Source organism: Homalodisca vitripennis, unplaced genomic scaffold, assembly GCF_021130785.1.
Source record: "Homalodisca vitripennis isolate AUS2020 unplaced genomic scaffold, UT_GWSS_2.1 ScUCBcl_1089;HRSCAF=4290, whole genome shotgun sequence".
In the NCBI taxonomy this organism is placed as follows: domain Eukaryota; kingdom Metazoa; phylum Arthropoda; class Insecta; order Hemiptera; family Cicadellidae; genus Homalodisca; species Homalodisca vitripennis.
In genome coordinates this window covers 1,817-73,905 of record NW_025777213.1, presented here as the reverse complement: position 1 = coordinate 73,905, position 72,089 = coordinate 1,817, and the positions used below count along the sequence as shown (strand labels likewise).

Sequence of the window (72,089 nt, the reverse complement as noted above, 5' to 3'; positions counted from 1 at the left end):
GTAAGATATCATGACACTAGTAGAACTGAGCAGCGTGTTATTTACAGATGATAGTAGGAAGACAGGGTGGTATATGGTTTATAGCACAACTATAGGTCATGAGAGTGACGAATAGGGGGGAAGATGTACTATTTCTTTGATATTTGGAGAGTGGAGGTTGGTTACTGTGACGTGGTGGTGGACGTGTGATTCGTAGTCAGGTGGTGAGGGGATTGGGATAGAGCACATAGACATCAGTAGGTAGATATATGGAGAGGACGTACAGTTGCATGTACAATGTGGGTTTGAGGTGAGGATGTATATGGTGTTGTGGTTTGAGTTGTGGTTGTGTGTATGACGAGTTTAACTAGTACAGAGCGTAATACAGATAGTGAGTCAGTATAGTAGGTTCTCCACTCGGATACAGATGGTAGGTGATTGAATGTGGATTTGGGTTGTCATTGCTAGGGGGGGGTGTGGATGTATGGTGGACTTGTTAATGAAGTTGATGGAGAGTTTGTGGTAAAGGTGGTATTCGAGTGATAGTTATAGAGGGATGATACTATGCGATTATTGTATGGTGAGTCTTTAGTGATAGGGGAAAGGTACGAGTTACAAGAGAATTGTGTGATGACTGCACTTCAGATGTGTGAAGTGGGTCTCTTAGACATATGCACATAGATGTGGGTAGACGGGTTGGGAGGAGCTATTGGTGGGAGGGGTTAATAGAGAGGTGTGGTTGTTGGTTAAGGAGAGTGTGATAGAGGTTTATATGGGTCACATGTAAGAGGAAAGGTATGTATGGTGAGGTTGATAGGTATGATTGGGATCGACGTATTTAATCGAGGCATGTGTGAGACGGGGGATAGAAAGTTGGTATTGGGATTATTTGGTTGAAGGTGTGAGTTATATGGAGTTGGTAATAGTGGGGATACAGTATCATTGTTCATTGACAAACAAACTACTATCCAAATATGGCTTGGTGATTGCTGTTGAATAGATGGGATGTATTAAATTGGGGTGGATGGAGGTAGGAACGTAGGACATATACATAAGCGTCGAACTAACATTTTGGACACTGTAGGGGTGTGTGTAAGAGGGAATGAATTTAGGGCGTATTAGCTAGAGTGATGGGAGGATGATTGATCGCCCTACGGAGTTGGTGTTGTAGTCAATTATACACAAAAGTAAGAAGAGGTGGTACCGTGGATTGTGGGACGTTTATTGGGTGACGTGTGTAGAACGGAGTGTCTAACTAGTTATTCCTGCTACAAAATCTCGTAAGGTGTGTTTATATAGGATGGTTTCTGTTTTTAGTCTATTGTGGCTAGGAAGGATTGGTTTTGATAGATCTTAACACTATAGGATTAAGATTGATTTGTAGTGGTTTAATGGGTAACTACTGAACGCTTCTTAAGTGCTTAGACTCGTCACTGTGTGGAGGAGTGTGTGGCGAGTCATTGTAGATAGGACAAGGAGTGACTAGAGTGTGTGTATAGAACGGTTCGGGTTTTCGTTGTGTGGGTATGTGTTCATGCTAGATTCCTAAGATTTAGTTGTTTGTTGATATGAAATGAATAGTAATTGGTAGTAAAATGAATGAAAAAGAGTATGAGGCGGTAGGGGGTGTGAGATGATTTCTACTGCGTGTCTTGATATCGCTAGTGATTCTCTGAGTCTGTTAATGTATTGGGGGCATCGATGGCCTAGATATACTCTGATATACTTGGCACATGTGATGACTGGCAATTCTTGCACAGGTGATATGTAAGCTCGCATGATCTATAATATTGGGTGATTCCGACAGCACCATCAATCTTAGCGATGCGTGAACATAATCTCATCACATGTATACACGACAGTGTGAACTCCGAGTGTGTACACGAAGAAGATGGCTATAGAACAGTGAACATTGGATGAGATCTTTGTGTGGAATGGTGATAATGTATTATTGTTCTTTGTGCGATGTTACCTGATTGATAAATAGAGTTGGTATGAGCAGTAGACAGATTTAGGCATGTGGTTTAACCGTATATTTGGCTCAATTTATGTTTATCTCTTTATAGATATGGCGAGCTGCATGGCACAATCTTTCGGGTTATGTGATGCACAATATAGTTTTAGAGTAAATTGAGTATATCTATCAATGTGCTTTTTATATCACAAAATCTCACACGTCGAGTGTGGTTGCATTGCATAAGAAAGGATCGTGAATAGTCTCTGTGAAGGTCGCGCCCAATCTGTTCTTAGGTTGACTTTAAGAAAAGACAATGTTCGAAGAAGTTTAGTACAGTAGAACACATGTGTAGAAGTCACGTATTTGTAGTTCGTATTCATGTGCTAGTCACATATTTTTTCCGCAGTACGATCTGCTTATATACTCACTTGCACGAGAATATTTGCATCATAGTATTTATTATATCATGAGGGTTATCACATGATTGTGTAGCCTGTGTGCAGCACATGCTCACACACAGGGGAGAGGCGGTGAGTTGAAATGCAACCATTAGTGTTATATAAGGTTGAACAAATTTATTTTTTTAGACCTAGTTCATACTTACCCGAGCACGAAGAAGCCAGACGTCTTAGCGGAGTGAAGATTCGTTCCTACCGATGGAGACGTGAGCTTAGAGTATTTTATTAGTCTCGAAGTTTGAGTTGAGAATTTGACAGCGCAGTGGCAGGGAGGAAGGCTACGAGTTGATAGATGTGCAAGCGGAATGTATTGTACCAATATTCCTTCAAAATGTATTCGCGAGTCATTCTTTTGGTCGACGTGAAATCGATTTATCACGAACGAGGCGCCTCTTTAATGATTTTTGGCTAAATAGATTTCTTCATTAGCGTATATTCAGCCAGTTCGATGCTGTGTAGTGTTTCTGATTCTATATGTGAGTGCGTACGGCATTGGCTTCATAGGAGAGTGAGCTGGTGTACTGGAGATACATTTTCGGAGTGTACGGAGATAATGATTTAACATGCTGTTTTAGTGAGTATCTCTCTATAATTGAGGTCAATAGTACTCTTATATTACAGTGTTCACAATTAGAACATGATTTGAATATGGGAGATCATCTAATTGGAAAGATTTCTATAGTACAGACAAGCGTTCAAATGGATTCGTGGCGACTACAAATTAGTACACATGTGCTTAATACATTGGATAGGCGGCTGGACCGCTCTATATTGGCTTTGTCGGCTCTGTTAAAAAGTCGAGCACAGGAGCAGAGTTTTAACGATATGTCGGTGAAATCACTTGTAATCATATGCAACAATAGTTCGTTGGGTTACTGTTTAGTTTTAGAGGAGTTTATAAAAATCTTCGTGTCTACTTCATATCTAATCTTGCGTTCGCGTCTGTGTTTTGTCTAATTGACCAGGGTCGATATGACACCGACGAAGTTCGAGTTCTTTATTATTAGGCCGCAGAAGTCTCTAGCTCCAGACGTATTCTGTATGCGCGAGTGTCACTTGCGCATCGCTGTCACTAGTATATTTGTCGTCACATGGCGTATTCTTCCGAGTATAGACATACGCTTCTCACATATTGGGTCTAAGTGGAAGTTAATGTGGTAGTTTGTTATTATACACTCTCATCGATCACTAATCGACACTCTTTTTGTTCCGCATATCGTGTTGTGAGTGTTTGACATGGCTTTCAGGTGACATCTGGTTGATAATGTTGGGGATTTATGATAATGAGCAGTCACATTATGATGGAAGAAGGTTTGCTAGTTAAATTGGTTACTTTACATATTCTGACTCTTTGAGTGAAAATCGTGTCTCATATCTCGAACAGGCTCTGGAACATCGGGTTTTGGGACACATCTCTGGAAAAGAGTTTGGATATAGACAGAAAGTGTTCTCGTGAAACTTTATTGTAGTCTTTATCGCGCGGACTCATTTCGCAAACGAATTGGCAAAAGATCATATCGTCTACAGGGTTTAACTGCGACGATGTTTGTGAATAAATGTTGTGTTCCAAAGACGTTTTCATAAATAATTTGTGTGAAATCCATATTTACAAACTAAGCAATAATTATGGGTTACAATCAACTTCCTGTAAAGATAGCTGTGGCAGGCGGCAGGTATTAGGCACACATCAATTCAGTCTCAAAAGCGCTAACAATACAACAACTACTGAGTTACGGGTATCGATAGATCGGGGAGTGTGGGAGGACAGTCGGTGTGAGTGAGATATCTGTCGGTGGGCTACGGCATACGCTGAGGTAGTCGAGTGGTGTGAAGGAGAGTAGACGCCCGTGTGATTTTTTTCAACAATATTTGAATCAATTCCTATGCGTGTGTGCAGGTTTGTTCCGGCTCAGATGTCTTCCATTACGGAATCGAAATATAAACAGGCATTCTTATGCATTTCTTTATAATAACACATAGGAGGCGCCAAGGTGGCGTTCCGTGGAGGATTCCCATGAATCGAGTCTAAAATTCACAATTTCCCCACATTCAAGCGATTTCTGTAACATTTTTCAGGTAAATGTTATCGCGCCATAAAAAGTTTCCTCTAAAATGTTTTAATATATTTTGCAGATTTCTTCCAATTCTCACAAATGTTTTAAGGGTTCAAATTTTTTTTCCGATGGTTGGCTTGTGTTTCACGTAATTCCAAAGTTTTTTCAGTCTAATCCAGGATCCTGTAAACATCTTCCAACTCTTTATCTAACCAAATTTAAAATGTTGTCGACACAATAGGAATCACATCTTTTTAATCGATTGGAGCAGCCTTTTACGAACATAAGGAACAACAATTTTTTAACAAACTGGAAATATTTTTCTCCAAAATCTAATAAATCCTTTCAAAAGGTCCACCCCATTTTTAAGTTCTTTCAACTGAATTTATAAGAAAATTACTATTCCTGGTTCCTTTATTGTTTTTCTTATGTTTTTCGAGAGTTTGATTGTATTGTCTATTTGGTTTTTAAAAATATCTTATACTTCGCCCATTTTTTAGTTGATCTATTTTTAAATTGAATACTAAAAGGGTATATTTTTTTCTTAAAAAAGCGGATTTTATTTTTTTCTTTCTTTGGATTTTTACTGGAAAATTCTTACGTTCACCTCCATTTATATAGTTTTTAAAATTTCAAAGTTCTCTTTCAATTCCCATTCCTAGTTTTTCTCTTCAAAAAACATTGCTCCAACTGTTGGAAGTGCAACAAATCTTTCACTAAACTAGCATCTTTTGATAAAAATCGATCCATTGCCTTATCTTGCAAAGTTTTATCCGCAATATGTCTGGAATTTGTGTCTCTATGTTTTGCAAAAAATATCGTGTTCCATAGCAGCTTGGTCTAATTTAATTTATACCAGGATCTCCCTCTTTTTTAGTCTTTTTTCGAGTTTTGTGCCAGGCCCCAGATACTGATAAGTTGTACGTGTAATTCAAAAGGTAAATTGTTGATAAAATCATTCAAAAGTCCGCTACCTTCAATCATAGATGAACTTAATTGCTGGGCAAAAACTCGCTTTAAATATTTAATTCCATCAGGTTTTTCAATCATTTCGTCAAGTTTGTTCGAAATAAAATCTTTAATTGCTTTCTTTTCATTCAAAAAATTGTTATTTCCAGCCTTCTCTTGAGCATAAATATAATTAATAATTCCATCGAGTTTTGTCAAATCGTCGAATATATCTGTATTCAATCTTATTATCACTGTATTTCTCACACCTGATCCTTCGATTCTTTTTCCCAAATTGGTTTAATCAAATTGAGATATTTTTCTACCTTTACTTGACTTTGGTTTCTTAGTTGATGGATCATTTTTTTGTAAATTGAATCAGATTTCCATAAAATTTCTGTATACTTTTTCAAGTCTTTTTCAGAATATAAACCGTCTTTTGGAACATCAGTGCCTGTTAATAATCTCCATAAACCTTGAGTTCCTTCAATGTTTTTTCATTAATAATGATATCATTATGCATCAAAATTCACGGGCAAATTTCCAATCATAAAACTTTTCTTTTTTTCTGTCCCAATACAAACCAAATTTATCATCCTTTGCTCTAGGAAGAAATTTTTTACCAATTTCACCAATTTATTATATCCGTTGTTCCAGGACTTATTGGTTCAACTATGGTTAGAGTCTTCAATGATTCGAGGTCTGAATGGTGTTGAAGATGGTAATTTTGGCAATTCAAACTCAGATTCTGGTATCGAAATATCAGCAAATTGTCGTACAACTGGAACCAAATTCATCAAATTTTGATTATCGCTTAAAACATTTTCAATTTTGCCCTCAACATTTTTTATTGCAGATGTTACTGGTTGATTGATTTTTTGAATAAATTCTTGTTCTTTTTCATCAATTCGAATCTGTTCTTTAAATTCTTTGAATTAATTTCTTTCTATTTGATCAAGTTTTTTTGCTTCCTTCTGAAGTTACGTTCGCCATTTATTTAGGAAAATTTAAACGTGGAACGTGGAAACGTGAACACGAAACGTGAAAACGAGAACACGAAACGTGAACGTGGAACGTAAAAACGTGAACGTGGAACGTAAAAACGTGAACGTGGAACGTAAAAACGTGAACGTGGAAACGTAAAAACGTGAACGTGGAACGTAAACACGAACGTGAACGTGGAACGTGAACGTGGAACGTAAAAACGTGAACGTGGAACGTAAAAAAACGTGAACGTGGACGTAAACACGAACGTGAACGTGGAAACGTGAACGTGGATACGTGAAACACGAACGTGAAACACGAACGTAAAAAACATGAACGTGAAACGTAAAACGTGAACGTGGAACGTAAAAACGAGAACACGAAACGAAACGTGAACGTAAAAACATGAAAACAACTAGGTTATCACACGTTTTATATTGGAAAATTTATTCAGTATATTTACCATTTTTAGGCTTCAAAGTTAAATTAATAGTTAAAAATCCATAGTCTTCTTTCCAAATTTTATCACATAATTCATTAAAGTGGTTTAAAACTCATATCAGATCCCACATAATTGTTGTAAATCTTTCTCGAATAGTGATCGTCTTGCTTAAAAACACACAACATATTCAAATTATTTCTATAACTTGTTTATCAACCTTTGAAAAGCATTGGGAAAGATAGATACAAGATATGTTTTTGTGACGAGACATTACAAATTTTCCCTTAATAACGTCCTGATTTTCCAAAATACAATCATCAAAAACGATTGAACGAATTGGGTTTACATTCGCTTAACGGAACTATGTCCTCAGAAGCATTATAAAAATGTGATATTTTTTTTGTTTAAGTTTTTCTCAATATTTTCAAATCTTTCTTGTAATTTTTTATAGGCGTCTTGTTCTAAAGATTTACTAAAAACATACAAATTGGAATAAGGAATCAACCTATTGTAGATAAAATTCAATAATAAAGTTGTTTTTCCACATCCACTTGAACCAACAATTAACAATCTGATTGGTTGATCTTTCTTATTTTCTTCAAACGTTTGAAGTTTATCTGATCTTTTTGCTTTAAAAATTTCTCCATTTAAATAACGAAATGAAGCTGTTCAAGTTGAACTTCAGAAAGCTCTAAATTAGTTTAAAACTTGGAACATCCTATTCATTTAGAGGAAGAATTCAAATTATTTTATCGGTTTAAGCGGTTTTTATTCTGACAATTTTTGTAATAAATATTAGTGAAAGTTCTCCTTATTGCATAGGATTTAGTGAGAAGAACATAACAAAATATTATGGTTTAAACAAAGGATATTTATACTTTCGATCAAATAAAAAATTCCCTTAAAAAATTATCTGAAAACATTCAAACAATCAGATAAATCTTTAAACTTTGACGAAAACAAGTTTGAAATGCAAAAAAAATTATCTCTCTAATAAAATTCAAATAAAATCACCAGTAAGAATAATGTTTTCAGCAATTATTGTAGAATTGTTAGGGTTTGTTCAAGAAACTATTGAGCCAAATCAGGTATATTTAGGAAATAAAACGCCAAAATTTAGACCGTTTGATGTAATTGAAGTACATTGTAATCTCGTTGAACCTAGTTTTGAAAATCATACCGAACATTTACACAAAGAATCTGAAATTTTGTACACTTTTTTCCCAAATGTTGCTTATGGATCAAAAATCAGTGAAAAACCGAATGAAATCGATTATATTCCAATTAGAAAAAATATGAAAAGAATTCAAAAAATCGTTCTAACTATACAAGACTCTGAGGGAAATTATAATAAATAATGAGAGTAAAACAACAATATATTTAAGATTGTCGAAAGAATGATGAATCAAGGGGGGGAACGAATCGTTCTTACCTTCAAACTTTCAAAACGAGGTTGATAATGATGATAAAATAACCAATACTTTTATCTAAAAGATAAGGTAGCCCTCGAGGGCCACCTCACAAATATTCACAAAAAATACGAATAAAGACAATGTTAAAGAAAAATACAAAAAAAGCTTTGAAAACATAGATTCTGACATGGGTATCGAATCGCGACTCTTACAAAAATTACATCCAGACACTATTTTCGACCTTTATACTCAAAATAAAAATTGCTTGTTAAAATTTTTTCTATCTAAATGGAGTCAGTTGTAGACCTACTCAATAATCAACTTATATTCAATAACAAACATATCTTTACGATTGTTGACGAAAACAATGTGATCTGGTTTAAGGCTAAAGACGTAGCACAAATTCTAGAATATGAAAATACTATGCAAACGATCAGAATAACGTTGACGAAGATGATAAAAACTTCTAATTTTAATCTAAATATAAGGGGGGCTATAAAGTAGCTTACCTTCAAACTTCCAAAATAACACTGTTTTCGTTTAATGAATCTGGACTTTATTCTTTAAATTTTGAGAATCGCATAAACCAGAAGCGAAATTGTTTAAAAATTGGGTTACGAAAGAAGTATTACCTTCCATTAGAAAAATATGGTGAGTACAAACTCAAAAACGAAAATAAGCAGTTAAAAAGATGAAATAAAACAGTTACAAATTTCAGGTCAAATGAAATCCTTGAAAATAGAGAATCAAGAATTGCGAATGGAATTAATGAAGAGAGATATGGTATGTAAAGATTTTGATAAGAAAAAACACCATGTTTTTGTGTTAATTAAGAAGAATCACATGTGGGAATGGCCTTATTACGTTATCAGAGCTCAGGAAACGAGAAATACCAACCGATTAAAACATCTAAAAATAAATTATCCTGAATTAGAGATTTTGTTCATTGATGACGAACCAAATTCTATCAATCTGTATAACCAAATGAAAGAATCTTTGAATATTTTATACAACGGAAATCATTTTTACTACAAATATGGCAGAATCTCGACTGATTTATAGAATATCTAAATTACACGATGAAAATGTTAAAACTCTCGAATTATGATAATTTTTGTTTGTAAATGTTTAGCATAACTAGGTAACCATTGTAGAATTCTTTTTTCATATTCACAAGGCATTTCGTTTTTATAACTTTCGCTGAAAATGTTTTTTTAGCACAATCTTTGCAAAAAAGCATCTTTTTCTATCTTTACTATACTGCCAGTTATTAAATTCAGAAATATTTTTAATTTCTTTACAAAAGTAACACTTTTTCTCTTCTAAAGTTAATTTGTTCATTTTATCATATAATTTTCCTTACAATAACAGTCTTTTCTATTCTCTTCTTGACACTTATGTACATTTCTTTTGAGACTCCATTTATATAGAAAAAATTATTACACGATGAAAATGTTAAACTCTTGAATTATGATATTTTGTTTGTAAATGTTTTTGATAATTATTTAACCATTTTATAGTTTCTTCCACATTCACATTGAGTATCTTCATAATATAATCTATGGTGATTCTTCTTTACACAATCTTTACAATATGAGTCTTTCTTATCTCTACTATAGGGATGACTATTAAACTCTGAAATTTTTTTAGTTTCTTTACATTTAAGAACATTCTTTCTCTTCCAAGTTAATTTTTTCTATTTTATCATTCAGCTCTTTATGATACTTCCTATAACAATCTTTACAATTATAAATAATTCCATATTTTCTACTTTTATCTTTATAAAAAGCTTCAAAACCTTTTATTTCTTTGCCACATTGAACATTTCTTTTGAGCCCTCCATTTATATAGAAAAAATCTTTGACTTTCTCAATTCATATTCATAAAACTTTCCGGTTATTTCTTCATTATTAAATCTTTTATACTATAAGTTACAGGATCTGTGTTATTAATTTGATAAATCACAAAGATTTCTCTTGACCAATTGTTCTTATATTTGTTCGAAAATGTTTGTTTTTTACTAACAATTCTTTACATGATCATTGACTTTAAATTTAGTTTTCGTGTGAATTTCTGGTGGAACATACTCGAAAACTGTCTCTAATAAACTCCTTTTCTGCATCCTTACCTACTTCTTTGGGCTTCATTTTGATTGTGCTGTGAACCGTATCATTATAATTTGTGACTATTTTTTGAAGAATATCGATCCATTTTAAAGTTTTTATTAACCTCAAAAAGAACTTTCATTCTCTCATTTTGAGTTCTGTTATAATCTCTCTACGATACTTGATTTCTCTTCGTTTTCAGTATGATAAATCTTAATGTTGTATTTCCTCAAAACTTCGTAAATTCTTTATTTTTGAACTCTAAACCCTTATCTGTATGAAGTAGGTTTGGAGGTTTGTGATTGATCCTGTATGGCATCTTTTACTATATCTTCGAAAGCTTTTGAAATTATCCTTGCCGTTTTTTCTTTTGATAGCTCTTGACCAAGCATATTTTGAGAAAGTATCAATAACATTTAACATATACTTAAATCCATCATTTTGATCTGAATAGTTAGACATTATAACTAAATCTGCTGCCCATAAATCGTCAATTCCTAATGTTATAATTTTTCTCTTTTTAAACTTTTTTCGTACTGGTGCATGAATTTCTCTAGCTTCAATCTCGATTTCTTCCTTATTCTTAGATTCTTTCTTTACTTGTTTTTCATTTGGATTCTTTATAAACTTACTCTTGTTTGTCTTACATTTTGAACATTTTGCAGCAATTCTATACAAACCCGTTTTGAGTCTTGAAACGATTTTAGAAATCTATATTTTTCGTTTTTTTCTTGCATTTGTGGCAGTGAATCAAATCACCTTCCATTTACATGTCAAAGTTTCCAAGTTTATTTAACTCATCTAATATATCAGATTTTGCTTCATTTTTATAGCCATAAGGTACTGTATCGATCTTATTTTCTAGAAACGATTCTCTTATCATCTTTAGCCGTTTCAGGTGCCAGCTTGTTTATGGTGATGGTATACAAATCATGTTTATAGCTTTTTATTACAGTCATCTCCCTAAATTCTTCTTTATCTTTCGAACAAACATCTCTTTAAGTTTTCGATATTTATTGTTTTTATTTACAACGCTTCTCTTAATTCCTTTACACCTAAACTGGATTTTTGTCTAGATATTTGTACGAGTACATCTTAGACCTTAAACCACAAAATTCTTCTAAAACTTCGCTATTTAACTCATCTTTGAATTTCCCTATTACCTTCTTATTTTTAGTAGTTGAAAACATTCATGATCTTTTGGATAATCACTTGTATCAAAGTCATCTATATTTTCTTTAATAATTTTAAAAGGATCTCGTTTCAATTCTAGAAAATAACTGTCTGTATCCATGTAACACAGATTCAAATCTGGATCAAACTTCTTTAATTTGTTGTAATAAAACTCGTACATTAGCAATTTTGAGAGGTCGAGAACTGAAAATCCTATGTAAATCGGTTTGTTAAATTTAACCTTTTGTTTGTACATGTGACTCGCTATTACAGTTGTCGTCAAAGATGTTAAAGCATTTGAAGTTCGTTTTCTTGGCCTGTTTCATTGAAAAATTCTTCATTTCCTAGTCTAATATCACATCTGTTTCTCACATTTTCCATAGATTTTCCAAAAAACTGAGTTGTTCATTAACTTGTAAAAAGTCCTTCTCAAAGTCGCTTGTAGCTTTGGTTTCTCATACTAGTATTAAAATCAATGTAATCTTTCATAAAAAGGCTTCTGATCGAATGCAATAACTCTATTCACATGTTTTAACACCATTCCTTGTTCTAGATAGAATTTCAAATTTCTCGAATGAACAACATATTCAGTTTTATCCAGTAGAGTTGTGCAAAGTTTGTTGTTATAATGTTCTGGGAGCAAGAGGCAAATTCTTTATGATTTTCATGTAAATTCTTCGGATATTCTAGATTCGACTTCGAGAATATAGCCATAATCTTCGTCGCCAGTGAGTTCTAAAATTGTTTCTTGCCACTCTTCTTTTGTATACGTTTTAGGATCCATCCACTTGATATCACTAAACGGCAGTTTTTGCATAAGACCATAACCATAAAGATTATTGGCATCGACGTACAACAGATAGCTTTTCTGGTTTTGTCTTATCAAAATCTTTTAAATATTTGTTATTTGCTTTCACATATCGTTTAATACACTGAGAAATGCCTCCGCGAATTACCTTTTTCGATCATCAAATACATATTATAATCACTAATTAATTGTAATTCTATCTTCGTTAATTTTAACATTGCGTCCCATGCGAGACTGGGAGCTGTTAGATAGTGTGCCGGATCAAGTTTATAGCAATTCAAACAAATATTCCTAAAATTTTCAAAGATATCAGCGAGCAATAGAACATCTTGAATGTTATAGAGATCGGAGTAATTTCCTAGATTTTTTACTTTTAATTTGTTCCATACATTTAAGTAGTTGTAGAAAATCTTTCTCAGATATGCTCTCATCTGTCAAAAGTGAATAGGAAATCTTGAAATTCTCAATTCTTCTGTGTAATCAAGTTTTTCAATACTATCGATAAATTCGTAAGGAAATATGCCTTTTCCAGATAAGAATTTTAAAGATTTCTTCTTCGTCATTTGGTTGTCTATCTAGAATTGCGTTCAGACCATCTTGTTATAAAATGATTTGTATGTTTGAAATCATCTTTTTGAGGTTTTTAGCTAACTTTTCTATAGACGATGCCATAAATCTGAACGTGTCTACGAAAGAAAACTTGATGAATTTTCTTGGTTTATCATCTTCAAACTCATATCCATATCCTGAATTTACTGAATAATTTATATATTTCTCATCGGTGTTTGCAATCAAAATCAACATTACCATACTGTTTTGCCAACTCTTTTATGTACAAATGAGTGTCGTAACATGACATATTGTGACAGAAAACTGGAATATTTTGAGGAAATTTGAGATTCAAGTTACAAGATAAATGAGCTGAACCTCTAAATTTACCTGTTAAATGACAATGATCTCGTACTTTTTTTCTTGTTTGATTATCAAAACCCTCACATTCACAAATATGACAAACGTTTGAATTTTGATATGAAATTTTCTCTTCTTCAGTTTAATTTCATAGGTTTTTTGTTCTTAGAATTATATTTTGTAGCTATGTATTTCGATAATTTATTGAGCTCTTCAAACAATTTTGCAGGAACATTTGGCAAATCTTCTTCATTTTTTGCTCGATAACATATCGGCTTGTACATTACGATTGGTCACATTAGACACTAAATATAGAGTAAAACCATATGGAATGTGCTTCTGAATCTTGGTTGTGATCGATTTTTGCGGATTGTTTTTGCATGTGGGAATCTTCTCTAATATGCTTTCAAAATCCATATAAATAACGTAAGGATGAGAAAATTTCTTTTGATAATTAATAAATGTTGTTGTTTGACCTGGAAACGGCATAATTGGCTTACAAAACTTCGTGATTTTTACAAATTTCTAAATGGTCTGTTAAATCTCCAGATTTGTAGAAAATGGCTTAAACATCTTCTACAAAGAGAAATTTTTTTATTTTTACACTTAGATAACTGAGAAAAATACAAGTTTGTTTAAATCTGTTATCAAAACATAATGAGATTTGTCCATCTTGTTTAACATACAATAAATCGATTTCTAACTCGGCATCATAAATTTCTGAAAATTTGCAACGGAACAATATTGAGTTTTTCATCAAAACTATAGACATTTACAGACATTTTTCGGATAATTATACTTTGCTTTACTGCTTCGTTTTTCAAATAATTGTATATCTTTTAAAGACATAGGATAGTCGAACCCAGAAAATATCTCGTCATTTACAAATTTTTTCATATTGTTTTGCTCTGTCTACATGAGTTTTCTGGTTTTTCAATAGCACATCGGATAGAATAAATAAAGCAATAATCATCTTTATTTTTTATATTTATACAAGCTTTTTTATCTTTGAATTTTCTTTGGTAAATCGATATATGATCCTGCGTTCATAAATTTCGTGTTTATTAAGGGCTCAAAATCAGTTGTTTACAGCGTTTTAATGTCCATCCAGAACCTCGATTTGGATGATTTGTCTGTTCTCGATGTGTTAATTTATTAAATTGCTTAGTAATAAAGTCGTTTATGTCAAAGATTTCGTCTGCTTTTATAGTAAAGTACATTGGGACAAGTTTGTGTTTCACCGTTCACTAAAGTTCTTTCGTATTCGCATTCCAAAGAGAGATATCCTTTACTATTTTTAAACATTTTCTTGAAATTTTTCGATTAAACTTTTAATTTCTGGACGCAAAATAGAAAGATATTTGTAAATTGACATGAAATTTTCATTTAAATTCGATAAAATGTATTGCTTGAAAAGACCGTGTATTGAGGATAAAACTTCTACATCAATGATATTTTCGGGTTTCTCATTAAGAGTTTTGTCAATTTCTTCGATCATTTCAGACTTAGTTTTATCGTTTGTTTCAATGGGACAAATTTCTCAGCGATTGATTGAATTTTTTCATCTTTAAATAGATTGAGATCTTTTTTACTTTCCTTAAAATTTTTCTTTAGTTCACGCAATTTTTCCATATTATACATGTTTTGGGTGATCGGCAATTTGATTTTCTTTAGCCCAAGTCTTCAAATAATTTAATTTCTTTTTCATAAATATCTTTATTTTTCAGATGATTCTTTGACTTATAATGTCGGGGTAAAATGAGATGTTCAAAAACATCTTTTTTGCAGTATGGGCACTCTATCTTTTTCCGCTCCATATTTAAAGAGCAAAAATTTGTAAACTAAAATTTTGAGAAGTGGTGATTTTTGACACAAATTCAGCACAAATTGTAGTAAAACACAGCTGTAGATTTCTTCTATTTATTATAGAAAAATCTGTAAACTAAGACTTAAAATTATTGAAAAAATAGTTATAGTTATTAGTAATAAAAGTACTTTTATTACTATATTGGTTTGTAGGGGGTAATTTAAATTCTATAAATACTATTTTTTCAATATTTTTTTCTTTAACTTTTTCCAAGATTTTTCATTAAGATTTTAATATATTTACAACAGAATTTTCGAGAAATATCGTTCACATTATCAACTTTAAAGCTAAAAAATTCGCAATAATTAGAGAAATTCAGTAGATTTTCAGGATTTTTCAAAAAACTCTAGTATATGCACCTTAAGAGCTGTGGTTTTTGACCTAAAAAACCGTGTTTTTAGGGTCAAAACCCCGGTTTTTTGTGTATTTTGGAAGTATTTAGTTTTGATTTTTCACCTAAAAGTGTAGAAGTATTAATTTTTTTCTATGTAAATGGCGCTGTTACAAGAGTTGAATAAGGTTGGTGATTTAAAGTTCAAAAGAATACAAGAGGATTAATAGGAATTAGAAGAAAATAAGAAATACAAAAATTTTGAATCTGGAGAAAATGAAAGATAAATTCGGGTTTACAATAATTGCCGAGTTGGAAGATTATAAAGTACATTTACCGAACAGATTTTTGACTGTTTTGGATGAAAAAAAGATTAAAGAATTGAACAAAAATGAAAAAATTACACTTGGTTGTTACTGGAAAGAAGACTATTAAAGATAAAGACTGTGTTACAATTAACTTCGTGGAATAAAGATTTCGAAGATTTCTGGATTTTTTTCATTAAAATAGCTTAAGAAATTAGAAGCCTACAATGAACAGTAAAACAGCTATAGATTCGGTTATTTAACATTCGTGGGTTTCCTGTTAGATTTGTTTATGGTTCAATGGACAGTATTTTACATTCGTGGTTTCCTGTTAGATTTCTTAGATTTGTTTATGGTTCAATGGACAGTATTTTACATTGATTTTCTGACTGTCCCAAAAGTGGTCTAGGAACCCCTTACTGTTTGATTTTACAGATTCGTTTATTGTCCTTTAAACAGTATTTTCCCTTGATTTTCTGTCTGTCCCAAAAGTGGTCTAGAACCCTTACATTCATATCTACTTATATATATATATATATATATATATATATATATATATATATATATTTATATATATTTACAGAAAACAGGTTATTCTCTTCTTAACAAAATTAAACCACGGTATATTGGTTTGAAAACATTTATATAAATTTTCGTGTATCTAGGTACACTTCTTCAGATAAATATACATGTATAAATATTTACATAAATTGTGAAAAAACATTAGGTTAGAACTCAAACAAACAAAAATTTTCACAATTTATGTAAATATTTATACATGTATATTTATCTGAAGAAGTGTACCTAGATTACACGAAAATTTATAAATGTTTCAAACCAATATACCGTGGTTTATTTGTTAAGAAGAGAATAACCTGTTTCTGTAAATATATATATACAGGGTGTTTGAAAAGTATGGGTACGGCTTAATATTTTAAAAACCATAGCAGATAACAGCCATAGACTTTGCACAGTGTCATATGGCTATGTAAACTATTTTTCCTTGCTATTACCATGGACATGCCAACCATGGGGGGACGGACCCACAGAGGAAAACATGGAAATCTTAAATTGAAGCATGGGTCGAGTGATACCTCATTTGAAAGAGCTCACTTAGTAGAGTTGAATGCCGCAAACCGCATCTCAAAAGGTTTATCCAATCAGAAATGGCGGGTTGTTTTAGGTACACATTGTGAAGTACATTATGCCCTGCCATTTTCTGACTGGATCGTCGTATTCTGATGCGGTTGGCGGCGTTTCACTCTACTAACCAATGTGTTTTTCACTGACTTTTTTTTAATTAGCAAATTATGTCATAAATTTATAACACAATAAATAAAACACAATAACATACCGATGTTTTTTACTTTTATTTATTGTGATATAAATTTATGACATAATTTGCTAATTAAAAAAGTCAGTCAAAACACATTGGTAAGTAGAGTGAAACGCCGCCACAACCGCATCAGAATACGACGATCCAGTCAGAAATGGCAGCGCCATAAATGTACTTCAACAATGTGTACCTAAAACAACCCGCCATTTCTGATTGGATAAACCTTTTGAGATTCGGTTTGCGGCATTCAACTCTACTAAGTGAGCTCTTTCAAATTAGGTATCACTCGACCCATGCTTCAATTTAAGATTTCCATGTTTTCCTCTGTGGGCCGTCCCCCCATGGTTTGCATGTCATGGTAATAGCAAGGAAAATAGTTTACATAGCCATATGACACTGTGCAAAGTTTATAGATGTTATCTGCTATGGTTTTTAAAATATATTAAGCCGTACCCATACTTTTCAAACACCCTGTATATATACATTAAATTGTATAAATGGCAATAGCCTTATTTATATATATATATACATATATAATATATATATCAAAAACATCGAGTTCTTAGAGTTTGTCACTCCATGGGATTTTATAGGCAACCATTATGGTGAAAATATTAGAATAAATAAATAAGTAAACAAACCGAGTACAATAATTATACTCTTATGACATTTGAACATCTTCATTATAATATTATAAATGCGAAAGTGTGTCTTTGTTTGTTTGTTTTGTTTTCACGCGTAAATTACTCAACCGATTGTACTGACATTTTACATAGACATTCTTACGATTCCTGGGATGAATATGGGCCTGTTCTTATATCGTAAATACTTCCGGGCTACGCCCCACTGGTATTTAAAGCAGCGGGAATCCCATCGCAGTCTCTGCATAACAAAAGTGACAAGACTTCTTATTTCAACATCGTGGCAACAAGCCAAATCAATTTATTTATTCTGGGTCACAAAGCAATACACGAGACGCTTAAATGCAATTTTTATGACAGAAATCGTCGAGGTGACATCGTATCTATTTCTCATTGATAAGGTATACAATACAAACTACCAGCACCGTATACCTTATCAGTACTGTTTACATACCTAAGTATTTAAATTATTACATTTTTAATTATAATATTTATAGTGCATAATCAAAGTTTAACTGACACTAAATGATCTCTAATAATAGTAGTAATGTCGATTAATTTTAAAGCCGTTTTAGACGACATCGATTAGGTAGGTGATCATCTACCCTACAAAATGTCTGAAACATAATATGGTCAGAATTCGACTCCGAAGACTCCTTTTGAAACAGTTGGCAAGATATGCTAGATGGAATTTCGCTGGACTGTGCTTTTAAACTAATGCGTCAATTCCAGCTCTAAATGTACTACAAAATAACAATATTTGTCAGTTTCTTAAGGAACAAACGCGTAGTGCCTTTGTTAATGTTATTTTTACTGTATATTTGTATCAACTACTAAGTACTAGACTCAACAAACAATGCTACTATCTAAATTGTACAATAAATTTAAAAACTTATATAAAATTTACCCTAGTTCACTTTTTTACAGAAGTGGGCTTATCTAATATGTGATATTTATTATGTTGATCGGGAAACAAGGCAAAAATCAAGTATAGAACAAAATCATACAAAGAACAAGTAAATTGCAACGGCCATAAGTATAAAAATGTTGACGTATTCTCTTGATCGTGGCAACAAAACAAACTCAACATGGCGTCGGAAATATAATTAATTCGAACCAGCAGTGGTCATACACGTGCAACACCTATTTCATTGCGTGCAAAATAGCGAGTAACTAGCAGTGCAAGATATAAGGGGCAATGTAGTCTAAACTTTATTTTACATTTAAAGACTGTTATTAAAACCTAAATTAGTTAGCTTTTGATAAAAGTAGGCTTCTCAAAAGCTGTGTGTACATATTTTCCTCGTCGAGAAAGAAGCAAAATAAACTATGGAACAATAAATATTAAGATTGGAATAAATTACAATGGCCATAAATATACACTTTTTACCATATTTTCTTGATCATGGGAAGAAAAACAAACTCGACATTAGCGTCGGAAATAAAATTCACTTGAACCAGAGGTGCTCATACAGGTGCAAAACCTGCAAAATTGCGTGTGATGCCGCGGATAACTACTAGTATGACAAAGTTGAACATAGGCGTATTTCAGTGTGAAAGTATTATTCAGATCCTTTATATCCTGAAATTCTAGGAATTCTGTAACGAAACACCAGTGGAAATGTGTACGGAAAATATGAGTTATTTAATTTAACTTTCATTTAAATTATTTCACTGTTCGACTTTTAACGTCCGACAAAACGATCGCATCAACTTAAATATCCAATTATTTGAAAGTGGATCCAAAGAAATGAATGTATTCTAATACTGGTTATGTTTCTTGGGTTGATATAGCCTTACTTATACACAAACTCAGGGCCAAAAATGGAATTATATTAAATCAAGAGCCATTTTAACGTTTATTATCGACATGTGTGTATGTATTTATGTTGTACTTACAAAATGAACTAGACAGAGTTTGTAAAGGCAAACATTCCACTGAGCGAAACTGTTATAAGAGATGCAATGTTTCTAAACAACTTACTACAAAAGAAACATAAATGCCAAAGTGTATTCCCGTCTCCACTTTGTTGTGGTAGTCAGGTGGCATGTTTTCTCCCGCCCAGACCCCAGAAAAAGAACACAAGTAAGTTTGTAAATTTCCATCAGAGCCAAACTCCATCCAACTTGCAACATATATATAAGTTGTGCAGCATCTCGAGTTGAAATTGGTTAAGTTTAAAAGCTCTTCATAGTTGTATGACTTCGGGACATTTGAGGTTTAATGAAATTTCATGGAAAGTTTATGCTTGACTTTAATTACTTGGGTAACAGACTGACAGAATCCGAGATACTCGGAAATGGCTGCTAATTCCCTCCTGATGAGAGGAAGTCAATTCATGTTTAGTTAAACACTAATATCCCGTTCCCTAGAGCCTTTACAATTAATTGCAGGTTTATACTAACACTACAACATCAGGTTTGGTTTTTTATAATAAACTTTGCAAAATGCATGACAAAACTTGGTGATTCACTACTAAAAAAGGTGAGTTTTTTTTTATTAATTGAGGAAATTGATTACCGTATTATTTCCTCATTGGGTTATAGTATAAAAATATATAAATAGCGGAGGTTTTTTAAAGTTGATATTCTACAAAAAGTGTCCAATAGATTTTTTTTTAATTCGATATTATTTTAAAGATAACGACATAACTTCACATTTAAGTAGAACTAATAAAATAATTCTATTAGTGTTTAAGCTATTCAAGCTTTAATGTGATTGTTTTATACTGTAAATTTATCTTTTTATTTGTTATCTTTTTTGTTGCGCACAAAACTACATACATATATATATATATATATATATATATATATATATATATATATATATATATATATATCTACCTAAATATTTACATACTTAGATACAGAATAAATGGTAAAACATTTCGATAGTGTAGTTAAGGAGTTTTCTAGATGTATATCGAATTTTGTCTATTTTAAATTTATATGGTATTCTGTCTTGAAAAAACATGAAAATCTGAACTTTCGGTAAACAACGTTTGATTGAGAACATGATCTACCACTTGGAGTAAACAAAATAACTTAGTAATTAAATCTATTTATGTTATTTTATTAATGATGAATATTTGCAGTATAGGGTACATGTTGTTCATGTCACATTAAAATACAAATAGTACATCAAATAAAATAAATATTGACATGTATACAGCGTCTCTTGTAGTTAATACATTTATAAATAAAGGTGCATATTGTCGTACTAAACTATAAATAAATATTTTCTAGACAATATTCTAAATTTCAAAGAAATAAAATCACTTATAAAATATGTGGTTTTGTGTTTGTGATGAAAATAATGATAAAAAATATGTTGTGATATATTTTATTGTGTAATATAACCTAACAGAAAAAATAAGGGAGAATTTTTTTAATCATGATTTTTACCTATTTTTAGTAGCGAACCCCCTTAATACGATATTTAGTTGTTATATGAATATGTTTGACTTTTTTAAGAAATGACAATAACACATTTTTATATTGTAACAGATTATGGTTACCTCGGTAATGTTGCTGTATAATTTTAGTTAAAAATAAACACATTTACCGACAGAACGTTAAAAATACACAAAATTACTGTCAATTTAGGATTCCAGACAAAATATTTGAAAAGGTTTTTTTTCCGTTGTTCCCTAAAATCTGACTGATCAGTAATTTCCATGGCGCTATTGACAATCGCTTCATACATAAAATACTTTCTGAAGTTTGTTATACTGATTTTCTTCTCTTCCACCAGTTGCTGATAATGTAATGCGATTTGTCTGAAGCAGGGTAGTTAAAAAATCTCCATTAACTCATTTTGTTGTCTTTCTGTAAAGTATTTTATCAATTAGGTATTTCATCTGTAGTACATCAACTAAAATTTCATCTGCAAAATATTTCATCAATTGTTAACTTTCCAAGGCCTAATCTTAAAATTTGGAACATACCTCAGAACTGAACATCAGTGCTGTAATAAGCAATTCAATACTTTGCCTGTATATTCTTTTTATATGTTAGTGCCCTTAAAGCAGAGGGAGTACTTTCTGCAAACTGAAAATCAACATATACAAGTATTTGTCACTGTACAAGTACAATCCAGTTTTTATTTATTCGTATTGACTCGATTTGTGCTTATTTGTGGACAGAATATGTGAAATCAAATATTACTATGAGTTTGATAGTAGGCACTAGGGTTGAGCCCTTTATATATTTAAAACTACCCACTGCGATGTGGCTGAGCGGTTTGCGCAATCTCTCCAATCGTGCAGTTGATAACGAAAGCGGATTTCTGTATACACGGTAACTTCGACTGAATCATTTTAGAGGGTTGAAATGTTCCGAGAAACTCCAGTTCTACACAGACCAGTAATCAGCCCGGTTTTTTGGGCACCTTTACCAGGTCGAGCCCCCCGCCACACGTCTATTTGAAGGGACCGTGTCAACGGACGAGATTTCTTAATCTAATAACTGTAACACTATTGTAGCCTAAATTTTTAATGTCGTTGATTACAATTAGGAAAAACTGCGACTATTACTTTAAAATAGTAATCTTACTTTTGATTTAACAGTCTCGATCGTGTTTTTTTTTACACCATACATACAAGCGGAAAAGTTAAAAATAGTTCCTGCGATCAAACAACTAATACCTTAACACTCGATTGAGAATTAAAATAAAATAAAAAAGCACATCTTTTTAAGATTTTCTTCGCAATCATTGATATTTTTAAATAATTTTAATTTAACTAAGAGACAAATTATTAGAAATTTGTAGAGTTCACTCATTTAATTAAAACAATGCTTAAAATAGTCCGATTAATAAGATTTTTGCCGTACTTATTTTTAGAAACATATATTGAATCTTACTATTATTAACAAAATAATAAGATGTAAATTATCTCCCTCCCTCCCTCTCTCTCCCTCTCCCTTAGGTGATATATAAATTGTCCATTATTATATAAATTGTTTCAAATTGATAAACAACATTAAATTTTTTTATTAAAATGCCTTGTTTTTTTAAACCAAAAATGGAATGAAAAAAACGTATGTTTAACCCATTAAAGCCTAGCGGTACATTAATGTACCACATAACATATGCTGCAATAATACTTGATATAACACACTATGTAGATAAACTTTGTTTGAAATCAAACATAATATTACTCTACAAACATGATTTAATGTTTGTAGTGTGGTAGCACTGCTTCAGCTGTGTTCAGTTTTCACTTTCAGTTATGCTGTGTAGCATATGAGGAATCAGTAGACTATGGATTTTCACAAGAGGTAAGTTTTGTTTTATTCTTTAGTGAGCATATAAGAAAAGTTATTTCTAATACAAATGTTGTAATCATCAAAAGTACTATATGTAGTAGACATATATGTCTAATTTACACAAATGGCAGTGGTTTTCTTACATATACACTAGACATAACCTAGATGGTACATTATTGTAACCGCTAGGACAACACACTACCATGTCAACACAATAACCTGATCTGCGAAATTGATGTTTACATATAATAAAATCGTATCTAAATGGCCTGATTATCTTATTTCTTTATCTTTTTTATGGTATGTATGTGTTATTGTACTTTGGATATAGACTATAGATTATACATTGGTTAATTCTTATAGGCCTACCTATTATATGGTTTTGGTTTCGTTACAGATTGACTGTTGCTGAAATAACAACTCTACTTGAAGAGAATGATGAACTTCCCTCTGTACAACGGATTTTCATTCAACCACCTGAATTCGATGGGGATACATCCGCAGAAGATTCTGCAGATGAGGATGATGGGGGTTAAAACTAGACAATTTACCGAAAATTCAGTTAGCTGGCTTCGGAGAAGCAGTGTTGGCTGATGGCACAAGAATGGGGGATGAACATGACGAAGTGCAAGGTATGCCTAGGCTTAGCACAACCTGTGATCTCACTGAAGAACCAATATCCAGCGGAATCTCTGGGATCGGTAGACTTACCGATGAAGCTACCACCACCCCTAATCTAAAACGGAGAAAAACCTCTAATTTGCTCTCTTTGCCCACAGAATCTATTACTAGCAAGCTAAAATTTGATGGCATTCATAAAAAAAAAATGAAGTGGGAAAAAAAAGATATAAACAACGTTCACAGGTTGAAACCTGAACCAAATTATAGTGAGTTTAACAATAAAACACCAACTGAACTGTTTGAATTATTTTTCTGTAATGATATTATTGAATTGTTGGTCAAAGAAAGTATTACTTATAGCAGGCAAAAAAACAACAATAACATTTCTGTAAGTCATGAAGAAATGAAGTGTTTCTTAGCAATTCTGCTTCTCAGTGGCTACAACCAAGTGCCAAGCAAAAGAAAACTATTGGGAAAATGAATTAGATGTAAAAAATTCTTTTGTATCTGAGGCTATGAGAAGAGACAGGTTCTTTTACATAATGCGCTACCTGCATTGTGCTGATAACTCTAAGTTGGACGCTAATGATCGTTACTCAAAGCTAAGGCCTATGTTAAATATTTTAAAGAAGGGATTTTTGGACAAATATAAAGGTGACACGGAGCTGAGTTATGATGAGTCGATGATTGAATATTATGGGAAGCATGGATGTAAACAATTTATAAAAGGGAAACCGATTAGATTTGGGTACAAACTTTGGTCTCTGTGCACCTCTTAAAGGTTATCTTATAAAACTTTGAACCTTATCAAAACGAACATTCCTGGCTTGCACCAAGATGACGAAAAGATTTTGGGAAAATCTGCTGCTCCTCTTGTCAAGATGATGTTTGAAATGCCAGATAAGTACAAGTACTTACCATTTGATATATATTTTGACAATCTGTTCACAGGAATCAATTTGCTTAGTTGCCTCAAGACAGTGAACTACACTGCTACAGGCACAATTAGAAACAATCGCCTGCCATCAAACAACAAAGACTTTTGTCTAACAACACCATCTGACATGAAAAAGCAATCTCGCGGTTACTATGACTATGTGTCGTGTAAGAAAGAAAACTTGATTATTGTAAGGTGGATGGACAATTCTGTTGTCACTGTGGCTTCCAATTGTTACAGTGTAGAACCAGTCGGAAAAGTAGACAGGTACTCTCAAACTCATAAAAAACACATCCAAATAACTCAACCTAACTTGATAATGAAGTATAACAGAGCAATGGGGGGAGTGGACAGAATGGACCAGGGAGTGTCCAATTATAGAGTGAATATTCGAGGAAAGAAATGGTGGTGGTGCATTTTTACTTGGATGATAGATGCTGCAGCCCACAACGCTTGGGTTCTGATGAGGGCAACAGGATCTAATATCTCACTACTACAATTCAGGCGAGAAATTGTGAAGACCTACTTGACCAACTATAAAGTTCTTCCCAAGGGTCCCGGCCGAACACTAAGTGCGTCAAGATTCAGTAACAGCAGCTGCCCAGTATCTGACGCCATCCGTTACGATCGTGTGGACCATCTGATTGTGCCAACCAATGGGGAGAGGAGAAGGTGTCAAGGAATGAATTGCATAAAAAGGGTCCAAACTCAATGTATTAAATGTAATGTTGGTCTGTGTGTCAATTGCTTCAAGCCGTTTCATTGCAAGTAAATAGTTTGTTTATATAAGATTTAGTTTAGTTTGAAATGTAATGAACAAAAGGACTGATTCCATTTTGTAGATAAGACCAATGGATTGTTAGCATAATGTCATAATTAGCATAATCGTCTTAGTATAAATTATTTAAACTCATTAATTGCAAATAAAAAATATATTTATTAAATGTTTTGTTAGTTATTTTAACCAATAGTCCAATTTTTAATTAAAATCAATCACAGTAAAATATAAAAAGAGTGTGCATTTATGTTATGTAAACAGGCAGTAGCCGAGAAGCCTAGCGGTACATTATTGTACCACCCCCGTTCTGCAACTACTGCCTACTCATATCACTAAAAATGGTGTCAATAGCTTAAATAGCACTTGTAGATACTACATATATCAACATATTTGTAAAAATTAAAAAAAAATAATTCAGGCTTTAATGGGTTAAACAAAATTAAAGTTGAATATTTAAATCACAAATGCACATCTCAATTTTTAAACTGTCAAAGCAATCCTTAAGGTCTCATGATGTTAGTAACAAGGGCTAATTAATAGAATTGTTGTGCTAGGCCGCATCAATGGTATTACTAGTACTGGCCATCAGATTGCACTGAGGACACCTGTTCAACTGAGACTTCTGTGGTCATGGACGTGAAAGGAACGGGACTTTGTCTGATAATTTACCAAGATTAAACACATTCATAACCACTTTTTCATAGTATGAAGTTACTGTAACATGTTTCTTAAAGCTATAAAGTAAAATTTGCAAGTGGCTTATTTATTATTACATCAAAGCAATATCGAACTTTAGTCACCTATAGCTCCTAATTGTAATTAATGAAGTTTTATTTTGGCAAAGGGAAGAGAAAATCCAAGCCAATTAGTTCTAAGCTTCCAATTCGATTTCAGTGATGAGGCATGAGGCAGTTAATTTGTTGATCCATTGTTCCTTAATTACTTACTCAACAAAACTTTAGTTGAGTTCCAGTTATTGAAAACACAAACTTTATGTAAGGCTTTGCTGCAGGTTATTACACTCAATGGACTAAATTAGCGTCTCACTAAAGAATTGTGCGTTAACCCAAACAAAAAACGATTTAAAGTAATTAACTGTACAAAATGTAACACAAATCAAAAAATATTTATTGCTGTGTTCTATCAGCACAATTTGTGTTTTAAGAATTATAAATAATTTTAGTATATTTTAACCACAATATATCATGAGTTTGTAAAGTATTGTTTACATGTTCCAGTCGTTATGAATCCAAATTGTCTACACATGATAAGTACTCCTAAAGCATTGAAAGTTATCTGTTCCTATACATATTCAAATAGCAATATGCAATGTGACATCAAAAATGAAAACTTCTTTTTCTTAGCATAATTTAAGATAAATAACTGTACAGAATGCAACATAAATCAAAAATATTTATTGTTGTATTATATCGGTACAATTTATGTTTTTAAGAATTCAAAATAATTTTAGTATATTTAACCACAATATATTGTGAGTTGTAATATCTTTTTTGCTTGTTCCAGTCGTTATGAATCCAAATTCTCTACACATGATAAGTACTCCTAAAGCATTCACAGTAATCTTTTTCTATGAAGTATTATCAAAGATAAACTCATCTTGCAGACAGTAATATGCAATATCACGTGATAAAAATGAAGTTATTTTTTTTTCAGTATATGTCTTACAATATAACAAAAGTCAATAGACACTCACAAGGTGATCTAATTTAGCGTGAAAAAATATAGGTACTATGTTTGTATAGTGAATCTTGTCATTCTAGAATTTAAAACAGTACATTCTAAAATAAACTATATATGCAAAGTACAGAAACGTGATTGCTGGTTTGAAGATTCCGTGCTCTCAAACCCAGAGTGCTCATCACACCCCCAATGTACCCCTGGAGAGTAGACCACAGTATGGGTCCTTAGAGAGTTGTAAACCTCGCCCTCCTCCTTACCCCACACTCCCCCTCACACAACCATTCATTATCTTCCGGGCTCTGCTGTTTTGAAATAAAAATTAATAATAATTTCTTAATAACCTTAAATATATTTTCATATTTTTATATTAAAAATAATAAAATCAAAACACTGCTAGAATGAAATATACCACAAAAGTATAATGTCATATCATACATTTTAACGCTTTAGCTGTTTATAACAAAAATCTTTTCCCAAAAATGTTCAGGTTTTAAACATTTGTAATACTCAAAACTATCAGCTCAAATTGACGTTTACCAAGTGTTTTGCTTCAAAATGTGTAAATTTGTACACATCACCGATATTTGCTTGAAACTAGTCTTATTCTTCAGCCAATAGAATTCTGTTTTGGGTAAAAGCAATTTTTTATATTTTATTTACATTTAGAATTTTTTAGATTGTTATAAAATATATTTTATTTATTTATTTTGTATATTAATATTTGAATATCATAAAAAATAAATATGCTCATAATTACGAACAGATCTTAACAATTTCAAGTAATTTGGAGAAACAATAGTCACTCCACTGCCATAGCAATTGAGCGCGTGCCATGGCCATCCAAATCACAGCAATATTTTTACACTCAATACTATATGGAAGCTTAAAGGAAAGTACAAAATGTTAATTTTACTATGAAGGGATTTTAATTCTTCGCTGGTATAAAAGATACGCTTGTTTTACAAAAAAAATATTTACACAACAATGAAATGTCCTTGTACAATAGTTTTTGGAAGAAAGACACAATACATCGTTGTGAAACAGTTTTTTGAAAAACATGTACAACGATACATTGTTCCAGACAAATGGTTGACATTCTCAAGAACGATACTAAAATGAAGGAAAAAGGGAGAAATTAAATATAAAAAAACACAAAATGGATGTTTTATTATATAAATTAAAATTCACTTTATTATAGTTTACTAAGTCAATGACAACTTATAACTAGAAATAAATATTGGTTTCATATTATGTTTAAATAAAATAAGTTAATACAAATTAAATAAATAAAATATTTACTACCTAAATGACTATTTTGATACATGGAAGTAGGTAGTTTCTTTGAAGCATTATTAAGCAGTACTACACAACAATATCACAAACCTAAACCACTAACCACTGTGACTACACGTGTATTAATTTTTGTTTTACTTTAAAGCACTATTGAAAATAACTCTTTGATTTATTATTTAAATTGCCTTAAATGTATAGAGCAATAATAATCTCTTGATAAAGTTTATGCTCAATTCATTGATCAATTATTGAATTTTTTAGTTTCATTATTAATCAAATTAGTATCCTAGTAATAACTTTAACACAATAAAATAAGTACCTAAAACCAAAATATGTAAAACTACAGCTTAATTAAGTATTTTTCTGAGTAATTGTGTAAAACCCAAACAAATTGTACAAAATATACAGATGTTTGTTATGAATCTATCACAGGTGTTTTAAGGACATCAAAACTGTGCTGATTGTCAAATATCTCATAGCTATACAAACATTAGCTGGAGGGAAAAAAATGCAAACTGTGACTTATAGTGATAGGAACTTTATTTTCACTAAACAATGTTTGAAAACCCATTGTTTACTCAATTGAACATGTTTACGCAATTGAACTTTTTTCCTTCTTCACATTCCTATTAAAAGTAATTATACATCATATTTGTTCATTTACCATACTCTAGCTCGTAAAAAAATTGATCTGAGATGCCTCATTCCACTTACACTGATAAAAATGTATACCAGTTTTGTTCCTGGCAGACAAATATGATATATTGAAATAGATCTGGTAACCTACAAATTATTTCATTACAATAATTTTAAGTCGAAACAATTTAAAAATAATCTCCAATGAATAGAACACAATGAATGAATATGATATTAGTTATATATATATAATTTCAATAAACATTGAATCACAAAAAGTACTTGCTCCGCCGGGAGTCGAACCCGGGTCTCTCACTTGCCGGGTGAATGTGCTACCATTACACCACAGAGCGCTTACTTTTTCGGATTCAATTATTTTGTATTTGGCCGTATCTGTCACATATGCGTTTAAATAAGCAAACTAACATATGATCGGAAGACCAAATACCTGTCAAACGACTTTTATTTACATTAAACTGTATAAATGGCAATAGCCTTATTTAATTTCAATACACATTGAATCACAAAAAGTACTTGCTCCGCCGGGAGTAGAACCTGGATCTCTCACTTGCCGGGTGAATGTGCCACCATTTATATGTATATATATATAATATATATAATATATTTTATGTATATATATAATATATTATTATATTTAATTATTATATATATATATAATATTTTATTATATTATTATATATATATATATATATTATATATATATATACAAACTCTAGTACTTAAACATTTGCTAAATTTGATAATGTTATAAAGACCCATGGAAAACAAAAGTTTTTTACACAAATTAGACCTTTCTATATTTAATACAGCGGATCCCACATAATGTTTTCTGTTTGTAGAGACAGCTTTAAGTACAGTACTAGAGTACATGTATTAGTATTTTGCTAGTGTTCTTATACTTTTGACAGAGATTGTATAATATTACTGTTCTTAAATAAGTGATATGGTTGTTATTTAGTTGGTAAATAATTATTTATTACGCAGTATGAAGTTATTCTGTAAAACTATTTCGTACAGAGAAACCCTTAGGAAATAAAATTATATACATATATACTTAATTAAATGGCATCATTTGATATCTTTTTAACAAAAACATTACTTTTGATAATAATTTTAGCTGACACAGTTATGTTTTGAAATTTGTGTAGTTAGGTTTTAAACGTCTCAAGAATGATAATATGTTCTTGTGTGTTTATTTGTTCACCTGCTGACAAAAAAATACATGTTTTTAAATATTAATTAAGTATCTAGGTAAGTTTTTGTCTTATGAATGACAAAGATGACACTACTGTGTGCAAATTCAAACAAATTTGCAATTTTCACGCTGTTACTTCAAATACAATATTTGTGATACTTTTTAATTGTTCCATTTACATTATATTAAATTGCATGGAATTGTTTTTAAAGTGGATAGCACACTACAGTAAACCTTATAATATACAAAACATTTAATAATAATTAAATACAAATTGAAAATAGAATATAAATTAGGGTGAGTTATTGTCTTATTTTTTATTTCAAAAGGTTATATCGACTGACTTTATAGGAAATTAAACATAAATAAATAGTTATTTTCACAGGCACTTTGTTATTCATACATAATAAAAATATACATGTACGTACACTTTAATATTTCTATAGAAAATAAATCACAATGCACAAAAAAGTGCATTTGACAAACTTTCACTAACACATACACCTTAAAGTACACAATAAAGATAACATTTGGACACTCAATATATAATCTACACTGGTATCAAAATATACAATATCAACATTAATTGCACATATTGTTTGTTCCTAATCATTTTATGAAACACGCTAAAACGTTATTTACCATAGGATAAACTTTATTAAATGCATGTTATCAAATGCCTATTGTCTATTAGCTGCTTTAATGTGTTTTAGTTTTATTTCCATTTATGATTTTTATAGCTCATTTAAGGTGAATATCACAATAATTGAGCTAATACAAGAATTACAATACATTAATTTAAATAATTTTTTACCACTTGTCGAAAATCTGCAAACTATGATAAATATTTTACGCATTAAATAATAATAAACGATAAGTAAATAAACAACATACTTTAATCCAAACCCAAATCCTCACATACAAATGTCAATGAATTAATAATGTCTTTTGATTACAATATTATAATCACAAACATAAATGATATTTCTGAATGACTAATTGTTAACAGTGGAAGCATCTATAAGAAATTCCGTGTGCTTATCATTGTAAGTTTTATGGGGTCGCTTTGTATTTCATAAAAATCTTATACGAATAAAGTGTTATATACAGGGTATCCTGTAACTCTCTGGACAAAGGTATACAACGTTATTGCTCAGGTCAAGACAAACATATTTTACCATATAAACATGAGTCTCCGATGCTTAGTTTCCCATCTGTATGTCTGTTATGGGTTTTTTATACAAAAATTAATATCTTAAAAACTACTAAATGAAATTATACCAAATTTGACTCAATTGTTTATGATAACAAGGCTAGTTACTGAAAAGTATATAATAACATTATATTTAGTATTTTCAAAATGGCGGCCATTAACATTTTTAAACTTTGAATGTCTTAAAAACTAAAATTTTTCTCAAGAATTGCAAGAATAACAGTTTGTAGAGGTTTTCTTTACAAATCTAATGACACTAAAATTATTTAAATTGAATAATAAATAACTGATTTAACAGATTTACTGTAACAAGACATGGTCCACAGCTGCCGTTTATTCAGTTTTTGTATTCGCTGAGAACCAATCAATACATTTTATTTACTGTATAATATGTGAAAAAAAATATATTACATTAAATTATCTGTATTATAATAAAACTTAAGATGTTTCAAAAGTTTAAAATACCTCATTTGTAGGAAATTTAGTTGTAAACACAAAAATATGTAGTGTTAAGGGGTTCAGAAATAAAAATGATAACTTTCATTTACAGAGAAAAGCGCAAAGTGGCTAATTTTTACACAATTTCAGTTGCTAAGCAACATAATGAAATAAGCATAATAAAATTCAATCTCATGCAAATTAATGTTTTTCCACCTTTTTATGAAGTGGGCTAAAGCTGAACAGTGTATAAGTCAGTTTTTTTACTTCAAAATTAAAAAATAAAATAAAACAAGATAGAATAACTTGTTCTTATTTCATACTCAATAAAGTCAGTCACATCTGATTCCATTAGAATGTTAAAAATATCACTTGTTTTACAAGGATCATCCATTCTAGTCCAGGAGAAATAGCACGTTAAAAATGGTCAAATAAATAAATGTTTTCTTACAGCAAACTAATGGCACAATTTAGTCAAATACATCATAAATAAATAAAAAACACCATTCCGAACCAAAATCGCCTATTAGGGGGTATAGGAGGGGTGGTTTTTAGGGGTGAAAATGGTTTTTTGCAATTTGTGAGTAAACAATGCATCCTATTGAAAAAAGTCAAATATAAAAGTTGTTGGAAATGAAAAAATCTACAACTTATTTAATAATCATTTTTGCCCTAACCTCAAAAATCTCCCAAAAAATTCAAAAAACAGTTTTTTTGGTTTTTAATTTTTTTTTTACAAAAATGGTTCGATTGAGCTGAAATTTTGATCAAATATACTTTGTGCTATTCTAAACTTACTGTATTTTTTTCATTAAGAAATATTCAGCCGTTATAATAAAATTTCACTTTAAAAAAATATTTTGATAATTTTTAATCAACATTTTGAATACATTGTATTATTTACGTGGAAAAATTGTTATTATTTAATTATAATTTTTTTTATACCAGTGCTATTTGTAAGCATTAAGCAAAATAATAATGAATCATGCATATTTAGCAATTACGTGGAAATTTTTAAATAAATAAAAAACAGAATTCGAGTCTTTGTAATTTTTTTTTAAATTTATATTTTTCATCACATATTTTTGATCTATTTACAATATTTTTTACAATTCTTATTGAAATTGAATCAAGAAACCATTATTTCTTTCCAAAAGTTTTCTTTTAATATTTATGTATTTTTTCAGTGAAATTAAAAATATAAATATCTTTTTTTTCATATTCTACGTCATCTAATCGTGATTCATACCATATTCTACTCAATTTTTTCACTGCTTTTTTTAAATTCAATGATTGTATCTCCTTTCATTGAAGGAAACACAAGATCGTTATCAAAACTATCACTCACTTTTTAAATGTATTTAATGTTGGGATATCACCATCAAAATCTTCTTTAATTTCGTTAAGGGAAAATTGGCACTCGGATGAATTTTTTTTAAGTAATACACGCAGTAACTTATGAAATCTTTAGAATCTACACTCGATGTATGTCTACAAGATGTTGAGCTTGTCCCATCATAAAAAGATGACATGCACCTATTATGATAATAAGCTTGAACTTCATCTGATTCTTTGAGAAAATTCAGTCTAACTAACAGACTTTTATTAAATGATTGTGAAACATCTCTTCCCTTTAAAGTTGATAAAATTTTTCTTTAGTCTCAAACTTCTGCATGCCGCGAAATGCTCTATTTTGGTTACAAGGTTCTTCACAAAAAACACAATGATGCTCAAAATCACATGCTTTTTTCATAATCTTCTTCCCAATCGACTTTTTTTCTTATTTGTTCTTTGGAAGCTGTAACAATTGATCGAGGTCTATTGTATGCCGATCGACAACCATCATGAATGTGTGCCTCAGTCAATTTCTGAAATGTTTTGTACCGCTGATCATTGCTTTGTTTACTTGACGAAATGAGAGTATCTATCCCTCGACTTTTTATTTTCACCAAATCTCCATCGCGGCTTTTACAAATGATACAAGAAATGAAGAACAATAAAGCACCAGGTTTTTGATATGATAGGCTCTACAGTTCTTAAATGTATAGCACCTAATATTGTAAATGTTCTAGAATACCTGTATAATTTTAGTTTGTCAACTGGGGAGTTTCCACTTTGCTTAAAAAAGGCAATTGTGACACCAATTTTTAAAAAGGGGGATTTTACACAGCCCAATTGTTTCCGCCCAATATCCCTGCTGTCAGTATTTGCTAAAGTACTTGAGAAGATAGTCAAAAGGCGTTTAGTTGACTTTTTAAATAAACATAACTTTTTCAGTAACAACTAGTTTGGTTTCCGAGAAGGCATGTCTACTGAGGATGCCTTACTTCATTTTATGGAGGCTGTTTATAGCTCAATTAACAATAATAAAAAAGTTTCTGCATTATTCGTTGACATAACAAAAGCTTTCGATACCATTAATCATAAAATATTGTTGGAGAAGCTGTGGATAGCGGGTATTAGGGGATTATCACATGACTGGTTTTCCAGCTATCTTTCTGAGAGGGAGCAAAGGGTTCGAATTGGCAATACCCTAAGTGATGCAGGTTCTGTTGATTTTGGAGTGCCTCAGGGCTCAGTCCTGGGGCCTATCCTTTTTTTAATGTACATTAATGAGTTGTGCGATGGACGCTTTAAGGGCAGACTCGTTGCTTTTGCGGATGATGCTGCTTTTTATTTATGATAACTTTGACCTTGAGGCTTTGCATAGTGATATGTCAAGAGATTTATATTATTTAAGGGTGTGGTTTTGATAAACATTTCATGATTCTTAGTGAAAAAACCAAATTTATAATATTTAGTCTGAAAAATGTTTTAACTTTTAACATACCATTGAAATTTCATGATTTCAGATGTTTTCATTTACGTTGTAATGATTGTAATTGCTTACAATTAGAACAAGTTAAAAGTATAAAATACTTGGGTTTGGTTATTGATAGCAGTTTAACCTGGAAAGAACATATAAAAAAAATTGAAAAAAGAGTTGTATCTTAGTCTAAGGAGCATGTATTTACTTCAGCAGATGTGTAGGAGTGTTGAAGTGTTGGTTGGGGTTTACCATGCTCTCGTTGGCTCTAGGCTTTCTTATGGCATTACATGCTGGGGAGGGACCTACTGCTCAACTTTGTATCCCATTATAATTTTTCAAAAAAGGTTCATGAGACTAATCGTGCGTAGAGAAAAAATTTGAACATACATGGCCAATTTTCTCAAACCTAAAGATTCTTCCACTGCGTCATTTATACATTTTTAAAGTACTAAAAATCTTTTACATTAGAAGCACCTCATTTTCCGTGGCTCGCCAAACGACCTATAATTTAAGAAAATATCAAGTAGTGTTTGTGCCAAAGTCTCATTTAACAGTACATCAAAAGTTTTATACTAGTGTGGCACCGCGTTTGTTTAATTTAATAACTCCGAAGATAAACCAATTTACAAAACTAAATGAGTTCTTGAAAAATCTAAAAATTTGGTTGTTTGAGCAACAAAATATAGACAACTGGTTAAATGTCACAATTTAAATTAGTGTAGACTTGTTGTGTAGATTTTATTATTATTATCTTTTTTTTTTATTCCCTCTGTAATAATAGTTTATTTTGTTATTGTTGTACAGTTACTTTTTTGAAGGGATAAATTTAGTTGTGTAATTTAAAGCACAGAGTTATTAAACAGAGATTATTTTTTGAGTAAAATAAATTTTTTTTTTCCTAATACGAGTTGCGTGTCGCTGCTAGCCGATTTTTTTTTTGCTTTAGTTAAGTGATGGAGATCCCAATACTGGTTTTACCTATGGGGTTCCTATTTTGTCTTGTCTTAAATACAGTTTTTTTTTAAGTTATATTATCTTTTATTGAGACTGTTTTTGCATCTTAAAATGAACATATTGTAGTTACTTAATGTAAGAACATTTATTTTGATTTATGCTATGTAAATGTATGTATGTATTTTATTATGCATGAATATGTATATGCAAAATGTATATTCTGTGTTTTTGACAAAATAAAGAATTATTATTATTATTATATTATTATTAAAAGGTACCTTTTCCACCATTTACATGAATCTATAAAATGCAGAAAGCACGATAAAATTAGTATACTGAAAATACGTAAAAATTACTAGATAAATAGCATGTGTAAAATTTTATGTACAGAGACAAAGTTTTATGATCTGTATTATTTTTAATAATTTTTATTGAATAACTAGCGGGCCCGGCGCGCTTTGCTGCGCATTTCAATAATTTTTTGCAAAAGTTGCCCGCGGCTTCGCACGCAATTTCCCGTTGAAAACAGTACACTATATTCACTTATTCTTTTTCTATCACATTCTAAACATTGCTGAGATAATTGATAGTCGTTCCATCGTGAGCCTCTTGGGCGTATTATGAAGGTATGTACCATATTCCTGCCTCTATCTAGCTGTTACCCACGGCTTCGCACGCAAATCTTAAGAACCGAAGTCCTTATATTACTTAGTAATTTTTTTTTTTTACTATAATAAATTTTAGATTAAATTAGTTATATCTCCGATGCCACGATTGAGCTTGCTTTGTTGTCTCGATCGAGAGAATATGTACACACAGAGTTTTGAGAACCATACTTCTGTCAAAAAAAACAACTAAGGTTGATTTTATAACATTCTTTATATTTGTAGCCAACGTAAGATAGTAATTATGATATCTGCATTACTCTTCTGATCAAGCATGAGCATGGTTTATATTAAATAAATATTGCAGTTAAAGGTGAATTTTTACGTCAAATTTGAATTGTATTATCTGGATAGTAAAGTCTATGTTTAACAGTGATTGCAAAAACAGTTTAAACAAAATTTGTCGTTTCTCTTAAGCTTACTCTATGCTTTAAAACTATAAGTGTAATATATGTTTACAAAGAACAGCTGATTAAAAATTTGAAAAGACGTTAACATATGTTTGCTGCAATGCATTTCTTATGGGTATTTCTGTAACCAGTGGGGCGGAATCCTGAATCGGGAAAGGGATGGGCATAGCTTATAAACCTTCTCCGTGGAAAAATACATATACGTACAAATTTTCATCATGATCGGTCCAATAGTTCACGATTCCATAAAGGACAAACATACAAACATTCATTTTTATATATATAGATTGTATAAAATTTTGTTTCGCAGTTTCAAAGTTTTACTTACGATTTGTATTTTATATGGACAAAAATATTGTAAATTGCTAATCACGAGGCTTATTTCACGACACTACTCCAATATATTTATGATGCATTTGACTAAATTGTGCCATTAGTTTGCTGTAAGAAAACATTTATTTTTTCAATCAGGTAATACGACTATTCTGAACTAATACAATCAACAGTGTATGATAAACTTTGAATTAAAAAACCTTTCTGAGCACAGAACAAAATGATTTTTTTACAAATAATCTCCGCTGTACAGAAGTTAACAACAAAATCACATCTGAGAAAACCACACAGATCAGCTATTAGAAACAGGATAAAAAAGAATCAAAGACCACTAAACATTAAAAACAACACATGGCTTTCGATTAATGTATAATTAAAGATCTTTGATTGGTAATATTACTTTTACCAATAAAATACAAATAAATACTTTCGTTGTAAATCGCACTTTAGAAGTTACGCGATCAACACCACTAGGGTCAGTCAACGTTTCCAGGATCAAGTAATTACTAAAATACCTTCATCTAAACCAATTTTGATTACTAACCAATTAGCTGAATTGTCAGCAAAACTCTGGTATATTCACAATTTTATATATCATCAATGTATATATTTGACTGAAAATCCCGATTTACTGTTTTTAACCCATTAGCATGTTATGACACGTGTTAAAACTGCAGACTACATTCAAGTTGTTACGACAGACAGTCTCGGCATAAAACTTTAACTAGATAACTGTAATGAAGATAGCAGCACTGGGAGGGCTGTCAACATATCCTAAACTTATCCAAACAATTAAAGTGTAATTTACTTAAGTTTTGTAATATAACTTCAAGCTATTCTAATTTATTTGTGAAACTAGCTAAACCAAAAAAATATGAATTCCTAGCTTTTAAAACGTTATTAAAAATTAGCGTGCATATGGGTTAATGCATAATACAAATATATTGCTGCTACAATATTAATTTTTTATTTGCTCTGTTTAAATTATTATGCTTATTTGAATGGGATTTTCATTTAATTGAAAACCAAGATTACCGTCAATAGCATTTTAGTTATTCACATTAAAAAAAAAACCAAATACATTAATGTGTTTAAGTTAAGGTTTCACAGAAAATACTTTTTATGATATCATATTTCACATCATTAACAAAATATATTCAAGCTCATATGAATAGAAAATTAACTTGATTCTAGTTACAACTGTGTTTACCCAGAAAATATTAAAATGTAAAATAACTACTATTTCAATATCTTTTTAAATACTAGGAAAAATAGTATCACTTTTAAATACTAATATACTAGAATTAATTTTAGGAATTATATTGATACGTATTTAGGTAATATTCGTAAAAAATTACTTTAAAAACCAACGAAAATGAACTATTCCTATTTGAATGGAGGCTAAACAAAAATTAAGATAAATAATTAAATAACCAATTTACAAGATATACTCAATGAAAATCTGTCATGGATACACTTTAAGACTTTACGATAACGGAACTCGTATCAGAGGGCAAAATAGTTGCAAATACTTTGAAAGATATTTTTAATGTAATTTTGCAATGTACAATTTTTAAACAATAACATTTGGAGTATTATTATTTTCAAAACATTTCATCTTCAAAATTTAAATTAAATATATTTTTTTTTGTTTATTTTAGAGTCACCAAACTTTAAAACAAATTTCTTGAAGACAAAAAAACTGACTATTTTCATAACTAGAAACCTTGATTGGATAAGTGGTCTTTTTTTATATACCCTTCCTGAAAGTTTTTTTTTTGTTTTGTTTGATCCTAACCCAGCCCTAACATCATATCTACTTTTTTGAAATATATTACTAATCACATGCTTTAGTACCATTTTCAATAAAGTAGGAATATCTTTAACAATTTTAAAAAATTAATTTTGATATTACTGTTTTATTAATGGGTCTATCATATTTAGCATAATAACAAAAAGAGGTACACCGAGCTCACTCCAGATGCTGTTGCCTCCAATCAGAGACATTCGAACATTGTTGCAATATATGTTAATCTTTTAGCAGCAGTGAATGTGTTTAAAACACAAGAACCACTAATATTTCACTATTAACTTAGAGCAAAAAAGAGATCAGATGGTTATTCTGTCGTTGAGGTTGCCTTGAGGAAACTAATAATGGCAAACTCAGTGTATTTATATAATTCTGACGATGTATTTAGATACATCAGACTGATTTTCTTTCGATTTTGTTTTTCTATCTATGATTATAAGTTTGCCCCAATATGTTTGCTGTTATTAAGTAGAATTCAAAATAGTTCACTCAGATTACAATTAGAAATGTGTCCCAAAGTAACTAATTGCGTAGCACCTGGAAAACGGAAGGCACTGCCACCTCGGAGGTAGGTCACCACTAAACCTCGGACATCACATGTTCCTAGACTACAAACTTTGATTGTCACACTCCTATTATCTGAGCAGCTGCACGTCTCTGTAGGTCTGCTCTCCCTGCTGTAGTGTCATTGGTCGGATTGAGGCGGTTTGGTGGAAGCGTTGTCGATATGCAAAGTCTTCGTTCTCTTCATTGATTTGGTCGGAACTTACGTTCAAGTGAGGCACTTCCGGTGGGATCACAATTTCTTCATAATCTACACCCCTCCTCCTGTACACAAACATAGACTCTAGCTTACAGTAATGAGACAAGAGTTCATGGAATTAAGTGTGGTCCACAGTGCAACATCTACAGTCGTTGAACAAGTCAAATTTTATACATACAAAACCCCAAAAACTGAGCATCTATAGTGAGTGATAACATTCCATAATAGCATTTTTTATACCTAATGTTATGTACCCATTTAATAGTTGTCTCTATTCTTAGCTAACCTCTGAATGGGCATAATGTCATACCTTTCATGAATCTGAAACGAAAATGGAATAAGTAACTGAAGGAAAAAGAACATTTTAATATAATAGAGGCTATATTCTTTACTTGATAGAGGTGTTCAACTAAATTACTTGATCCCATTTACTTGAAATTACAACTAAATCTCTGTGTCCTTATGAACATTATGGAATTTGGAGCATGTTTATATTACAGAAAACATGAAAGGGTACTAGAAAAATGCCAATAAAAGCTTCAAGAAAGAGTGTTGTTAACACAAGAGGTTACACCTCTTTCCTGGATGCGAGAGAACGCATAAGAGAAATTTGCTTACGCTTACTTTTTATTATTTTATATTTTCCTTCAATAGGAAATATTCTCATAAAAATCCTGTGATTAGTTTGACTAACAGTGTCTCTGAACATACTACTTTAAATCATCTTAACATAAAACTTTCAATAAAAAACATATTACAAGTACTGTATAATTTGCCTTAAAACGTATACTACCCAAGAGGTAGTTGCACTGCTGCATGTACATTTTTACACATGTTAATAAAAAATTGTGTTTATTCATAAAAATGTATCTTGCAAAATGGAACTTGAATTTATTATAAGTGAGTGATTGTATTTATATAAGGAAAGAAATATAAGAAATTTATCAAAACAGCATACTTTGCCTTCTTTCAGTCTGTATACAGATATGGCCTAAGACTTTATGGAAATTGTTCTATAATAAGTGACATATTAATTTTAAAGAAGAAGGCAGAAAGGATTATCACAAAATTACAACCTTTATGACAGTGTAAACCCTTTTTTGCTGATATGCTAATTCAGACAGTAATTAATCTCATTATTAGAAAACTTAGATAAACTAAATTTTACTTCCAACACCCATTTATATAAGGCTAGGAGCAGAGCAAATGTTGTAATAGATTATTATAGGCTGTCAAAAAATTTTGAAAGTCACGTTGTTGTCATCTCTATATATAATAATTGTTTTATATCCACTAAGTGTGTTCTTTCATAAGTTTTATATGCGGTTGTTAGGCAATTCCCTTTATATTTACTTGAGTTCTTTGAACAAGAAAACATTTAATGTGATGATCTGTTTTAATTAGCATCAAGAGAGTATCAATATGGTTGTTCAATATGAGTTATTTTAAACTTTTATTTTAAATTTTAACTGCATTTTAATGTACATATATTTATTTATTTTAATTTATAAACACATATTTATATCACTTACTGTAAGACAGCTAACACATAACAATTTCAATGCTTGTTCAATTTGTAGGACAAATCAATATTTATTTATTTATGAATTTAAATTAAATGTTTGTGTCATGGAATAGTTTTGAGCTGGATGCAGGAGACAAAAAAATTTTAATTATTTTAAAAACAAAGTGAGTAAAAAGAGTTGACAGATAAGGCGAGTTCTCAAGCTGCTAATATTGTTATTATAACAATATTAAAGAATTTCGAAAATTAGTCAATACCGCCATGCAACCTTTCACGTGTTAATAAGAGAACACAAAGTGACACCTAACATGTATCCTTAACATACCCGCAGAGCCTTAGAAGGGTGATGTGTAACCATCGCAGAAACCTGAACTGCGTGGCGACTCCAGGTTTGACAGCGGGGTTGGACAGACCCACATACACCCAGATGAGGAATACTGCCCCGAAGTTGGCCAGAGCTATGACCCAGTTAACCAGCAACATCATCGTCAGTTTCACTACAGCCTGCAACACAACTTCCTGTGGCTTACATTTTCCATGGTTAAGATTAAGGTAAAAAGAATTAAGATTAACCCATTGGGATAGGCCCATGCACTTTAAAAAATATTGTATACAAAATCAATCTAAAATTATAACACATAATATATTATACTGCAGTGATTATATAAGTCTATTCTTTTATGCTCCCCTCTTCCAATATGAAATTCTGAATCATCTTCAGAATTTTAACTGACAATATACAAATAGCAAAACTAAATTCTCAAATGTTACAACTACATTAAATGGACCAATCATATTTGACAGCAGGAAATAATAGTGCTATGAATGAACTCACACCAAACAACGACAGCCAGCGATTGCAGAAGCTGGAGTACCAACTCCCTCGCTTGTTGTGGACCCTGATGTTGGCAGCCTGTTCCTGAGTTGGTGTCTCTATCTACATCACACATTTATTTTTATTATACGGTGTAGTTATTTAACATATTGTTGAAAAAGCATGTTAAAAACATGCAAGTTGTTAAGCATGTTATAAGTTGTAGAAAAGTAACTTAAACGCTTTTACATAATTAATGCCTAGCTAAAATATGATGCTGAGGAAAATTAATTACATAATGATATACTAACAATAATAAGAGCATAATAATGTCTACATGAATAATAGGCACTATTAATAATTAAAAAATTTACACTGTAATGAGATTTTGCAATAAATCAATAATAGTAAAAAACGCAAAATAAATCATTAAAATTTAACTTTAAATATTGAAATATACTTCAATAGCAACTAGATATGTGTTACATGAAGACAATGAAATATTATTTTTACCTATCATTAAAATAACAATATACATTATAATGATTACACCACTACAAGTTAATCGGAAAGTAGTATCCTAAAAATTATTTACAGACAATAAAATAATTATTTCAAAAGATGAGGCAAGTAACTGAGAAATTTATTTTATACAATAGACCACCATCAAACAACACACAAAAGACAAACACTGAGAATACGTTACAAGCTGGTAGGTTTATCATTGTAGATTTTTCTATGATTTAGGATATTTTTACTGATAATGGAAATAGATTTTCAGTAATGTTTATACAATAGCCCAAATTAAACAATTTAAATCACGTCATTTCTAAACTTTCATTGAATATTAACCACAAAATCTTCACCTTTTTGATTTTGGAAGTTTTTCTAGAAAATTATATTATAGAAGTGAAATACATGTTAAGAGTACCAACAAAATTAATTATCTAAATTACAGTAGCTGCCTTTTTAAATCAAGTCAAAAAATACATACCTAAAAGATTTTCCACTAGAGCCAAATACTTAGATGCAAACACTTCAAATTTAAAAATGTACAAAAGTAAACTTAACAGAAGCTACCCTAAAAAACTTGTGAACCAGCTCAGACAACCTAAAAAGGTTACAACTATTGCAAACCACTTCCAAAATGATCGTAAATTTATAACAAAATGTTATCTTGGTTTGCAAAAATTCAATAGAGTTATAAAAGTTGGCTACAAATTTGTAATAAACTCGCCCGTAACAGACAAATTATTGTCCAGGCCACATAGAATAGTATTTGTGACCTCAAAATTTGAAAAATATGTTTGTGTCCCAAAATTTATGTTTAAAAATGTTTTAAATTTATCTTTTGGCTGTGAACTATGTAATAAGCCATTGTGTGCTATTTGCAAATCTATGAATAAGACCAATGAATTCAAAAGTAGCGTCACCAAAAATCTTATCCAATAACTGGTAAATTGGACTGTACCTCCAATAATGCAATTTACCAGCTAACCTGTATGTTTTACCACCTGTATGTATGAGTACATTGGGCAAACCTCAAATTTTCTATGGGTAAGAATGACCAGTCACTGTTTTTCAGTAAATAAAAAAGACGAAAAAAGCCAGTAGCCTTACATGCTATTCACCATAACAAAAGCATGTTATGTTCCATAGCATGAAGAACTCAATACTATAAGCAAAAAAGAGTCAATAACTACCTTAAAAACTATTTCTTAAGTCCAGTATTCTTTTACTAAGTTTAATTTTTACAACTTGAGCCAAAACAAGAATATTAAACCACCTATAACAGGACTTACATCGAAATGTTTCAAACTTTAAATCAGCGTAATTTTTTAAAGAGCACACCTTTTCAGGTCGGATTTGCGGCATTGTACTCTACTAATAGAGACCTTTAATTTTATTTACTACTCGACCTATGCTCTAATTTAAGATTTCCTTCTGACTCCTTGCGGGCCACCCCCCTGACATGATAAAAAATTGTAGTTACTTCAAAAAGTAGACTTATAGGTGCAGTAATGATGTACTTAGTTATATTGCTTTACCCGTAATCGTTCAGTAATCATCAAGCCTGTGCGGGACTTTTTCTACATCCTGTATATAACGTATGGATGAGTAGAGGTTTAACAAACACTAAGCCATCTGATTATCAATAAAGTAATGTGAACACATTGCTACATTAACGTGCCTATGAGAAGCAACTCTGTTTATAATAAAAACACAACATATAGTTACTGTATTCAGTATTTAGTCTATTTCAAAACTATTACAACTCATACAAAGCAGAATGGACATGATTTAAATTCTTACCTCAGGGAAGTCATCATCCTTGTAGGCAAAAAAAAAAGAAAGGAACTAATATAACGATAATAAATTTAAATGTACTTATTCCCTAACTGAGTATTACTGTAAATGTTTATAAAGACAGAAAAACTAATAATTTCTCTTACTGATGAGGTTTAAACACACACATTGTCTACAGACCTGATTGTAAGCCCTATGCTGACTTCTCTCTGGAAACAAAGAGTCTAGGTCAGAGCTGCCTTCTGAATGTGGCAATGACGGTGATGATCCATATGTTCTGCCGTTAGTTGCTGACGATCTGAGAACAAGGTACAATCTCAATTAATCTTTTTCAATATTACTTATTCATTAAAAAACACACATTCAAAAAATAAAAGCACTCTCTTATAATGAAAGTTTAACCATTCGCATGCCGCTAATAAATCCATTGGTTTCCCTATACTGCCATGACATTTATAAAATATATTTTTCTTTAAGTTCAATACTAATTTTTTGTATTATAAATATGCTATCAGAGGTAAACGCAAAAAAAATATTAAACAGGGAATTGTACTTCATACAGGGTTAGCCAGTGAAACGGGAAGATTGGAGATGGCCTTGACAGTTGGAATGTTAGTGGTGTGGGTAATAGTGGCCGGCTCCTTTCTACCTGCGTGTCCTGCCATTTAGTTGAGATGGATTGTTGGACGGGTGAATATCGCGGTTAAAGCGTATTATATGAATGGTGAGAGTTTGGTGAAAATGCGACATTCTTTTCGACGCCATTTCAACATACCGCGCAACAGGCCTATTCCTTCGGATAACGCAATTCGTTCGTGGATAAACAAACTTGAACAAACTGGATCAACGTCTAAAAAATGAGGTGGGAGTTCGAACCCCTCAAAATATCGCTACTGTTCAACAGGCAATGCTCAGAAGTCCACGCCGATCTGCCAAACAACATGCTCTACGCCTTGGAATAAGTAACACTTCAGTGAGAAGGATTCTTCATCAAAATTTAAATTATCACCCATACAAAATACAGCTTGTGCAATATCTCAAACCAACTGAACATCAGAAACGATTACAATTGCTGACGATCTGAGAACAAGGTACAATAATTGTGAGGAAATGGCCAGAAGACTTAAAGAAAATGTCGACCAAGTAAACAACTTGTGGATGACCGATGAGGCGCATTTCCACCTCTCTGGTTTTGTTAATAAACAAAACTTCAGATAATGGTCGGAGGAAAACCCTGGCGCACTTCATAAAACGCCTCTTCATGCTGAAAAAGTGACGGTTTGGTGCGCAATATCAGCAACAGGAATCATAGGCCCATTTTTCTTTGAGGATAGCAATGGAAGTGCTGTGACTGTTAACTCTGTGCGTTACGTTGTAATGATCCAGAACTTTCTTACGCCACAACTCTCCCATTTTCCAGTGAATGAACACACAATGTTCCAACAAGATGGGGCAACAAGCCACACTGCAAGAGTTGCTATGAATGCTGTGAATGCTTTGTTTCCAGGTGGCGTCATTTCCCGAATAATATCCCTTGGCCCCCTCGCTTTCCAGATTTGACAGCTTGTGACTTTTTTCTATGGGGTTACTTAAAAACAAGAGTTTTTCAGAACGATCCACCTAGAACTATCCCAGGCCTAAAAAAACTAATTCGGGACGAAATCGAAGGAATACCAGTCAATATGCTACAAAATGTCATGATAAACTTCCAGGCCCGGCTGCAGCAGTGCATAGATTACAATGGAGGACATATGACAAGTGTTATATTCGAAAATAATTTTTTTCACTTATTGTACAGTAAATGGCTACCTTTTTTCTTTATATTTATAACCATTAAATAATAAAATTAATTTTCTTAAAGAATTAGTTACTTATTTAAATCTTCCCGTTTCACTGGCTAACCCTGTATTTATTCATAAAAATCTAAAAATAACAATTTACTATACTACTGTGAATTAGACCTAATTCAAATTCTTGGTACAAACTGATAAACTACTAGTTATTAGAATATTTCCTTATTTAAGCTTTCACAGATAAGGTCTATCATCTTATCTTATCATCTGGGCAGACAAGGGATATATTTGGTTATGACTCTGTAGGACAGACGAAACAGACAAGCAGATGGAGGGCGCTAGACAAAAAGGGCACCCCTCTCACCCTGCCAAAGTCAAGGTCATCTATAAATACTTCCTTATCAACCATGATAGGCATGGAGCATGCACCTGCCATTTCGAAAGTCTTTTGTGAACTAAAAAATTCTTCAAGAGACACAATGTGTAATATTGAGTATACTTGTGTTTGGCGTTTTGGTCAAAGACTACCATTCTGATGTATCCGTCTACGGCGTGGGTAGGGTTATATCCCAGTTACAGACCTGAATCTTTGCTCGCGCTGATGCTGGATGTCGAAGGTCTGTGCGAGTGCAAAGTATGCGTAGTCCACAGTCGCATACATCATGAGGAAGGGCATCGTAACGATGGGTGCCAGGGTGTTGATGTTGCCACACAGAGTGAATGTGATGATGACCGTTGCCACGACTCCCATGGCGTACACTGGCACACGGTTCGGTCCCCTACCCTTCCCCAGGATGTGGATGCCAGGAATGACGTTTTCGTTGGCGATGGACTGCAGCACTCTGGGAGTTCCATACATCGCTCCCAGACAGCTGGACATGGAGGACACGTACAGGCCGGCCAGCAGAGGCACATCTACCACAGATTAAGTGTTCATACAAATTATGTGTTCTTCACTACCTATACCCTCTTTTACACTTTTCTGCCTGAGTCATCAGTGTCACAATGAAATTTTAAACCTTTATTCTTTTAAATACACACTACAACTGCAATATAAAATCACCCACAACAAGATGTATTTATGTCATAAAATTGTCACTACTACTTTTGAGGTGATTGAATTAACTTTGGGCATTAAAAAACATGATGAGTCCTGTGATTTTGGTTGAATCAGTAAAAACATCTGTAAAGAATGTAAATATGTATGTGTCAAGTATATGACACAGTATTCCTTACCAGAGCTAAAAACATTGGGAGTAGATCAATAAACTGAATAAAGAAGTACTTTAGATCAAACTTCAAATAAACATTAAAATTTTCATACAGAAGACTTAGCTAGTTTGAATGTGAAAATTCAGTTCTTACAATCAAGTCCCATTTATAAAATAAAGATTATTTAGATTATTTAGACACCTACACAAGCATTGTAGGATGATTAGTAAAGACGTCAGATAACATGGGAAGACTGGTTGTAGTCTCAAAACATCTTCAACATACTGGAGCTTTAAGTAGCTACATTACAGGATCTGGCAGCCTGCAGCCTCAGTGTACATATTAAACTGACAGTTCAGGTATTCTGGCTTAGACATGTAGAGCATTATACCAAATTGCATTCACAATGACAAAATTGTATTTGCACTAAGATTCTAAAGCAATTCTCTAATAGTTAATTTGTTTTCCCCCCACCCAGAATATTTTCACTTCTACAAAATGGATTTTGTGTACATAATAGATCTAATTGATCATACTCATGTTTGATTTGAAAATGCTTTCTTACTGTTGCCATAGTATGGTTAAAAACGGTTATATTTTGATCATCAATTAAATACCAGCAGTAACAAATACTGATTTCAGCTTTAGCTTATATCTCATTGCCAAAAAAGATTTCTACCACTGATAGTAACAATTAAATTCGCACTTTATACAACCACATTGTTGTGCAGCATATACTGTGGTTAAATTGCTATTATTAATGTATCTCTTAATCAAATTACATTCAGTTACTTTATTAAGTGGCACATGAACAAAATAGGATCATAGAGTTCCTGGAGTCATGTTATGAGTTTGTACTCAAATTCAAGCAGTGGTTTACTCTGAAAGAGAAATTTTTCTTCCTAAGATTGACAGCACTGTCAGAAAATATCAACACTTATACTAGTAATGGACACACACACACACACACACACACACACACACACACACTTAAATATAAATACTAGTAATGGGAAGTAAATGAAAGTAATGAGCTGTATTGTATTCAAAATACAGCTCATTACTTTCACCACTATGCTGTGATTCGCAAGAACAATTTCACAGCTTGTAAGTTCTCAACATTTATAAGTTCATTTTGACACTTCCCTATACATGAGTCAGGACTTGTGTTCACAGATTCAGTTTGGTTTAATCTGACTTGATTGAACAGCTACACAAAATCCAAATGGGACTGAATATATTAGTAGGTTAGTACCAATGGCAGGTTATTTGGCAGTTATTTCCCCTTCCTGATAAAATGAATGTGCAAAATAGTTGACTTAACTAGTTAACAAACTGCAAGGACATAGCAAAAGCAGGATATGTTTGCAAGCATGACAGTTCAGGCTTGAACAGGCATTTGAGATAAAGAAATTTTTAATATAATAATATTACCAAGGATAGAGAACCTTAGGCAAAAGACCGATAGTTGACCAAAAACCAAAAATGAGATGTTATGAGACTTTAAGTAGTTGAAGGTAATAACATGAAAAAACCCGTTTTACTAATATTGTTCCTAAAGTAACTAGACCACCACCCACACAAACATTAAATATATGTCACACTATCTATGTCACACTTTATATCACCCAACACACCACACAAACTCACAAAGGACACTTTATCTGCAGCAGCCAATATCATGATGGGATGTTGTCTAAAACAAGACAAAACAAGAGGATCGATATCCATTTGGTCAGAAATATCACATTAGTTTAAGAGTATGATAATGGTGATTTACCAAATATTAACCGTCTACACTTTAAATGTGGACTTTCATCTTCTTCCTCCTCAACTCTTACATAAACATTACCTCGCTGTATCTACAGCCCAAGTTGACCACCTCCGAGTCCCCCACTTCCTGATATGCTCACCAACCTCATTTCCTTTAGCAATTTGAATAAAACGGTAACTGCTTCTTTTTCAACACTCAGAAATTAATTTTATCTATATTTTTAACAATTGAAACCAGATAATTCCATTATTATTTACGTTAAACCCTTTGGCATCTGCAGTACTTGACTCGGACTGCCCTTGTGAAGCAACACTGCACAGACCCGCCTTGTCTTGGCTGCAAATCTCGCACTTTGCGCATTGCTCACTTATTACTTTACTTAGTTCATTGGTTTGAAGTTTCTTGTAGAAAATTAAATTACCAATTTTGAAAGTATAAAAGTTTACAAAACTTTCTATTGAACTAAAAGTATTAAAGGATTGTATATTATTAAAATAACAGTAATAATGATCACAATAATAACAGGAAAGGTTGTAATTTTGATTACATGAATAAATTGTGAAACTTCCTTTACAAATAAAATAGGTTTTAACAGCATGTTTTAGTAATAACTAATGATGTAAGTTGTTTACTCATTAAACCATAACCATTACAAAAAAAATTCAGGCAAAAAATAAATCCGAATTTTTAATGCAATTTCGTAAGAAAATATAACTTTTTTTCACATGAACGATGAAAATTTGACGTTACCCTAGTATGTTGGGGCAGACCCGTGCTGTACTTGGCCACTCATTACTAATGGGACAGACATGGTTTCTGCTTACCCTAAAGGGTTAATGTATCAAATATGATAATCAATTAATTATTTTTATATTGAATAGAATAGAATAGAATAGAATATTTCTTTATTGCACATATTCTTGGAGAACAGGCAAAAGTCATGTTTATGTTACAATTGGTGTATGAGTTATTGTTTGTCAAAAATAGTGTGTTCTACATTGAACAAATTCTTGGATTGTGTAAATTGGTCGCTCCAGTAGCCAGTTTCTCAAGGAGGCTTTGAAGTTCTTTTCTGGCAGTCTTCTTAGGGATTCAGGTAGAATGTTGAAGAACATTGCTCCTCGATAAGAAGGTTTCCTCTCAAATAAGCTGAGATGATGTTGATTTAGGAGAAAGTTGCTCCTGTGTCTGGTTTTATAGGAGTGTCTGTCTCCAGTCCTTGCTTGCCCATGATTTGATTGTATAGAGGATTGTCTCTTGGATGTAGAGTCCTACTACAGTCAGAATTCTCAGTTCTTTGAAGGCTGTTCGGCATGTGTCAAGTGGTTTCTAGTCCTTTTAGAGCTCTAATTGTCCTTTTTTGTAGAACCTGCACCCTTTGGAGATTTGAGATTGTCGTGCCTCCCCCAGGCTATCAGGCCGTAATCTCAAGTGAGATTCAAACAACGAGTAGTATGCTGTCATAGCTACATCAGTGTTGCTGATTTGTGCAATTCTCCTTATTGCGTAAAGACTGCTATTTAGTTTTTGACAGAGCTGGTTGATGTGTGGTTCCCAAGATAAATTTCGGTCCAAGGTGAGTCCTAAATATTTTCCGAATTCTATTGTAGTTACTTCTGGGAGACCATGATAGTTATTTTGAGTAGCTGTAAAAATTAGTTGTTGGGTTTTTGATTCATTTAAAACCAAATCATTTAGGTTGCAATATTGTTTAGCCATATTGAAAGCTACAAAGGAGTCAATGTCTAGTTGATCTTTGTTTTTGTTTGCTACAATAAGGGCTGTATCATCGGCGTACATTACCATTTCCACAATGGTTTTGAAGGTATTCTGGAAAGTCGCTAGTCAGAAGGATATACAAGACGGGTCCAAGAACAGAGCCTTGCGGCACTCCTCTGCTTACTGGTAGTGGTTCAGATTTTACTTTTTTGACTGTGGTTGTGTGTAGTGTAAGTAATTTTCCACAATCTGTGTCCTATTGCTGAGGTAGCTCTTGAACCAGTCTATTTCTTTGTCAATGATTCCCAGAGTTTGCAGTTTTTTTTTGTAATGAGCTTGTGGTTAGACAATCGAAGGCCTTGGTAAAGTCCAAAAGTATACTTGTGGCTATATATCCTGCTTCCAATTTATCAATGATGGTTTCAAATAGTTGGACCAGTGCTGTTGCTGTAGATCTGTCTTTTACAAAACCATGTTGTCTCGGAGTAAGAAGGTGGTGCTGTTTGAGATGGTCCAGTAGTCTAGTTAGCACTACTCGCTCCCAGGATTTTGGAAAAAGTGGAGATAAGTGAGATTGGCCGATAACTGGTGGCTTCGTCAGTTGCTCCAGTCTTATATTTTGGATAAATTTTTTGCGAGTTTTCAACCCGCTGGGAAAAGTCCCTTGTAAAAGTGATTTGTTTATAATAGTTGTTAGTGGAGTGATAATTTCATGTTTGCATTGTTTGACCAATTTAGAAGATATTTCATCGTCTCCTGTTGATGTTTTTGATTTTTAAGGTGTCTATGATGTCTCCGACTTCTATTTCATTTGTCTCCTGGAAAATTAGTCTTGGTATTTGGGGTATGTAATTTGGTTCTATTGTGTGTGTTGTTCGTTGTTCATTTCCTTTGGTATCAAGTGTTCTGTCAGCAATTGTAGCAAAGAAGCTATTTAAGTAATTGGCAATGTCTATTGGAGAGTCTGATGCGTAGTCCTGTATGTTTAAGCGTTCAAGTTGAGTTTTTTTCTGATCTCTCTTTTCTTTCATTATTAATCACTTTCCACATGGCTTTTGATTTGTTTTGTCAGATCTTTCAATGTAGGAGGAGTTAAGCTGTTTTCTTAGTGTTTTTAGTTTTAAATCGTAGGATTTTTTCCTTTGGGCTGTTTCTTTTTTGTCGTCAGGATGGCCCGTAATGTGTTCTCGATTTAGTGCTTCTAAGTATGCCTTTTTTTAGCGCCTGGCTTTCATCATCCCATATATTCTTGGTGGGATTTCTTTTATGTTTTACTATTTTGAGAGGGCAGGGCTATGTTCATTGCAGATTGGAGGATCCCATGAAACGCTTTATAAGCAGCATCCACATTGTCTGTGAGCATAAACTTGTGACCAGTCCTGTGCTTGTAGATTATACCTCAGTTCTTCTACGGTTCTTGTGTTAAATTGTCTTTTGTATGATTGTGTCTGCGTGGGGCTTGTCATGTTTTTGTAGAGATAAAGCATAATGGGCAGTGTGATCTGAGAGGCCTGTTTTTAGCACTCTGGTTGATATTTCAGTTTCGTTAATGTTTTGTGCATATGAAATCTATAGAAGTCTTGCTGTGACTGGTTATTCTTGTAGGGGGGTAGGTGAAGTCCTGCTCAGTCCATAGCCGTGAATCATATCGTCCAAGTTTCTTCTGTCGTTGCTTGCCACCAGGTTGTCTACATTGACATCCCCTATTACGAGTACCGGGTTTTTAAAAGATGTTATTTTGTCCAATTCAGATGATAAAAATATCTAATGCTTCTTCCAAGTTGCTACTAGGTGGCCTGTATAAACCTAAAAGGTGCAAGAATCCTTGTTTCATCTCAGTTTTTAGAAGGATGGTTTCACATATAAGTTCTGATGTGTGTTCCTGATAAGGATATTACTGTAATTTTATTTTTAAGGTTATAAAGTTTGCAAAGACAGCCACTCCACCTTTTCTGTGTTGTTGTCTATTAAAGCTGCCTATAAGTCTGTAGCCAAGGATTCTAGTGCTCTCCAGCTTTTCGTTGTTTAAGCCATGCTCAGTAAGTATTAGTAAGTCTGGTTTGTTGTTGTGGAGAAAATGAGCAAGTCTGTCGGTTTTGTTCTGAAGGCCGTCAATATTTTGGTGTGCAATCATAAGTTTCTGGTGCTTATTCCTAGGTTTGGAAGAATTTATATTTTGGGGATTTTGATTTATTTTTTAGTTCTTGTGCTGTTGCTAAATTTCGGCTCAGCTATGTCCTTGTGGACTTGATTTTGGTTTTTTTCTAAAAAAGAGTCAAGTTGGTGGGTCGCATCCTGTTGAAGAGGTTTGAGTCTGAGGTCCTGGTTGTGTAGGAGACTGGTTAGGCATATATGAGGTGGCAGTTTCACATAATACAGAGGGTTTGCCGTATTTTTTTACATTGTCTTTATAAATGTTACATGAAAAGTTTTATGTTCTGTACCAGGATGGTCTTCCAAATAGATTTACCCATTAGAAAAGTTCCCTAGCTGTATTTATAACGTGTCACTGTAAAAACCATTAATTAGATTAACAATTATATTTTTAATAACATTATACTGGTTGTTAATGTAAAGCATGTTAGAGAATGCCCACTATAATTAATAATTAAACAAAACCCCTGCAAATTACAATAATGGAATACATTTGTGGTAGAAACAATACACCGTAGAGTTAGCATGTTATGTTACCAAAAAAAGAACCACCAAGCAGTTTGATAAATTACACAAATACACAACCCAAAAATAGGCTCTTTCGAGCTAAACCGTCGAGAATAGGCAGTCAGTATGCGGACAACTCAAGTGATAGCTAAAATTCTGAGGCCCAGCATTTGTTACGAACTAAACAAAAGTGGTACTTGACACATTTGGTCCATTCTTTATACGAGAGGAACTAAAGTAATGAACTATAATTCTATTTTTTTTAAACAACAGAGTAAATTTTTAATAAAAAATTAGTTTACATTTTGAGGCTTTTAAATATTTCTTTTTTTTATGTGCCAATGAGAGAATTGTACAAGGATTGTAAAAAATTATGAAAAAAGTGAAACACCTAGTGTTTTTACATTTTTACTCTAAAGGTCGCTAAATCTTTTAGTCCACTGAAAATTATTAAAGTATCTACTATAACGATTACCAGATATACGATTTTCATGCCAAACTGTGTTCTAAATTCTTTGTTTAAAGTTTGCTTTTGAAAATAGAAGAATTTTAAAATGTTATAATTCCTTGTGGATAGACCAGGATGGTTTGTAATGATTAAAAATTAGGTTTATATCCTTTCATTAAACAATCTAAAATCATGTGTTTCTATGGGAACATGTTAACATGTTTCAAAGGCTTTCATTATTAAAACTTTGTAGTCGTGGTTTTGGATGGCTTCATCTTAAAATTAAAATATGCACCACAAGAGCCACATACAAATAAATATCACTTTACATATATTACATAAAACACGTACGCACACTAACAATGCATGCATGAGACTGCGGCACTACAACGGCAGGTGGACGAACTGTCTCTTTTATGGAGTATGTGTAATGTTATACTTATTTATTTGTGTCTGTGTTAAGTTCCATATTTTAATTTAATGATGATACCATCCACCACCATGGCTACAAAGGTCCAATGATGAAGGAATAAATAGCCTTAACACATTGGAGTCTGGCTCGCTATTTGCTGTTTTTATAGCCTGGTCTGCATAAATTAATTGGTTTTAAGATTTTTTTTTAGAAAACTGTTAAATATTATGTAAATTATATTATATTTTCTTGAAAGTTCTATTTTTTCCTCTTTAAAATGATATGTAAAACTGTATTCCTATAAAATCTAATTAACTTTTTTTTAAATTTCAAAACACCTTTTTTGAAGAAAAATAAAAACTCCCGCATGTCTTGTGTTACTTGAAAAACTAACTTTTGAATAAATAAAACAAGTAATTCATTTTTTTAAGGCATTTACTATATACATATTTACAAATAATTTTAATTGCCAAAAAAAATTTCAAATGCTAAAAAAATTATTGTTGTGGCCACGTTAGTGGATAAACAAAAGCCTCAAGCGGGTATGACGTAGCAGCGCCTAGCGGAATTTTTCTGAACTAACCAACAAAGCTGGCTTTCTAATGCAGTAGACGGCACTCGAATATCACTCGAGCAACTCCGTATATCAATCGGCAAAGCTGTGCTCGAGTCACGCTCGAGCGCCGGCCGGGGGTTTAAACAATAGACTCAAATGTGTTAAAACACATCATCTTGGAAACATTTGATCATTGGATTGTTTGAAGGTTGAATATCTAATTTTTAGTAACAGGAAAAACCATGAGTATGATTAATAAATTTGAATTGAATGTTATATTACAAACTACTTGAGTATAAGAACTATGAGAAACTTCCTTCAGCAGAAAACATTCAAGTAAAACATTAAATAAAATATTTTAACAAGCATGGTTCTGATCAGCATATTAAACCAGTGATAAACGTATCAATTTTATTTGAATAACACTGATTTTTTTAACTTTATTAATAATGTATTTGATAGTTAAAAGTGATGTAGTATTTACTTTCTTTAACTTGTCCAGTAAAATCACACAAGTATGAAATAAAATAAATGGCCTTGACCTCTGAAGTATGCAGGATTCTAAACCAAACGAGGTCTGTCCGAAAAGTATCCAACCAGCGTTTAAATCTTCGTGCCAGAGCATCCGAGCAGCCTCTGCGGGGTATAAGTGTAACTAGTAGTCCCTCACAAACTACCAGAATGCTGTAGTTTCTAGGTCAACACCTTGGTCCTACACAGCATGTGTTTATGACTTAGTGTTTTTTTCTGTTTGTCGCATTTGTCTACTGTTGAAAATGACAAAAAGAACTAATCCAGTTTTGCTTCAATCTCGGCAAGAGATATAGGAGATAATTGAAATGATACAGGTCTTTGGGGATGAAAATATAGGCACAACACAGATAAAATAATGGTACAGGTAGTTTAAAAATAGATGCATACTTGTTGACAGTAACCCTCGGGTAACCCTTTAATTATCGCGTGTCTGTGAAATTCATTCCAAAATTGCTCACGACCTTGCAGAAAAACTTTCCCAGTGAAATTGCTCTGGACTACATGAAAATGGATGGTGATGATGAAAATGTCCTTAAGAAGATTATTACTGTTGATGAGATATGTGTTTATGTCATGATCCTGAAACTAAAAAATCTTCACAGTGAAAGAGTTCAGATGAGCCATGGCCAAAAAGAGTACATCAGAGTCAGAGCCATGTCAAGTCAATGCTGATTATTTTTTTGATTGTGAAGGTGTTGTGCACTAAGAATTTACTCCAAAATGTAAGACAATCAACAAAGAATATTATACTGCAGCCTTGAAAAGATAGCGTGATGCTGTGAGAAGAAAAAGGCTGCATTTCTGATCAAGCGTTTCTTCACCAGGATAATGCGCCAGAGCATCGTATCTTGTGCAGTAATTTTTGGTCAAACACAAGACTGCACAACTTCTCAGCCTCCGTACAGACCCAACACAGCTCCCTGTGAGCTTTGGATGATCCCAAAATTGAAAATGGCGCTCAAAGGAAAGCAGTTCAATAACATCGAGACGATTCAAAATAATGCAATGTGCAAGCTGAAGGCCATTCTAAAATCTATGTTTGAGGGCTGCTTTAATATGTGGAGGCACCACTGCAAGCGTGTGGTTAAATTAAATTGAGACTACTTCAAAGAATGCCTCAGTCCGAATGATGAAAAATAGCACCAATGCAAGGATATGAATGCAGGTAGGATACTTTTCAAACAAATCTCGTATACTTGACTTCCTGAACAGGAATTTACATGTAAAATACAACATTTTTTTATCCAAATATAAAATTAATTAATCGGCTACATTCACCTCTAAATTCTTTAATCATATTTTCATTCAATAATTAGAAGAATGATTTCACAACAATTATAAATCAGAACACATTTTGTAATAGATCTTTTAGTTAAATAAGTAGATTTCCTACATTAAACATTTAATTTATTTGTTTGGCCTATATCAATGTAATAAATTCCTTGATTTACCAGAATGCTACTTGATTATAATACCATTAAAGAATCAATCAACTGTATTTTAAATCTCCTTATTTATCCAAGATGCCCTTTCTACCCACACACAGTGAGTCAGACTAATTTAAATATTAAATAAAACTTACGAAGTGCTGAAACTTTAGCTGCGATCATAAAATCGGTCTTGAGAGCTTGCCGAGTGCACGTCGCCCCAAGAAACAATACAAAGATCAAGTAGAGTCCGGTCCTGAAACAAACAAACCTTAGCTGCAATAATATTTGCACAATATTGGTTGATAATGTAGGAGCCTATTATTGAATTTATAATTAGTAAACATACTACTTGTTTAAAGTTTTGATGATGGATGATTTGAAAGAATAATCGGATTTAAGATATTCAGCATCGTTATTACATCGTTATGTTAAAAAAACATAATACAGAAATATATAAAGTTATACATTTTGCAACATATAATAATGGCAAATGTCCGAAATCCTATTGCCCTTTCAAATTCAATTATAAAAATTGGAAATCTGTGTTATTAACTATACACCAGTTTACAATCATTTTATAACAACTAAATGAGCTGAGATTCGTATTAAATAATATTATACTCATTAATATAATCATAAAAACTAAAGAAGTATTAGAAAAGCCTAGTAAACACAATAAATTAAAAATTATGTTCAAAAACTGAAACATTAATATTTTACTTTTTTCTAAATAGTAAAATATTTTTCAAATCAAAATAGTAATGTAACAAAATTATTAAATTTAGTTTATAATTAAACTAAAATGTAGTGTATTAATTAAAATGATACAATTTAGATATTAGATTAAACAACCCATACACCTTAATCACAGAGTAACTAGATTACCTGTGAGTGTTGTACCATATGAGAATTAAGATATAAAATTAAACTACCGATATATTATACAACTCTTTTGTATTACAAAGATAGACTAGACAAACATTGTTCTGTATTATGGGAGGATGCTTTCGAACCTGACAAATTATTTAACTAGCTATTATTAAAGCCTTAAAAAATAAAATTTGGAGCCTACTTAGGTAGCTGTATTTTACCAATAACATAAAACTCTTTATTTTTATTGATTCTTTAAGATAATAAAATAAATTGCTTGTTCACTCAGTCATTGTACATCTCAAAACAGTTCTTAAATATTTCATGAAACAATTTTAATATTTACTAGTTACAGGTTTACTATGTCCTTAAACAAAAAATAACTAAATTAGTTCTCACCTACATCTTTTTTATCAATTTATATAAATATTACAAGAAAAATCTAATATTTCTAACTCTAGAATTAGCGATAGTGAAACTCCATCCTAGCAAAGCAATTTTGGTGTCTTTGCAGGTATACTTTAAAATTCATAAAATAAGTAGTTTTCATACTTATCCCATCTTATTGCATGCTGTTGTATTTACAAGAAAATACACTTCAATATTCTATAAATACGGTAATGTTTTGTAACCATTTTAGCTCACTTGGTATATATGTAGAACAAAAGGAATATAAAATATTTGGTGTTAAGATCCATTACATAAAAATTTAGAAAACATGTATGTTTAAAAGTATCACAATAATGTATGTAGTTATAAGAAATAAAGGTAAAATTTCAAAATAGTAAATGTTTACAGTACTAAATCACAACAAAAAATGGAAATTTACTTACAAAATTCATGACATCGCTAATTATTTATGATTAATTATCAGGAATAATAATAATTTTCATGAATTAACTTATACTTTTTATTTTATTTTCACTACTGAATTAGAAATTCAGTAAAATACAAAACAATACCATTTTCTAAAACAAATTCCAAATTTATCAAAAACATTATATAAAATTAGCTGTGTCTACAAGTATTTAGTAAATTCTGAAAAAAGATTAAACTTGATAATAAAGCTATAAAAGTAATTCTAACAGAATTCTATGAAACTTTTCTAGATTTGTGGTACAGCAAGGAATAATATTGACTGTATTTGGATGTGAATAACTACGGTATGTTAATAAAAATGATTGTTCAAAGGACTCACTACAATTCTTGTGCCTATGGGAAATTAGTTATTAATCATATTTAACATCTTGTCCACATGATCACAAAATACCAATGTCACCTTTTGAAATTTGGCCAACTAAGATAACAAGTTGTCTTAACGTTGATTCTAAACATTTATTTCAGGTATAGGTCAGTACTTATTTTAAACTTTTATTTTCATTAATAAGAAAAATAAAAGAGCAACATCCAAATAATTTATTTTGGCTAAGCTACGATTATTTTTGTTTGAGAGTTTAGTTTAAAGTCGGGTCATTCCATGTCAAGTCAACCAGGTCATGACACCCACCTCTTTAGATTTTGATGAAACTTGGCACAATTGTTGCATTTGCTATCCTATTGATAAATACCAAATTTTATTTCTCTATCTCTTATAGTTTTTTTTCTACAAATTTTTTAATTTTCTTAATTTAACACAATTTTAGGCCTCGGATTTCGCGTCTTGCAATGTAACTTGTAGCTTAAAAAATTAATATCTTGAAAACTATTTGAGATATCACCATGAAACTTTGCATAATATTTAATTAATATATTTAAAATAAAGAAAAACTACATTCACTAACCTATCTCAACTCCAAAAAATAATAAAAATATTATAATCAGAAATTTTTTTTATTTGAAAACCGTTGTTGGGATTTACTAAAATTGCAATATCTCAGGTCTCAGACCTGGTAGAGTGTTCATATTTTTTTTACATAGTCCTAGATACATAGGCTAACAGATAAACAAAAAAGATGTATGGCTTTTTCACATGTTTGACTGATATTCAACATTATTTATGAGTAACAAAATTACAGACCAACTAAAAGAATACGCAATTTGAAACATTTGGTTTGAAAGTAAATTAAAGTTTAATTTTAACTTTTCTTGTATTAAGTTTTTATCAGAATAAAAATACTCAATTAAACTTCTTTATTTAAATATGGTCTAATAAACTAAACTATATAAATAAAATGTCATGAAATAGCTTAACCTTGTTGACACACTGAATCAATATTAAAAAGTTTATAATAAATAAATATTTAAAACTTTACTTCCATCTTAAGAAAATTTAAATTTTCTTAGAATTATCACAATATGTTCAAAGAACATTAAAAAGGTTTCAAGACGTTACCCAGTAGCACAGGCAGCTAAGGTGCCGTTGGGGATGTCAGTGGAAGGGTGACGGAGGTCTCCACTCATGTTGATCCCTGCAAGAACTCCAGTCACTGTCGGAAAGAACACACCCAGAGTGGTGAACCAGCTGTAGCCATCAAAGTAGTCTGGGAGAAGATTCTCCTCAAAGTTACCAGAAAGCCATCCTTGGAATCCACTATCTGAAATTGAAAAATTCACTTTTTGTATTTATTGCCATTAAAATACACACAAGAAAATGCCTTATTTATATATTTTGAAATGTACCTTCCATGTTTGAAACAATTTATCTTGTAGCTCAGAACAATTGACATGATAAGGACCAATCCTCAATCACTGTGAGGCAGGCAATACAGTTCGAGAGCTGTTATCTTCCTCCTTTACTAATTCCACATACTACCAGTTCCTGACACAAATGTTACACTTTTTTACTTAATTAAAACACTAAACTAATTATTTACTACTTTTATTCAATTATTTATCTGCTATCAAAAAAATTAATACCACTTAGAAAAGCGTTTTTATCATACTGTACAAATAACAGCTGTTTTTTTATACATAAACTTGTTCCATGAAGTGAATATTCTGCATAACATTGTAACAGGGACCTAAAAATTCAGCTGGCATACAATTTAACTTTTTTCACTACGTTAACCTAAAATTTTGTTATGTTCCAGTAGAAGTAGTTGTATGAAACAAACAGAGGTTTTTATATGTTCACTTGGCAATATAACTGTGTTGAATTATTATGTCATAAAAACTAACTACAGTCAAATAAGGCGGGTGGGTGGATTTGCGCTGTTGCCACGTATGGGACCGGTGAGCGGAAGCGGAGGAAGGTCGAGAATCGGTCGCTCTCAGGCACAAATTGGCAACGCTGTGTGCTGCACACTGTTGCCTAGTCCAAGCGTCGCGCCGACGCTGCAGCTTCCACACGCCAGACACAGTGAGAATTTGCAGTCTGACGATTGGGCTAAAGAAATTGTTAAAGATGACATAATGGAACCATTTATTATAAACCTTACAGACGACTCATGACATTGACAAAGATTAAAAAGCAAGTAACTCGGAACCACCAAGTGATCAAATCAACCACGGACTGACATATAATTTCACTGTGATTATGTAATAGTATGTACTAACAATGTCACTTGTTAAATAATAATTACTTAAAAATGTTTCTTTATTATTTCTATTACTACGCGTGTTTAAAATGTTTATATTTCAAATAATTTTGCTAAGGCAAAACAGATTGTTTTAAGCATGGTTAATTTTATTAAACTTAAAATATTTATTTAATTTTCGCTATGGTTACAATACATAGTACTATAGTTGAGTAATGATAAAAATAATAGAAAGTAAAGTATTGCTATTAAAAAAAGTTGAGTAGAAACTGTGTGTATACGCACGGCGCACGCATCGTTCTGCGTGTTTGATTTCAATAATTTAGGTTTGCACGCATTTCCCAGCGAAGTTAGTAAACTGAGAAAAATTTGTTTGGAACAAAAATAAAGTTTATACCTTTGTCTAAAACTTTGCCACAGGAAAAATGTTCCTAACCAAAAATTAAAAAACTTCCTCGCTTACTGAAATATTTAATACGCCATGTTAATGAATTAAAATTGGTTTGTAGGTATTTAGTATTTCAAAATTACATTTTTGTATTTACATACAAAAATTATATACCGTTATCATCAGCAGTCTCTCCTGAAGCCAATAATACGATTTTCATCTTTGTAACTTGTAAGATGTCACCAGAACCTCAGGAGAAAGCAAACAACATCAAGCTCTAAAATAGATACAATTCAGGGATTATTCTAAATCACGGTGTTTGCACAATCTGGCAACAGCGCAATTCCACCTACCCGCCTAATTTGGTGGCCCCCGACTGTAAAACCAGTAATTTTTGTTTCCCGTACGATAAAAAAACGTTCATCACGCAGAGTAAAAGTGTCTTCGGTACCTTATCATATTTACAAGCTCTGCTACCCCACTTGTAAAACATGATTGTGCACCGGAAACAACCACTTTTGCTCCTATTGATGAAAACTACTATTGTGTTTTGATTTTATTTTTGTGCAATATTACATAGATCTGTATGTGGTAACTGATATTTACAAACTTCTAAGAAGTCAAGTACTTATGAAATTATCTGTGAACAGTACGTCAGTTGCAAATTTGAATAATATATTAATTTTATAAATATTATTCTCCACCTTAATAAGAAATAATTTCAGAATTCATTTTAAATTATTCAGTTTTACCAAATTATAGAAACAAAGAGGTTTCATAAACTGAGTTTGCACTTTACACTTTTTACACACTATAATATACTGCACTATACATGCTAATATACAGTATGCTATATCATACTTAAATAATTAACTGTTTATAAGGTGATTAGTTTTATTCATTTATGTTAAATCTCAACTCTGTGCACTTAATTTATTGTTCATATCTGTAATAATGATAAAGACTGAAGACATAAATGGTTATACTCTTTCCATAATTTTTTTTGGCCTTGGACCTAACAACACCACATAGAGTTAATTATAAATTTCAAAATGTTTGCTCTGATACATATCACTAGCAAAATACAAAAGAAACTGGTGGTTCAACTCACGCTTATCAGTATGCACAAAGCTGCCAACAGCAAAGTCGAGGCCAGCGAGCAGGAGAACCAGCAACAGTGCGAACTGTAGTTTCACCACCCACTTGACCCCAGCGAGGTTGATGATGGACAGCAGCAATACAGCTGCTGAGGCAAACCCTCTCTGAGCCCAAGGACTGGAGCCCAGCCCCACCAGACCTGCCAGGGACTCTCCAAGCCCCAGCACAAACAGCGAGCATCCTACAGCCTGCACAGACCATAAACTGTAGCTTTACCACCCACGTGTCCCCAGCAAGGAGGTGGATGATGGACAGCAGCAATACAGCTGCTGAGGCAAACCCTCTCTGAGCCCAAGGACTGGAGCCCAGCCCCACCAGACCTGCCAGGGACTCTCCCAGTCCCAGCACAAACAGCAAGCATCCTACAGCCTGCACAGACCATAAACTGTAGTTTCACCACCCACTTGACCCCAGCGAGGGGGTGGATGATGGACAGCAGCAATACAGCTGCTGAGGCAAACCCTCTCTGAGCCCAAGGACTGGAGCCCAGCCCCACCAGACCTGCCAGGGACTCTCCCAGCCCCAGCACAAACAGCGAGCACCCTACAGCCTGCACAGACCATAAACTGTAGCTTCACCACCCACTTGATCCCAGCACGAGGTTAATGATGGAAAGCAGCGATACAGCTTCTAAAGCAAAACATTTTTAAGCTATCAAGTTTTTCAACAATTTCAAAACATTCTATCCAAAAGCACTAAATGAGAACAGTAAGTACTTGATCTGAAATCAGCTTTGATAGAATAAAACAAGGTGTACTATATTGGCAACAAATGTGTGTTAACATGGTTTAGCATTATAACTAACTTTTCATAATTCATTAACAATTTTACAGGTAAAATATCATAAAGTTATAATCATTTACCTGTCCAAAAACATAGAGTAGTCCGATGGCACCCCCTAGCCGAGACCCAAGGACATGAGCCAACAGGAAGTACACACCACCACTCTCCATGCGGCAGCGCTCACAGATGCCCACAGCTGATAGCACAGATATCAGTGCCACCCCAACTGTACAAGACAGGATCCTCATTAACCATCTCTCTGGAATTGTTAGCATCTTGTTTAGTCTTAAAGGTATTTAGCTTACATACTGACCTGTGGAAAGTACTATAAGCAGTGCATTGAGGATACCAGCTTGGGCAACCACCCAACCTGACCGCAAGAACACAATCACTCCAAATATGTTGATGAGGCAAGATGTAAACACACCGTCCCAGGTGCCAAACAAAACTGGTTGAGAAATGAAGAACTGAGACTTCCACCAGGGGTTAGCGTTCTATATGAAAAGACCAAACAAGATATGAATAAAATATATTAATGGTACAATATTATTTTATTTGTTATTCAGCTCCAAACTGATATTGCATAGTACCAATACTTAATTATAGCATAGTCTAGTGTGTAAAGAGGTATAGGTATCATGTAGTGTCAGCTGGTCAGCTGGTCAGCTGACACTACAGAGGTCTCTCACAATGACTGAGCTAAGCAACATTGGGCATTTATAATTATAAATACATAAAAAATACTCAATTATAAAAGTTTGAAGAAAGAAGAACGTAAGCTAAACACGATAGATCCATGACACATAGAACTTACCTGTTCTCCAGCAAACAACTCATTAGCATCTGTGGGCTGGTGTCCGTCAGTACCATATCGTCCAGATTGTCCATTTTCGGTCTCGGAGTGATGGGAATTAACCAAACCAAATTTATTCCAGTCAATGTCTCTCTTTCTTGATGGTTCAGTTCTAGTAGCCATCTGCCAGATATAATACAGTAAAATTATATATGAACATTCCAAAATGTTAAGACCAATAAGGTCTACTTACTAGCTTATCACATTGAATAATAAAAACCTAAGAATTATTAAATTAAAATATCAGTTTTATTCTAGGACAAAATTATAAACTCTAAATAAATGTGATATTAGGAAAGAAAGAAAACAGGTATTCTTTATTTAAACAGCTACAAAAGCCACATAATAGCATATTTCCTTTGTCAATAAAACATTTACTCTAATTTTGACATAGCAAATGTATAGCTCTTTCACACGCATTTGTACTTAGAAGTCTACTTAAAGCTAGTGATAACAAAATTAAAGCCTTCATTTACAGATGCCCATTAAAGTAAAATTATTGGAAGGAGAATTTTCAACACTGTCTTGACATCCTGCAACAATTCTTTTAACTAACTCTCAACCACACACAGCCTACATTAAATCCTCAACGAATCCGTCTGAGAAGGGTAGAAGAGCCTAGAATCATTGCACATTAATATTTCTCATAGGAAGTGGTTTTACGTTTTGGAATTGTTATCTGTACAGAGATTGTAGGTATGATCAATCAGGAGACTCCGAACATAAGCAGCTGAAATTTGCACGAATAAGGAAAACAACTGTGCATGTCAAATTCATGGATGACTCATGCCGCAAATTAGAAATAACTGCATCAGCAATATAGTTTGTGTGTGGCATGAGCCACCCGTGATTCATGTGTAATAATACTCTTTATTTTATTAATTATAAAATATACCCTCTCCACCTCAATCCCCAATTAAATTTGTAATACATCTATCAAAAAATATATCTCCCAAACAGAGTGGTTTGGTGAAATCCTGTAGGGTCAATAAATATAGGGTGAAATAACTTTGCTCTGAGTCAAATATCAGAGTTGATATTCTTACACTACTTTAATACCATATATATATATATATATATATATATATATATATATATATATATATATATATATATATATATATATGGAATAGAATGTATATTCTGTACAAAAATCAGATTTTTATAACAAGTCCGGGTACGGTCCAATAAGCGGACCCGGTTTTTTTATATCGAAATTGGCAAACGATATTACTTAATCATAACCATCGATATAATCAATCGATACTGATGAATTATTTTTAACAACTTAAATAATCTATATGAACAGCTGTAAACACTTTCAAATAATACAATTAAGGTAATATTTTAAATTTCACGTACCATTGTGTATTAAAATGGCCGTCAATCTTAGGAAGCTTCACGAAATTGCTTTAAAAGACGATAAAATATGTTTTTTATGGCTTCAGGATGTTGGGTTAGTACCTAAGAATCCATTATGTGATATTTGTGGAAAGTTAACAAATGTAACTGTCAGAGGAGCTAACATGGCCGTCTTCAGATGCAAAAAAAAAGGTAATGGTGGACACAACTTTAGTAAAAAACGTTTTCGTTCTGTTTCATTTAGTTAAAGTTATGAGTTTCCCTGATTTTGGTTATGTTCATTTATTATTTGTTATCATTAAATTCACATTTTAATTTAAACATATGATTGTTATTACTTTTATATCGATTGATAGTCTATGATTCGATATGCGAATATTAGGTATCGATGATTATATTCTTCGATATAAAAAAACCGGGTCCGCTTATTGGACCGTACCCACAAGTCCTATGCCTACCAGAGAGATAGAGGGCTTTGAACGTTACAAATTTTAAAAATTTCAGATCTAAAAAATTTATAAAAAATAAAGGAAGCATGTTTTAAGGCTAAACCTCCATTATATGTTACAAGCTATAACATCTAAATAAATAAAAAGTATCACTTGTTCTTTACTATTTAAACTTTCAAAAAGTTAAGATTTCCCAATTTTTAACACCGACCATTATTTTAGAAATTAAACTTTGCATTTAGAGCTATAAAGAAGATAACAAATATTGTAGAAATGATCTTTCTAAAAAGAATAGTGATGGTGTGAAAGCTTTAGCATAATTCAATCCAAAGATAATCAATTTAACGCTAATGTCTGCAAAGCCAAAAATCGCAGGATTTTTTTCACAAAAATGGCCACCACGCATAGAAGTTGAAAGGCAATTAATTCTTATTTATATGTTTATTTTAATTATATTATACTTATTTAAAGAAAAAATCATATGGATCACTTAAAGGATCACTTCATATGGATTGACTCATACCAAACATGTTAAGCTGTTTTCTTGACAATATAAGTTAAGCCTTTGGTGTCCAGAGTACATGTAAAAGTGATATCTTACTTTTCCAAAATTGAAATAAGTCCCAAATAAATAAGCATGTTTAATAACTTTCTGAAATACTTTTCTAACATAGAAAGAATTATTGGACTTTAAATTTGTATACTTAAATTATAAATTAACTGAATAACACAAAATAATGTATTTTCAATTACATATTGTAATATTGAAAACTCTCTAGGCTAACCTATAAAATGTTGCATACCTACAATCTAATGATGATTACCACTGATCTCAAAAGTTTGACAATAATATTTGTTTTTATTGCTGTATAAATCCGTACAAAATATTAAGGATTAATCCACTATAAAACGATTTAATGAAAATGAGTCATACCAAACCCTATTATAGGCTACTACTGTCTCTTGGCATGTTTAGCACTTGACAGCTAGCAGAAGCATCACATCAACTAGGGACGTTGCTCTTGGTTGAATATCATAGATTATACACCACACTGGAAATGGAATGATGTTGAAAAAGGGATTTTAATACAAATATATTATTTACATCACTTACAGTATTACAACAATGCAAAATTATTTATTCAACAGCCAGGTTTCTGTTCAATATTAATTATTTTATTATTACTTTAAAACACCGTTATTGAAAAAATGTAAGATACTAATTTAATTTATAACTTTGATTTATTTTATAAATAAATTTCCAAGGTTGTCGGATATTCTCTTTCGATAAAAACGAAAATAGTAGATTGGTTTAGATTTCACACTTTTTAAATTATTGAAATGTAAGTAGCACAATACCGTAATTTTTCTACTTTTATTCTTTGTTCCAAAACAAAAGTAAAGTATGGAATTTTGTTACAAGTTTTATTTCCTTACTTCAAATATATTTATTAACTGATAGTATAATTAACTTTATTGCTCAACCACACACATTTCTTTTGTACTGTTTATCTATAAGTAATAGAATTAGACTGAATAACTGTCTATTAGAAAAAAAACTATGGTTCAACTATCTGCTGGATGATTAAAGAATGTAAAAAATGTAAACGTTGACTATCCATAGGTAAAACGTTGTGGGACATCTTGTTTAGGCGACGCCATCATAGTACCGGTGTATTCCTGCCGTGTCCAACAGATTAGTTCTTGATTCCATACAGGAAAAAATCAACGGTGATATTAATATCTAATGTTATTTTTATCTGTGTAGGAATATATGTTACTTTTATTAGTAGATCTAACGCATTAGTTATATGAGTTTACCCTTTTGGAAGTCTGTGTGGCTATTAAATGTTGAATACATAAAAGTGGTAGTCTCATTGTTTCATCAATTGTGTACCTGATGAGACAATGAGACTACCACTTCACCTATCTAAGGTGTCTCTCATGTCGAAACGATGTAAATGCTTTGTTTTGAGCTTCTTTGTCGTCGACTTTCCTTGGATCTCTTCAGACGAATATGACTCCAGATTTCAGGAGTCAAATCTGAGACAGCGTCAGATAGAAGACGCTGCAATAAAAGGAAGGTGAACTGGAGCTACACTCAAAATTTAGTTGAATCAACCCTTCCTACCATAGCTACGTTATATTGGGAGGTGGTGAAAAAAAAATAATGGCGTATTCGTATATAAGTTAACTTCTTTTTACAATTTTCTGTATCATGTTTAATTATTTGTAAATTGTTTTTATTTCTTGTGCTATAGCTATGTTTGTCAACATTGCTAAGTAATGTGACAATAATATTTTTCACATGCAAAACTGTTTTATACATAATTATATCAATACGAATTATCTTCATGCAAAAATAAAAAATTGAAAAACTCTTTATAAATTTTCGTACGCTGAGACGAAATATATAAAATGTATATATACTGAGTATATACTGAGTATAAAATATATATATATATATATATGAGTATATATACTGTAAACTGTCATTGTTCCCATTTCATTGAAGTGACTTTTACAACGTGCATCATGATTAAGATTTAACATAATTCATGACTTTTTGTAAGGGATACAATTCATATTATAAAGAGATTTTGACCAACACTTCCACTCCATATAAGATGTGTGAGTGGATCAAAGCAAAATAAATAGATTTAAGCGTTATTACATTACGAGATAGAGATAACCTTTTAATTGCAAAAATAACAGAACTTAATTTTTAAAATATAGTTGATCAATGTGAAAAGACCAATAGTGCTATCTCCTACTAATCCTAAAATGTTGTATTATCATGAAATTTAACTGGAATTTGCTGATTTTTACTCAAGTTATTGGGATTGTGACATAAGTATTTGACAAAAATTGTTTTATTTTTATCAAGCAATAGATCTAATGCGTTTAGTTGTTTTTGTTTTGTTTTTTTTTACTGTGTTTATTGCTGATTCCAATCCAGGATAAATGTTGTCAACATTTTGACGAATACAGTTAAATTTATATCGTAAACAAATAGATAAAACGCATTACTAATTTTCAGTTATGCGAGGCATTGTGGCAATTTACTTATATAACAAAGAAATGAAAATGGCCTAAGTACAGATCCTTGTGGCACTGAATATTTAATTTAGTCTAGTTTTATATTTTATTATTAAGATTCTATTCTTAGTTATTTGTGTGGTTTTCAACATATTGTTGCCTATCTGTTACATAAGATTTAAATTAAAGCCAAATCTTTACCAGCGGCGTCATAAAAACTTAATTTTTCAATCAAAATAAAGTGTGGCACACTGTTTAAAAAACTTTAGTTAAATCAATAAATGCAGTTATTAGTTGTTCATTACTATCTATTTTATTTATTATGTATTCAATAAAGGATATTATAGCAGTTGTAGTTTTGTTCTGTCTAAAACCAAGATTATCTAATAAGTTATTATTTTCAAAGTAATCGGTCAATTGTATTAACATACATTTTTCAAACCTTTAATAATGAGGGCAGTATAGAAAATGTTTAATTCATTAGGAGGAATCTGATCATAACCTGAGGACCACTTACTTTTGACAGAACTGATTAACTATTTTGGGAATTATTCAATTATCTACCATGTCAGTGTAATAATTATTTAATAAGTTCACTACCTCATATTGATCAATACCATTTTCCCTCATGTTTCAATTCAATTTGTTGGTGAAAAGTGTTTTTGTTTTTCCCAAATTCAGCGTTAACCAATTGCAAAGTTGGCTTTACAATGTATTCAGATTTACTTGTTTTATCATTAAAAGTTTCTTTTTTGTTTGTTTATTAATTTCTGTAATTCCTTTCGTTTATTAGTTTGTAATCTTGTTATCAATCTATTCTTTATTGTCAGTTTTAGTTCGTACATTTTTATGGGAAAATTTTTGGTCAAGAAATACTTGAGCACATTGTAAAACAAAGGGAATTTGTTTTCAATAGGTGTTTGATATAGTTCAGCCCCAGTTTTCATTTGCCAAATCATTAATTAAATTATTTACATCTGTTTTTTATTGTTCTTTTTGATTCCCCTAAACTGTTGCAATGCCTTTTTTGTATTGATTCAACAATATAAAAATTTGGCCATCATGGTACACAAATATCATGATAATATACAAAATCTTAACCCGGTTCTGCTCTCTGACAAATATGGATGTTCAACACCTCATCCACATTACGTGGGGCTGTTATTCAATTGTTATTCCGACCCACACTAATATTGAGCCCCCACCAAATGGGACTGTAGGAGTTAGGCAAAAGTTAAAAACCACTAATTTCTTCTCCATACTTTTAAACACATCTGTCATTACCAGAAACTGTAAATTTTGACTCATCCATGAATATTACCTTACATCATTATCTCAACTGCCAACGCCTATGGTCTCTGGCAAACTGCAAACTTGCTCTCTTATGACGTGTGGTCAATCGCGGCACATGGACAGGTGTTCTATACCTCATTCCAGCTTCCCAGAGTTGATTTCTCACAGTTTGGTCTGTTATACGAGTTCAAGTACTTGACTAAGGTTGTTTTGAAGTTCTCTAGCAGATAAAAAACCAGTTACAAAGTTCATTAACTCTTATAAAAATCTGTAATATATATGTGGTAGATCTCAAGCCATCTTGTCCTGGTCTTCTGAGAAGAGTGCCTTGCTCCTAGTACCGGTTCCACAATCTTGAAACAACTTGACTGACTCACACCTAAGCGTCTACCAACATCCCATTGAGAAACACCTTCTTCTATCAAAATGTCCACTCTACTGACTTGTATATTGGACAAAAACCGTCTCAAAACCGGACCAAACAAAACAACCATAAAACATCAAATGATCAACATTTAAACTGATAAAAGTTCAGCTAGTCACAGAATTACACCTGACATTTTTCTTATCTCATTCTTGTTTGGACCTGATTAGCAAATCAGTAGCTTTTATCATCAACAGAACTACTTGAAATAAAACAAAATTACTTATTTTCCTTATCAAGATGCTGCCTTTATTTGTGGGCAAAGATTAACTCTCTTATGTTATTTATATTTATTCTATACCAAGCAATAAAAGTGACCCCTTAATTGTTTTGAGGTGTGTAATTTGTAATGAAATGAAACTAGAGTTTAATAACATAGAAGACAAACAAAAAAGTGTTTGGTAAGTATTATTTTATTAGAAGATTGTTTAGTATTTGGATTAAACTTGTCCTCCTTGGACTAAACTCTCATTCAACCCAATTCCTCAATTTTTGTGTTTTTTACGTTAAAGAACAGATTGTTATTTGCTGCATAGTTTGTCAAAAGGGCAAATTGCTAAAGGTAATTTAGAAAACTTATTTTTGTCAGTCTTCAACTTGTCGAATACAGTAAAAAGGAAACCTATGTTGTATAGCATGTATACAAAGAAGGTGATTCTACTTCAAACTTAATATAACATGGATTGTAAAACAGCCATAACCTAATAGCAATTTACCTATTATTGAAGTGATAAAACTGATCACCCATTGATAAAAAATCGGACAGAAGAAATCGTTGCTACAAAATTACTTACAATAATGTATTGTCCGATATTTTTTCCCTTCTGTCCAAAACCGGCATTGTGATAGGAACATAAGGTTAAAGTGGAGATCAGCCTTTCCATTTAAAAAAAAAAAAGAAACAACATTATCTTATGTTTTAATTTAGTTTGTGAAAAACTGGTACAATATTTTAAACACTACAGTATAGGTAATTTATTAACTAAAACATAGTTCAAATATTCAAAAATAAATCAACACAATTCATCATGTATATTGTGCCTTGTAAAAAATTACGCATTGCTGTAAAATTTATCAAAAATCAATATATTTTCACAAAAGATCATGCATTTATCTCACAATAATAAATATAAAATAATGTACAAGTCAAACAATGCTACACAATGTACCTCCAATATTGCCATTATTATGTATTGCTTACAGACAACGTTTAGTAAAAAGAAGTGAAACTTGCAAAAATATAAGTTGACAAAAA

The 72,089-nt window shown here is 31.9% G+C and overlaps 2 protein-coding genes across 4 annotated transcripts; one reads left to right on the top strand and one right to left on the bottom strand.

Annotated features, from left to right (window-relative positions):
• Window positions 1-23,581: 23,581 nt before the first annotated feature.
• LOC124371199 (piggyBac transposable element-derived protein 3-like) lies at window positions 23,582-27,242 on the top strand. The gene is made up of 3 exons (XM_046829529.1): window positions 23,582-23,609; window positions 24,550-25,207; window positions 27,164-27,242. The coding sequence occupies exons 1-3, from the start codon at window positions 23,582-23,584 to the stop codon at window positions 27,240-27,242; spliced, it is 765 nt and encodes a 254-aa protein (XP_046685485.1).
• Window positions 27,243-39,144: 11,902 nt separating this feature from the next.
• LOC124371198 (solute carrier family 12 member 8-like) lies at window positions 39,145-67,124 on the bottom strand. Of its 3 annotated transcripts, none has more exons than XM_046829528.1 (12): window positions 67,013-67,124; window positions 64,229-64,390; window positions 63,728-63,908; window positions 63,495-63,640; window positions 62,585-62,819; window positions 59,942-60,143; window positions 56,892-56,992; window positions 46,575-46,908; window positions 44,381-44,498; window positions 41,915-42,016; window positions 41,405-41,583; window positions 39,145-39,619 (listed from the first exon to the last, which is right to left on the bottom strand). In XM_046829528.1, exons 2-12 carry the CDS (start codon window positions 64,388-64,390, stop codon window positions 39,427-39,429), a joined length of 1,953 nt encoding a protein of 650 aa, XP_046685484.1. In that variant the 5' UTR covers window positions 67,013-67,124; the 3' UTR covers window positions 39,145-39,426. The 3 variants fall into 3 exon arrangements, with proteins under 3 accessions (XP_046685484.1, XP_046685482.1, XP_046685483.1); XM_046829526.1 differs by having other exon boundaries at window positions 66,882-67,063; XM_046829527.1 differs by having other exon boundaries at window positions 66,886-67,063.
• Window positions 67,125-72,089: the final 4,965 nt, after the last annotated feature.

Excerpts from the sequence above, each read along its gene's own strand:
- LOC124371198 (XM_046829528.1), bottom strand. The coding sequence starts at position 64,390 with ATGGCTACTAGAACTGAACCATCAAGAAAGAGAGACATTGACTGGAAT. Across the intron at positions 62,820-63,494 it reads TACTCTATGTTTTTGGACAG|GCTGTAGGATGCTCGCTGTT; the intron begins GTAAATGATTAT and ends TGGTCTGTGCAG. Across the intron at positions 56,993-59,941 it reads TTAGCTGCCTGTGCTACTGG|GACCGGACTCTACTTGATCT; the intron begins GTAACGTCTTGA and ends TGTTTGTTTCAG.
- LOC124371199 (XM_046829529.1), top strand. The coding sequence starts at position 23,582 with ATGGGGGATGAACATGACGAAGTGCAAG. Across the intron at positions 23,610-24,549 it reads TGAACATGACGAAGTGCAAG|GAATCAATTTGCTTAGTTGC; the intron begins GTATGCCTAGGC and ends ATCTGTTCACAG. Across the intron at positions 25,208-27,163 it reads ACCAATGGGGAGAGGAGAAG|ATTCCGTGCTCTCAAACCCA; the intron begins GTGTCAAGGAAT and ends GCTGGTTTGAAG.